Below are 72,089 nucleotides of genomic sequence, written 5' to 3'. Positions count from 1 at the left end.
TGACATTATTCTTCTTATGTCATATTCTAATGTAAACTTTGAGGTTAAGTTTGTTAGGAGACAAACGAATTTGGTTGCTCATACTCTTGCTAGGGCGGCCAAAGTTTGGGCTAGTTTCCATAGATTTGAGATTATTCCTTTATGTATTGAACATTTATTAGTTAATGATATGAATTAAGTTTGTTTGCTTAAAAAAAACACTTGATTCTAACTTGATTAAAAAATAAAACTTGATTCTAACTTGCAATTACTATATTGGTTACCTTTCTTTTCTTTTTAAATTTGAGTTACACTTAATTCAACCTTATGAAGTCAGTTTTTAAGGTAATCTCCATATATAAATTCATGCGTAAATTTTATGCGGTCTAATGTGCGCGGAACCCTCAATACATCCTCTCACGCTAAAGAGTTAACATATATCTGGAGCATGACATGTGTGATTTGATTGAAAAAACTTAGATAGATTCTGATACCATTTTAGAATTTGAGTCAAGTCTAATTCAACCTTATAAAATTAGTTTAATAGTTTAATAGATGATGAGTATCTCTACTTATAATCTCAGGTTCGGAACTTTGTTTATTGAGTCTTTATCTCATCTCTATATATTACTCTCACAAAGAAAATTAATATATGTAGTTGGGAAAGATGCTTACTTTCCATAATAAAAAGAAAGAAGAAAAAAAAGGATTCTATCCATATATACATTACACACTATCTACCAAAATTCAACACCCACCCTTTTCCATGGGATGCATGATGACGAAATGGGAAAAACAAATCTTGATCTGTTTTTTCCTTAGAAATCAAATAAAATCCAATTGAAAGGGGAAAGAGAGAGAGAAAAGTAGTTGTACCAACGCGAATCTAGGGACAAGATCTTCTATGAATGAATGTATTACACAAATGAAGAAATTGTTAGTTGGTTCGATGGTGATTGACATTGAACTTGATAGGGAGAATCATAGTTCGATCCCCGCAATTGGCAATTGCAATCGGAAGGAGACTGAAACGTCAGAACTGATCCCCGAATCAGATTAAACTAGTGATAAAAGCCAAAAAATAAAAATAAAAAATAACAACACTATGCCATCACAATATTTTCCTCTCATGCACACCCACTAGCAGAATAAAGGTACTATAGTACAAGATAATTACGTTCCACCTCTCTCTTTTTCTCACTCTCATTCATTCATCACCTCAATTCAACTTTCTTTCTCTATTCCTCTTCTCTCCCTCAACCTTATATATACACACTTCAATTAATTAGAAGTTATTTAATTTGATATATTATAATGGAGCTTGGTTTGGATAATAGTAAATTACAATTACAACCACAAAACTTGAAGCAAGAACAAAAGCTGCTGCAACAGCAGGAGCAGCATTTTCATGTGTTGGCAGTAGATGATAGTGTCATTGATAGGAAGCTTCTAGAGAGACTCTTTAGAGGTTCTTCATGCAAAGGTATAACTAACTACCTGACTATTGTAGACCAGATTCATTAATTATTCGATGAATTCTAAAATACAATTTTTTGCTTATATTTGAAACTGTACGGGGTAACATTTTAGTTTTCGTATAATCTATCAAGATTAATTTGTTTTTGTGTAGTGAATTTAGTTATTAGTTAGTTATTAATTGATTGATTTATTTGTGAAATTAATAGTTACATGTGTGGACTCTGGAGATAAGGCTTTGAAATATCTTGGACTGAATAATATTGATGAACAACTTGATAACAATTTTTCTTCAACAAAATCTATATTAGAATCATCATCTCCTGATTCTCCTCCTCTTATTCCTAAACCATTGCAGCTGAAAGAGGTAATAATCTTAATTTTCATCTTCCTCATCCTCAATTTCTCACCTAGTATATATATATAATTGATGTATATCTTATAAATGATACCTTCTCCTAAAATTACCTTCAACAACATGGAATTAATTCTTGCGAAATCGCGTAAAGTACTAGTAGTTGCTAAAGAATGATGTATAATCCTTCAAAAATTTGGAGTTCAATGATATGAGTTTGACACTCTGAAAGAGTATAAAGAAAGAGGTTTTGATCCTATTGCTGACAATTTTCCCCTCCATTAGGTGGCTCATGCATAATTAAGATAATGTATATAATATATGATTGTATCTTCGTTTATTAGGATTACTCAGCAAGCATTAAATTTGATTTAGAATTGGGATGAAAAAATAATAATTCAATGGAATATAAACTTTTTCACTGCACTGTACGTACTCTAATTATTGTTTTGATTCATGATCTCCACAGTAGAAGGGTCTGTCTGCTATAGTATCTTGTTGTAAGTTCTTCAAAATCTCTCTTTTGTAAAAAAGGGTGTGTACGGAAAAGTTTCGTAATACTGCTTCATCCAGTCCTTTTTATACAAGATAGTTCATCTTTTAAGATTTATTGAATAAATTGTGTATTTGGTCTATAATACAGATCAGTTTATAATATAAACCAGATATATTATTTATTCAATAAATGTAGAAAAATGAATTGTCTCCAATAAATTATGTAAATGATGAACATGATATTTGAACATAAATTCAATTTGTGCATGTTTTGGTAGGTAATTGATGATGTGTATGTACTATTTTGCAGGGAATTAGCAAAGTGAATTTGATCATGACAGATTATTGCATGCCTGGGATGAGTGGCTATGATTTACTTAAAAGAGTCAAGGTCAGTCAGTCAGTCAATACTACTATACTCATCTTTTTCCTCTCCTCCGACATCTTCCCTATATTCCCTCTCTCTCTCTCTCTCTCTCTTTTTAAACTTTATAAATACCATAGGATTCATTTCATTCATGCATCGCACTCAAAAACATGCCAAACATTCCTTTCTAATTTCTAAACTCACATTTTTAATGTAAAAAAGTCTAAAATTTTGGATTTGAACTTAGATCGCTGTATATCAACGTCCCGATTGAATAGGCTATATATGATATTGTTATTGTATACCGTTGAATATTTTATACTGTCAACGAATCATAACTTGCAATTTTAAAAGTAGTTAAAATTAAAGTATAATAGACAATCAAAAAATATAAATTAAAGTTAAATATTTTAAGAGGTATTTATACCAACAATATATGAAATAAAACTTGGTTTTTTATTCCTTATGATAAACTAAATCCTGAAATTTTCAGTTAAAAGAATGAGAAAGAAAAAGGAAAAGTATATCAGATTTCAGGATCTGAATTTGCTTTTACTTTTATTTCTTTTATCTAATTAGCTTTTCTTTTTGTTTTCCATTCTTTCTTCTTTTGACACTGCTTGGTTACTGTGCTGCAGGGATCTTATTGGAAAGATGTTCCAGTTGTGATCATGTCATCAGAAAATGTACCTTCCAGAATTAGCATGTATGTTTTCTTTTTTCATCATATATAATTAGAATTAGCATAATCTATTTTTGTATCAACATTTGGTTACATTACAAAAAAAATGAAACAAAAATTGCATAGTAATGTAACATCATTTAATTAATTACTAACAACTTTTATTTTGTTGATAGGTGCTTGGAAGAAGGTGCAGAAGAGTTTCTATTAAAACCTCTTCAATTATCAGATTTGCAGAAGCTTCAGCCATACTTTCTTAAATCACTAGATAATTCTTCTGATGAACAAGAATCTGCAAACAGTTCCACTTCTACCACAGATTTTGACAACGATGATGATGACGATGATCTCATCGACAACAATAATAGTATTAGCAAAAAGAAGGCTATGTCTCCTGAGTCTCTGGAGATATCAAGGCCCAAAATGAAAGGGTTGGCGTGCGGAATTAAGAGTTCTTGCATATTATTAATTAGTTTAATTATGATTATGTTTCTAATTATGGTTTTCTCCTAAACTATAAGAGCTTAGTGAAATCGCTGTGTGCGTTTTAATATTAGTATTCACTTACAACTACCACTAGCTACTTAAATTTATGTACAATATATCATTTGTCATCACAACAAGTAAAAAAAACTCGATTTAATTTTACGTTTCAATTTACTTAAATCGACGATTTTACGTTATAATTTTACCCGGACAAATAATAATATACAAAATGTAGAGGATATGGGTGTAATTTCTCCTATTAATAAGGATAGTGACAGTCTATTTGTTTAGAAAATGGAAGGGTGTAGTGTAATCAATATAGGGTAGTGGTGGTGTTGGTCAAGCAGAAGTAACTTGCCTAATAAGGAAGAGGAATGCACAGGGAGTTCAGGTTTACTATCCTAGTAGAGTCTCCCATATCAATAGGCTGAGGACCAAGAGATAAAATTAGGCTCAATCTCCAGTTTTCGTCTCAAAGTCTTTTCTAAGGGTCGAATATGTAGAGATACCCTAGGGTCCAAAACTCTAATTAAGGCAGTTTAAAAATAAAAATAAAATTGGAAGGGATAGTGTCATTTAAGCGCATCTTACAAAATATGGATGCAATGTATAATTTTTATTATTTTTTGACAAATAATGAATGCATATCTTACAAGTGTTTTTTTTTTTTTTTTAATATAAGAAGAGGAACATACAATACAAGTGTTTTTTCATTTATTATATTTCTCCTCTATTGGATGTTCTGGATTGTCTTCATTCTTATGAGGCCTTCATCTCAGCATAAGATGGAACCACCAAAGTGTGATGAAAGATGAAAACAATAGGTCGATGTCCAATATGGCCGATTTGCTATTAATTTAAGTTGCATTTTGCTTTATTTTTAGTCATTATATACCGTGTCTCTTCTCTGCAAAATTTAAATTTTATCAAATCTTATTTTAAGGATAATAGTAACATGTTTATCCCTTAAATTAAGTACCAACCTCCTTTGTTCCAGTTAGATAACATCACTTGGTTTTATAAGAAACAGAGCAAGCAGGGTCTGCGAACCATGTATCATCTGTATCCTTTATCGATTTATAAATCTTATAACTGAAAACAAACTAATTTAACTAAGATTGAATTTTACAGACCAGCACTAAACTCCGCCAAAACTCACATTATTAAGTAATAGTACATAACAAGAAACCATAAAGGTCAAATAAAAAGCAAAAATAGATAGATCGCACTAAGATTTCCTAAGTTCTGATTCTGAGATACAAAAGAGTTGTGCCTATATCCTCTTACAGCTCAGTTCCTGCAAAGAGAATAAAAATATGAATGAGAAATTTTGTAAAAAGAGTTCCTATATCATTCGAACTAAATTGGGAAACTAATGATCTACGAAAAGTTACCTTCAAAGCTCATCTTTAGGTTGTTCTACTTCTTGCTGAGCAGCGGCCTTTGGTTGTTCTACTTCTTGTTGAGCAGCAGCAGGTTTATCTTTGTTCTTCTCAATGAATTCTATGATGTCTTCCTTTGTCCTACCACCGTCATATTGTGAAATTTTTCCGCTTGCTGACCTGAAGTACAAAGTTGGATAACCTTGGACCTCAAAAGTATCGCTTGGGATATCGTTGGCAGTTGCATCCTGGAAAGCGACACAAAAGATGAATAGAATGAAGTTAGCAAAAAAGAAAAATAGAAGTAAACTGATAACGTCATTAAATGATTTTCTTGAAGTCAGTAAACAATCTGAGTTACTGGTGTTATGTTTTGTACCAGACGGCTTTCAGATTAGCTTCTTAAGCTAATTGCACCATCGATTGTAACAAATATAATATACCAGACAAATATACTTGCATTTTCAAGGATTGTAACAAAAACTAGGCACATATCTTACCAATTTTGCAATAACAACATCAGCATCCTTTTGCAATGAAACAGCAACTTCATCCAAGATTGGAGCCAACTGTTTGCAGTGACCACACCAAGGAGCATAAAACTCAAGCAAAACTGTTGAGGTGTACAGTATATGTTAGTGATAATGATCAAGGCAAACAACTAATTAATACAAGTCATGTATGAAGATAATGGTTTGTGTTTATGGAAATTACAAACACATATAAAAAGTATCAGAAAGACATGTTACTTTCCATGTGTAAAATTTTATGCTTTACATCACAAGTTTGTAATCCAGACAACATCAAAGAAAGAAGATAAATCTTGAGTTTTACAAAGCAAAAATTCAATATATTTTTATGTCAAACTTCATTTTAGTTTTGTCAGTTTTTAGATGCATGCATTACCGAATCATCCCAATTAGATCATAATGCTCTTCCACATGCAGGGGACAAAAATATTTTGGAACATGACATGTCTAAACTTTAAATACAATAAATACCAAACTTTATCTGATAATTCATGGAAAATAGCCAAAAAGAAAAGGCAATAATGTATACCATTTTTCCCTGAGTTGAAAACTATATCCTGAAGAGTTTCCCCAACAACCACTTTAACAGGTTCGTTGTTAGTTTCAGGAATAGGTTCGGACTTGACAAATGGTGCAACGTTTCCATCCTGAAAAGAAAATATGATAAAATTAACCACTGCAATAATATATGTAATATCTTAAATGAAGAGTTTACAAAATCAATATATCCTACTAGAAATAAAGGTACCAAATTAAAGCAGGCAAAGGCAATATATAAGCTACTGAGAAAAATGACGTATATACCTTGTATGCCTTCAACCAAGTTGCAAGGTGATCAGGTACCAAATTGGGCTTGAAAAATTTCTTGCCATCATTATGCTGAATAATAATTAGAGGTACTTGGTCTTCCTTTAGTCCAAAATACTGCCAAGAAAAGCATTCACAGTGTCAAATATTAATATTGAGCAAAGAACAACGTCAAAATATATAAATATTAAATACTTTGATTTGATACAAACCTGGAAGGCACCTTGACTAGACTCAACATCTCCGATCAAAAAGCTAATTCCCTGTTGTTTATATAGCTCAGCAGTTTCACGGTATTTTGATTTGAAAGATTCAGCACCTTCGGCGGTAAAGTTGATGAACAACATTGCCTGCCAATTTTAAAACCGCAATTTAAGTTTCTGGGACAGAGGATAATACAGCCGAAAAACAAAGGCAAAAGAAATATTGTGTTTTGGACCAGGAAATGTAGTGAAAGCAAGTAAAGTTTGTTATGAAATACAAATTGATAAATTAAAGGCACATATATCAATAGATGTTTGGACTCGGTAACAAATATAATATGCTTCTATGAAAGTATGACAAAGAGAAATCATAAAGTTCGATATTGAGGAAAATAAAATGACCTAAATAGCATATTACCTTTGCGTTGGGAGTGTTAAAGAACTTGACAACAAAAGGGTGGTTGCTTGGTTCGTTGTTAAAGATAGTCACAACAGGGATACTGGATTCTTCAATGAATTTCTCTAGAGCTTCAACATCGAATTCCTACAACCATGAAACAGTTTTAAGCAGCCAAATATAAAAAAGTAAAATATGTAACATTGAACAGTCAATCTGCAGAAATCAGCAATACCTTGGAGTCAACAAAGAGCTCGTCAAATGGCTTAAATAACCTAACTACGGGACCGGACACTGATGATTCTCCCTTTGGAAGGTGTTTGGCTTCCAAAGTGTGACCGAAGTCATAGTCAGAGCGCAACTTCTCTGCTAATGCAGTGAAGTTATTAAACTCCTCCCCAGAGAATTTAGGGAAAACTCCAATCTGAAAACATGGGAAAATAAGATTAAAAACCAATGTGACTAAAAATAAACCAAAAGTACAATGGTCGAATACTTACAATAACAACTTTGTTTTCACCGATAAAAGCGCTAGCTTCATCAGCAGACTTAATTTCTGTTGATGCAGGTCCACTTTGTTTCTTCAAATATTCAACGATACCGTCAGCTTCACGTGGACCCTTGTATTCTTGAACGTTCTTTCCACCATTCCTCAAAATCTTAATTGTTGGGAATCCCTTAACATCATATTCTGATGCGAGGTCCCTGTTCTTTTCCTCATTGGCATCAACTTTAGCCAAAACAATTGGTGTTTCATGGCTGCTCAAGATAGAAGCAGCTTTCTCATACTACAAAAATAAACATAACAGAATATAAACATTTGCATAATCCTACACATCAAACTTTAAAAAAAAAAAATTATAGGAGGGAGAAAATTTAATCACCTCTGGTGCAAGCTTCTTACAGTGTCCACACCTAAAAAGATAAAAAAAAACCAAATTGACAATTATAAGAAAAATGCCATGCAATAATATAATATTGATAACAATTGATCACTATGAACAAGATTTAATCACATTCTATCACAGAAAAAGAGTGAAGGACCAATTTGGTCCCCCACAATTTTTGATAGCCCAATTTAGTCATCGAAATTAGTCCTCACATTTTTATATGTGGGACAAATTAGTCCCTCGGTCATCATGAATCAGAGACTAATTTGTCCTCCACATAAAAAATGTGAGGGAGATGTAAGTATTCTTTTTCATCAAGGACTAAATTGGATATTCATGCACAGAAAAATTAACAAAAATCAGAAATAATAAGGTGCATGCAACAAATAAAAGCTAAATTAATTTTGATCTTAATTAGCAAGCCTAGCAAAGAATTATCACTAATCCTAGGTAATTAATTACCCCCTAAATCAATCTAAAATAGTATAAACACAAATCTATAATAGAAAATTAGCAAAATTAAGATCTACAACAAAACAAAAACAAATAAAACAGATCAGAACAACACAAAATGAATCAAATATAAACAAATTACAGAATCAAACCATACCATGGTGCGTAAAACTCAACGACGATGAAATCATGCTTGCTAATAGTATCATGGAAGTTAGTGTTATCCAATGTAAGAACAAATTCCTTACCCTCAGATTCCTCAGCAGAGATCTGAGAAGGAACGAAAACAAGAAGAGAAAACAATAAACCGAAAATCGCAACGTTTTTAGCCATTGTAAGCAATAAACAATGGTTAGAAATTTTAGGGATTTTGAAGAAGCAAAGAATGAAAGGGGGTTTATAGTGTGTGAAAGAGTAGAATCAGCACACACAAAAACACTGTTTCATACACGTGAGCGAACGTTACTTAAGATATTTTGGACTTTTGTGTACGAAATTTTTGTACAATTAACGAATCTCAGGTTGCCACGTTGGCATTGAATCTTACGTGGCTTGATCTTATAGGGTATGTTCTTGTCACATGAACGTTTTTCATTGTTGGGTTTTTGTTTTACTTTGGGGTTAAATGGGTTTATAGGGTCAAAGTTTGGCTTAATTTAATTTTATCCTCTTTAGGGAAAAAATTAAGTTATGAGTTTTTTTTTTAGGAAATTAAATAATAAGCTTATACACTATTTGACCGAAATAAATTTAAAGTGGATTCTTTTTTGAATAAATTAATTAACAATAATTTTTATGAATTAAAAAAATATTAGTTGATTATTGTATTTTAAAAATAATAATATCACAAGAAAAAATAATAATTTTATTGTTTATAATCATTATATTAATTTTTTTAAATATTTTTTTTAAAAATTCAATATTGACTATTATCGTGAATAAAAATTCAAAAATATCGAATTTTATATTTTTGATAATTTTGATGAATAATATGTAGTTATTATAATTATTTCAGTGATAAGAAAAATGATTTATTTTAAAAAATATTCATTTACCGATTAATTTAATTATCAAATGTACCGGTCCATTAGAAATTAGCATATGTACCATATAATTTGTCTTATAGTGGATATTTGATAGCAAATACTTCCTCCGATTTCATATGTAAACAACAAAACAAAAAAAATTTAGAGTCTCAAATATAAGAAAAATGTACTATAATTATTATATTTATTATCAAGATTCCAACTTTACCCTTTGATTATTTTTTCAATTAGGGTCTTGTTAACATGTGCCCTAAGGGCACATGTTAAGATATACCAAAATAGAAATTCATCATTTAATGATACAAGAAATTTAATGTTTCAAAAGTCAAAATGCACAAATTAGCATTTAATAATTTATATTTTTGCTTCCTTAACATGTGCCTTAAGGGCACTAACATGTGCCTTAAGGGCACAAGTTAACATTCTCCTTTCAATTATTATCATTAGTCTATAATCATTACTTTTTTGTACATATTCCAAAGTAATGCACAATACTCCACTTCCAGATGCATGCCTATTCGTGCATATATTCATGTAGTAATTTAATTAAAAACAAAATATAAGGATAAAATTGTAAATGAATTATTTTTTTCTCATCATTCAATGCACTCTATCCACTTTCTTAAAGGGTGTGCCTCTTTTTTTTTGTTGCTTAGATACAAATCCGGAGGGAGTAAATTACTAAGCAATTCATGGTGCCTTATCAGTTGGTGTGAACATTACATATATTATGCTGAAGTCGGGGTCCATGTATTCACCTTTAATGTAAAATTTCTAACCACTAGAAAACTAGACAAAAAAATTACTAAACAAAATTAAACTTTTTAGGTATGATGAAGACAACAAACATATGTTCTTTACTTGTCTGAGTAGTTTGAATATTTGGAGTATGAGTATAATTTTCCCTGTTGTTTCTGCTGCTATCAATGCCTCAGATGCCATTGCCTTAATTTTCCAGTTGTTACATTGTCTCACAGCTGAGGAGTCTTCCACATTTGCTTGCATACTTTGGAGTATATGGAAACAAAGAAATAATAAATTGTGGAATAATATAATTGATACTCAAAACTTTGTGTATACGAGAGCCATTACTTTATTGCAGGAGTGGAAGCTAGTTCATGAAGCTACAGGGGGGTGGTCCTTCAAATCAGAATATCTTGCAAGTTATAAAATGGACCAAGCCTGCCACCAGACATTTTGAATGTAACATAGATGCTTCTTTCGCATCTCAATATAATAAACTGGGAATTGACATATGCATTAGAGACGAGCTTGGAGCCTTTGTCTTGGCTAGGTATGATCAATTTACTCCTGTGTGTTCGGTTCATATTAGAGAAGCTCATGGCTTACTCTCTGTCTCTTACTTTGGTTCATGAGTTAAACTTGGGACCGGTTGATTTTGAGCTCGATTCAAAGAAAGTAGTAGACAAGTTCCATGCACGTCCACATGATGCTACTGAGTTCGATGATATAATCACCTATTGTAAGAGTCTTTTTTCCCAATTTTACAATAACTCTCGTGTTGAGTTTGTTAGGCGACAAACAAATGAGGTTGCTCATAGTTTAGCTAAGGCGGCCACATCTTTAACTAGTCCCCAAATTTTGGTTGATATACCATATTGTATTGAACACATTCTGATCAATGAAATGATATAAACACATTTACGTCAAAAAAAAAAAAAAAACTTTTTAGGTTGATCTATACATTAAATTGCACTTTATAAGAGGGAGTAATTATTTACACACAAAAAAAATATTAATTTTTTTAAAAAAAAATAGGAAAAGAAGAAAATCATTAAGTATTAATATTATTTAAAGTGATATTAATAGTTATTTTACAACCAAATATTATCGAGCTTGTATTTGTATGGTCAAACTCTTATCGGGGAGTTGATGACACGTGACAAAATATTTAAATGATAAAATGGCTAGTATTTTTTTTTAACTTGCTAGTAAATTCATTTTGCACTAAAAAAAGCTAAAAATTTATTGAAGAAATTGCGGGACATAAACCTAACTCAAAAAATAAAAATAAAAGAAAATGTTCTTCATTTTCTAGCCCTTAAGTGGGTATTATGTGTCTGAACTAGTATTCAATAAAAATTGAAAAAATGCAATGACAATTTTTTTTTACAGAAAAAAATGTAATGACAATCAAAGGATATTTTTACTTTCAACAAAAAAAAACATGTGTAAATGAACAAATTTTTAAGATAATCTGAAAAATATATTTTGAATTTTTTAATGGAACACTCCATCCATTCCAACTTCCAAGTGGTTCTTTTAAAGTTTTACAAATAATAAATATTGATAAGTTAAATTATTTTACTCTTACTTATTAAAAAAGAAAAAAAAATTCATTTAATGGATGCTTTTAATTTTTGTAAGAGTACAAATAATATTATTAGTTGTACCTTGATTCTTTTAAAGAACCAACATCTTGAGATAAAAGTAAAAAGTTAAAAGAAATAAAGAATTAGCGACGGAAGATGTAATTAATTTTTTTTAAAGTAATTAAATTTATTTGTTAAAATGTTGTTACGATAATTAATTGAAATATTATAAAATGCAACTTCTAATTGAAAATTAACTGTAATTACTAATAATAAACTGATTAATTGAATTATTATAAATTTTAAATGCGACATAATTAACTGAATTATGTGATAAAGGCATTGCCTAATTTTGCTGTTTTAAAATTAGAGGTTTTCCTTTCTCTCTCTCTGATTGACCTAATTCTTTCTCTCCTTTCTCTGCCGCCGGCAGAAAAAAATTTCACTCATATCTTTGATTTTCTCTTGGTTTATAGATTAGAGAGGGGTGGTTTAGGATTAATTTTGATGCCAAATCACCCCTTCTTGATTGCTTTTTGTTTCTTTTTATTTAAATAAGTGATATTCACATATTTTTTAGGTTTTATTTGAGTTTTTCTCTCTTGTGATTTTTCATCTGGTGTTGTTTAATCCCGTTTTAGTGCAGAGTTTTTGTTTTGTTTATCCCGTCTTAATACGGTGTTTGTCCCGTCTTAGAACTTGTCCTGTCTTAGTAAGATGGTTTTTTTTTTTTTTTTGTCCAGATTTATAGGTTTGTTTCGATCCAAATTCAGTGCAAATTTAATGATATTAGCATCATCAACGTTGCAGATCCGAATATATGATCATTCCGGACATTTGAAGATTGTCAAATCAATTGTATGCTTTGTCAAATACATCAAGCCATTTTATGCTATTAATTCGAATGATGTGAGCCTATGAATTTTGATTGATGTGTTCCCTATGAATTTGAATGAATATTTGTTTTTGAGTAAAAAAAAAAACTTTGTTGTTTTCCTTTTGCTACTATAATAATAATAATAATAATAATAATAATATTTGACCGGTTTATTATTGAAATATTAAAATATTATTACATTTGTCCCCTTGAGCTTAGTTTAATTGACAGAGACATCTCAATATATATGCAGGAGTCGGGGTTACCCCGGACACCCCACTTATTCATCTTTAAGGTGGAATTTCTAGGCACTAGGCTTGACAAAAGTAATAAAAATATTATTACATTCATTTGACAGTCATCAAGACAACATTTAACCAACTCCGAATTTATTTAGTCAGTAGTAATGAGACTTAGGGTTGTTTGGTTCAAAATAGGGGGAGGGGAGGTGAGATATTTTTATAGAGGGGAGGGGAGGGAAGGGGAGGGGAGGGGAATTTTTTAATTACATATGTGTTTGGTTCAAAAGAGGGGAGAGGAGGGGAGGTGAGGTATTTTAATTAAATATATGTTTGGTTCATAAGGGGAGGAGAGGTATTTTAAAAGCAATTTACTTTTTTACCCTTAAAATCTTATAACACTCATATTGTAAAAACTAATATCTCTTTATTATTACATAAAAACAAATAACACATACTTTTCAAAGAAAAAAAATATCACATACAAGAAACTCACTACCACACCAAGAAATTCACGACATAGACATTAAAACAAAAACTTTGATTCAATAAAACACGGAAGAAAATATTCAAACAAAGTACATCGTACAACCTCCAAAATATTTGTAAATATTCAAACAAGTGTTCCAAATATTAAAAAACATATTAAAATGCAAATAAAGTATTCATAAACATCATAACACCATTATAGGATGATTAATCAGATAAACCAAAGACCAGTTGCATTATCACAGCTTTGCGTGCTTCAAGTGGACATTGGAGAATCATTCTAAGCTTGTTAACATCGTTCATGACAGCACAATATATCTCAGGCAATGACGCTGCCTCACACCCGCAACCCTCTATTAAATTCCATGTTTCTTGACCAGAAATTGGAGGCAGATCATATTTTTGACGTTCTCTCATTATTTCATTTCCTTCTCGTAGTGCCTCAGCAACCATATTCATTGACTCTTTCATTTCAATCATTTCATTGTTTGACTCTTTATTCTTAGCCACTTTCAATTTCTTCTTTTTACTACCACTTGCTATAGGAGAAGGGTCTAATGATTGTGTTTCAGGTACAGTAAAATCAAAATGAGGAGCATCAAAACCCTCCAAATTCACCTCATTTTGAGCAACATGACCATCAATGTCTTGAATAGTTTCTACAAAGTCTTCATCGATGACCGATGAACTTTGTTTTCTTGTCTCCTTTAAAGTCCCAGATTCATCGCCATCAGCTCGGTTGAGTCCATAAAGTGTCACCATCTTCTCATAATTTGGAAGTGGAACATTTCTTCAATATGCCGCTTTTGGTTTTGACTGAAAAATAAGTTTCACAATAGTTATACAACTATTAATTAATAAAAATATTGCAAAATACAAGATTTATAAAACTTACCGCAGTTAGAGCATCCCAAACTTCTGGCTCAGCATCCCATAATTGGGTAGTTGGATTCATGGAAAATCCACTCATACCACCTTTAAAAATGTCGTAATATTCGGTGAAGTTTTTTTTCAAAGTTTTCCAACGGTTTTTTATCTTCACCCTATCAATTTTTTCCCCAAATAATGCACTGATTTCAGCTGTAATATGGTCATACGCTGTTGATGTGAAGGTACCATTAACTTTGTTACCATTTTCAAATTCATGCATGAAAGCATCAACAAGAGCATCGTCCATGGCTCTAGTCCAAATCAAAGTCCTAGAGTTACCATTGTTGGTTGATAATTGCTTTTTCGATGCCATAAGCTATAAAAATGATCAATTATAACATAACAAAATTAAAATATATCATATAAATAATTATAGGTGTATGGTGATTCTTATATTACCTTGAGGAATTTTAAGTTTATCTTCTCGTGTTAGTGCATTCTTTATTATTCTCGAGTCAGAGGCAGAACCTTCCCATCCCGCGAGAACATAAGTGAACTTTAAATCAAAAGTACACGCTGCTAAAACATTTTGTGTTGGATAGTCTTTCCTACCACGATATCGAGGGGCATCTTTTGCAGATACTTTGACTCGTATATGTGTTCCATCTATAGCACCAACACAATCCTGACACAATATCATTTTTTTATCAATATATATAATTTATTCAAGTTTTGTTTATATTTTATTGTAGATAACTTATTAATAAAAAGGGTTACCTTAAAATATGGGTAGGATCTAGAGCTACTAGAAATTTCCAGAGGGACCGTTGAGCCATCAAGTTGTACAATAAATTTTTCTTCCAATTCAAGAATAGCTTTTAAAACTTGATGGAAATGACGACTAATTGTCTCGCCCGAACGCCGAACCCAAAATTCGACTTCACGATTTTTAACATTATGGGTTAATATGTAAATTGTTTTTGCAACTTGTTCTTCCACGCTTGACCATCGTGTAGCTTGTAAACCCCCCTCTCTTTCTAACATATCACATAGCCTTAAAAAAGTTTGAGGGCTCATTCTCAATAGATTTCTACTAGTTTCACAATTACTAATTCGATACATTATTTCTTCACGCACCCTTTCTCTCTCAGAGCTCATGCTATAACTTAATTTTCTCTTACGAGACATCCGAACATAAAGGTAAACAATTGCACACATAAGTTGAGCTACAGCTCTACGACGCAAATCAAACCATCTATTAATAACAATTTCTCGATCTTGATGATCCATCTAATTCAATAAAAAAAATTAAAAAAATAAATAAGCAAGCAGTATACAAATAACACGTATAAAAATATGTTCAATAGTGAAAACGTGAACAGACGAGCAAGCAGTATAAAAACATCACGTATAAAAATATGTTCAATAGTTAGGATGCATCTAATACAAACAACACACATGAAGAAACATCAACGTGATGAGCAGAGAAGCAGTATAAAAACAACACGTATAAAAATATGTTCAATAGTTAGAAAAAACATACACGGGTACGAGCAAGCAGAGGCAATGAGGATGAGCAAGGAGCCGTAATGATGATCAAATTGTGACAGACAAGGAGTATAGGTAATACAGACAACAAAGACCTAATAATAAAAATGGTAATAAGGATAATATTGGAATTTTAAAATATATTGAGGATAATTTTGTCAGTTTAATAAACTTTGAAAAAGCTTCCCTCCCCTCACCTCCAAATCCCCCCGATTTGGGGGGAAGCAAAAATTGAGTTTAGGAGGGATTTTGCTTACCTCCCCTCCCCTCCTATCCCCTCCTAAAAATTGAACCAAACACAAAAAAATTAAAATATTACCTCCCCTCCCCTCACCTCTCCTCCAAAACCCCCGAACCAAACAGACCCTTAAGGGTCATCGAGTCAACATATAACCGAATTTATACAACCAATAGCAATTTGACTTAGGGGTCATCTAATCTAAGCAACATTTAACAATTTCAAATTTATTTATTCAATAGTAATGGGATTTAAGGGTTATCGGGGGAACATTTAACCAAAATTAATTTGGCAACATCAATTGGACTTGGGTCATCGAGATAACATTTAACCATCTCCGAATTTAGTTAGTCAATAATAATGGGACTTAAGGATCATCGAGGCAACATTTAACCATCTCTAAATATATTTAGTCAATAGTAATGGGACTTAAGGGTCATCAAGGCAACATTTAACCATCTCTAAATATATTTAGTCAATAGGAATGAGACTTTATGTTCATCGAGACAACATTTAACCAAATTTATATAGCTAATAATAGTTGAACTTAAGGTTCACTTAAATTTGACTTAAGGATCATCGAGACAAATTTTAACCGAATTTATATAGCCAATTAGAATTTGACTTAAGGTTCACATAAGCAACATTACATTAAGAGTCATCGAGGCAACATTTCACCGAATTTAAATAGCCAATATGCACTAGACTTAAAGATAATCTAGGCAACTTATCCATCTAAAAATTTGTAGTGCCAATAGGAATTAGACAAACGCGTCATCGAGGCAACATAAAACCATATCAGAATAATTTATATAGCCAACAGAAATTAGACTTAAGCATCATAAAACACACTTTGCAAAATATTGGTCTAATTCAAAACAGCAAGTCAAACAATCTCTTGGGGCAGAAGATTGAAATTTGTTGAATAATCGGGAAAGAAAATGGGTACCTTTGTTCAACCAAAAAACGTTAATAATGTCATTTCTCTCTGCCATATTAGATTTAATTATCAATGCAATCTGTTCAAAAAAAACAACACAAATTAGTACATGTTGAAAATTTAAACTTGAGATGAAACGGAAATAGAAACTAAAAATAGTGAACTTGCCTTGATAAGTGAATTGAACTGTCATCGAGGCAACATTTAACCAACTCTGAATTTATTTAGTCAATAGTAATGGGACTTGACGGTCATCGAGTCAAAATCTAACCGAATTTATATAACCAATAGCAATTGGACTTAAGGGTCATCGAGACAACATTTTATTTTATTTTTGAATAGCAAAATTTATTGAAACCTCAAAATCAAGGTATCATTAAACCGATTTATATAGCCAATTGCAATTGGACTTAAGGGTCTACAAGGCAACATTAACCATCTCCGGATTTCTTTAGTCAATAGCAACGAGATTTAAGGGTAACCGAGACAACACTTAACCGAATTTATATAGCCAAGAACAATTGGACTTAAGGGCCATCAAGGCAACATTTCACGAAATTTATATAGCCAATATGAATAGGACCTAAGGGTCATCGAGGCAACATTTATCCATCCTAATAATTCGGTTATAATGCTACTCAATCATCGTTAGATTAGTGAGGAATCTAATTGCTAAGAATGAGATGACTCTATGCAACCAAGCTTGGCAAAGTGCAACTAAGAAAATCATTTCACATATTAATCGCATAATCCATATCCTATTAAAAAAAATCGCATAATCCAATAATCCATATTTGATCAAAGCTATTAAGCCACATAACCAAATCCAAATTTATGCTGAAACATGTCAAAAAAGAAACAGCACAGCCTTAACGAAAATAAATATACTTAAGTTGTCACAAACCCCAATGATCAAACGACTAATTTATTAGATAAATAATAAAAAAAAAAAACCTGGGTTATTATATGCTTCTGCATATGTTGGATTTGCAATGATAGCTTTCTCGATCATATATACTCCAGCAGCGTCCATTTCCTGAGAGGTCACTTGGTTGAGGATTTGTTCTTCAACTTAGAGGTACACAGTTCGATACCCGGCACCAAGAAAGAGACCAGCAGCGCGTCCATTTGATCAACTTCAAAATTCAAAAAGTGTACAATGCTTACCTGGACATTGTAGGCTGTAGCAACACCAAGGTTATTTAATGACTGTGAAAAGTTGGGTTTGATTGACAAAGCAAGCTACAATACCCAAAAAAAACTTCCTAAAAAAATTTTGTGCAAGGGTTGAAATTGAAACAACTGACACAATTGTCATTACCTGGTAGCATTCTCTAGCTTTATCAAGGTTGTCACAATACCTGATAGCATTCCATAGCACTCTATAGCTTTATCAATTGTCATTGCCTAGATTGTTACAAGCTTCCGCACAATGTGGATTGAAATGGAAGGAAGGTTCATAGAACACAAAAGCCTAATAAGTAGTATAAAGAGATTTTCCAATAAAGTTGTATCATATGCAGGTGGACTACACAGTTGTGTGTGCAAGACATACCATATATAATTTAAGCATCTCACCATAAGCAACGCCGAGATTTTACATAGCATCAGCATGTTGCCAATTATAATAAAAAGCCACACCCGGTTGATGTCACCCTCCAATTTAACCTATATAAAACGAAACAGTGATTAAGCAATAAAAAATGAACCAAAGTTGTCATTGCATCTCATTGCACATGAGATATAGAAATAAAGGTACCCAAGAAAAACTGTAGACAACAAAATATCATATAATGTTGAATTAACAAACACAAGCCATACTCTAATGCATGTCCCAAGTCAGAAGAGTTTTAATAAAATTTGGTCCTAGAGGGCATCATTGCACTATTATTCATGTTGATACTAATATCATTGTACTATTATTACCTATAGAATAGACCATCATTCCAATTATATTACCATTGCACTATTATTCAGGCTAATAACAGTCATTTCATGATTTTTATCTTTAAACACAAAGAAAGAGAGCATCATACATAAAGACATAAGATTGCTAAAAAAATTAGCACTGCTGTATCACCTTTGTTCCCAAATCTGTCGAAGATATAGCCATATTATTTTTGGCGGTCTCGAAATTAGGTGAAACAGCTAAACACCAGCCACAAAACAGTAATTGATCATATAACCTTACAGCGTGTATCCAATCATTAAGTGCGTGCTTGGATTACAATAAAAGTCCATTTGAGTGTCCTTCTTTTAAAGAAAATGCATTTTTTTAAGTTAATAGGTATTTCTAAAAATACTTATAATAATTACATAATTTTATAAAAAAAATACTTCAAGAATTTATACGTGCTTTTCTCAAAAGCTAAAAAATAGTACAGCTTGTTCAACGACAAAGCTTTCTTGGAGCTTTTTCTTCAAATACTATTATTTCTACCTTCAAAGAAAAACACTAAATTAGCTTCTTTTTTTACATTTTTGTATCTAAAAACATAATTTTTATAATTTATTTTACTCATCTTCTGGTTGAAAAGACACTGAAATATTTAACTTTTAGGGAAAATCATTGTTTCCCAAAACATCTCTTGGCAAGATTTTTATTATGCTATTTTTAACACAAAATAAGCTATAATCCTAATAAACTAAATAAATAGAAAAGGAAGCAAGATTTTCAAAATTACCAAATGTAATAAACCATTGGAAAGAGCAGGAGTTGGACTAGGACCGGCCTCATGGGAAGGGGTGAAAAAAAGGAAGCAATCTGGTAATCAGACCAACTCTTCCACGTGTGCTGCCCTCACTTACGTTGACAACCCTTGTTGGTACGGAGTTCATATCGTTAGAAACAGGTAGTTCTAACAACTGCATCAGTTTCAAATATGGAACATCTCCTTAACAAAGATCTTATATGTCGAGTCATTCTGGAATGTCAGAGGCTAACTCATTCTCAAGATTTGTAATGCTGGAATGTCAGAGGCTAACTTCATGGCCAATTTAACATATTCCTCTTCATTTTTGGCAATCAAATTCCAGAGACCTGAATTGTTAAAAGTGGGATATTCATTAAGTTAATCTATATAGTCAACCCAACCTAGTGGGAAAAGGCCCAATTGTTGTTGTTCATACATAATGTGAAGAAGACTAACACCAACATTGTGTGCATGCACTGAACCAGCCAATGTAAGTTTGTAACACATGGATCCCCCATGTATATTCACATGTCGTAGTTGTCCCAGCATATGGAAATGTGTCCAAACTACAAAAGTAAGAACAGGTTACAATGGATATAAAACAAGTTATTTAAAATTATGTTCTTGATAATCGTATTCAAAAGCACATCCTAAGTTCTTCTTTTTTGTTTTTTTTTTTATATTCAACATATATACATAGCACCAACTTCCATTTCACTAGACAACAAACAATCAACAAAATAGTGGTAGATCCTCAACCAACAAGAATTAATTGCAAGTTATATTTGTAAACAGTGTTTAATTGCATTATTCTATATGTTATTCATATGTTACTTTTCAAGAAGGTATCATTACATAAATAGACTAACTCTGACAACAAGATTTGAAAGGGTATGCCAACAAAGGGTAAATTTGAGATCTTTGATTTCCCAAATAACCATTCCAATGTAGTAAACATAGTTTAAAAGAGTTTACATGTCTGATTTTGCTATAGTTCAAAAGAGTAAGAACATGTATGATTTTGATTAACTTTTCCCCAAACACATCCTTTTGAGTAAATGCCCTCTTGAGAATTTTCATTGCAAGTTCCAAATGCATAGTTTTTCATTTAAATTATGCTACATTCCTAGTTGAGCAAATTTTCAGTTGTCCAAGAATCACTTTCATATTGCACCACAACCATATACTTCGCACCAAGGATATTAAAAAGGTTAAAGTAATGTCTGTTTGTAAAACAAAATGAGTTTAGGCAGGACCATAAAACCATGAAACAAAACAAAAATAGAATAATAGATATTACTTGATGTCCACCAAAGAATATGCTTGCATATGATCGTGGTTAAGAATGATAAGAGGAAGAAGATCAACTCATAGCGGTTCCAATCCCAACTGTTCTAAGGTTGAAAGAAACCTTTGTCTCACACTATCACAGCAAAATGGTCTCACACTAGCAACGCTAAACTAAGAACCGCTGTCAAACAATTCTTCCGGTTTCTATTACACAAAGAAAACCACACTAATTCACAGAAATAATATACCAACATATGCAATAAAATACTAATTTGGATCTTCACAAAAAAAAAATAATGATAAACTAAACAGAGATTGGAATATAAAAAGGAAAACTATATATTGTTGAATATTGCCTTGAAATAATGTAAAAATCAGAAAATCATGTTTTGGCAGTCTCTGCCTGTTCACGCCCAGGCGTGGGAGCTGGCGCCCAGGCGTGAAAAACTGGGTTGAACTCTGCCTGCTCACGCTCAGGCGTGGAAGGCTGCGCCCAGGCGTAGTGTCTGCGGGCCTATATATATGTTATGCGTTTTCTAACTTTTTTAAGGGGATTTTAGGGTTTCAAAGGCTAACAAAAAGGCTAGGGTTGAGAGATTTCATCTTGGGAAGACTCTAGGGTTAGGGAAACATTCTATCACCTTGGGAAACACTTTCATATTGAATTTCTTGGTCACGGGAAGAAATTCGGGCTTAGGGTAGATTTAGGAAAAACTCTAAATCTTGTAACTCTTGTGGTGAATTTCATTGTAATCAAGGAACAAGTTTGATAGTGGATCGGAGAGCTGCTCTCTCCCCCAGAGTAGGTCACATTGACTGAACTGGGTAAACAATTCTCGTGTGTTCTTTTTTTTCTATTATCGCTTTATCTTTTAATTTGTGATTTTTATTGCCGATCTCATTATTTGATTGCTTAATCGTTATTTGCTCCACACATCAATTATTTTATTGGTGTGATTCAATCCGAATTCACAACAATTGGCGCCCACCGTGGGGCAAAGGATCAAACGATTTAAGTATCATGGGTTCTAAGTGGGACATTGAGAAGTTCACCGGGAGTAACGACTTTGGGTTGTGGAAGGTGAAGGTGAGGGCAATATTAACACAACAGAAGTGTTCAGAAGCATTGTTAGGAATTGCGAACATGCCTAATACTTTCTCAGCAGCAGAGAAGAACGAGATGAATGATAAGCCATTGAGTGCCATTATCTTGTGCCTCGCGGATAATGTGTTGAGAGAAGTAGCAAAGGAGAGGACTGCTGCAGGGATGTGGTCGAAGCTTGATGCATTATATATGACCAAGTCTTTGGCACATAAGCAGTGTCTGAAAGAACGGTTGTTCTTCTATCGTATGTCGGAGAACAAGTCCGTGGTTGAGCAGCTTTCGGAGTTCAATAAGATTATTGACGATTTGGCGAACATTGATGTGAACGTGGAGGACGAGGACAAAGCTTTCCACCTATTGTGTGCTTTACCTAAGTCATTTGAAAACCTCAAGGATGCATTGCTTTATGGCAAAGAAGGTACTATCACCTTGGATGAAGTCCAATCGGCTTTGAGAACCAAGGAGATGACTAAGATGAGAGACTTGAGGATTGATGACAACGGAGAAGAGCTGAATGTGGCGAGAGGAAGAAGCGAGAACAAAAGTAAGGGGAAGGGAAAGAAGCATAGGTCCAAGTCTAGGTCAAAGGGTGATGGTGGTGGCAAGTTAAGATGCTATCATTGTCATGAACCAGGTCACTTCAAGAAGGACTGCCCTGAGAGAAGGGGTGGTGGTATTTCGTCAGCTCAAATTGCCGTTAGTGAAGAGGAAGGTTATGAGAGTGCAGGAGCATTGACAGTTACAAGTTGGGAACCTGAGAAGAGTTGGGTCATGGACTCGGGGTGCTCATATCACATTTGTCCAAGAAATGAGTACTTTGAAACTTTGGAGCTTAAAGAAGGTGGAGTCGTCCGTCTAGGTAACAATAAAGCGTGCAAGGTTCAAGGTATGGGTACTATTCGTCTTAAAATGTATGACGATCGTGATTTCCTTTTGAAGAATGTGAGGTATATTCCTGAACTTAAAAGAAATTTAATTTCCATAAGCATGTTTGATAATCTAGGGTATTGCACTAGGATTGAACGTGGGGTAATGAGAATTTCTAATGGTGCATTAGTAATTGCTAAGGGGTCTAAAATGAATGGTCTTTACATTTTAGAAGGTTCAACTGTTATTTCTAATGCATTAGTAACTAGTGTTGAAAATGCAGACATAACTAAACTATGGCATTTGAGGTTAGGTCATGTTAGTGAAAGGGGTTTAGTTGAACTAGCTAAACAAGGTTTACTAGGGAAAGAAAAATTGAACAAACTAGACTTTTGTGATAATTGTACTCTAGGAAAACAACATAAGGTTAAGTTTGGGGTGGGAGTGCATAAGTCTACTAGGCCATTCGAGTATGTTCACTCGGATCTTTGGGGTCCAGCATCTGTGTCTACTCATGGGGGAGGTTCATATTTTCTTTCAATAATTGATGATTACTCTAGGAGGGTATGAGTTTACATAATAAAGAATAAAAGTGACACTTTTGAAAAATTCAAAGAATGACATACCTTAATAGAAAATCAAACAGGAAGTAAACTAAAACTTTTAAGGACTGACAATGGCCTGGAGTTTGTTTCAGAGCAGTTTAATGAGTTTTGCAGGAAACTAGGTATAAAGAGGCATAAGACCGTTGCATACACACCGCAGCAGAATGGACTGGCTGAAAGGATGAACAGGACCTTGCTGGAGCGCGTGAGATGTATGCTGTTGGGAGCTGGATTACCCAAGAGTTTCTGGGGAGAGGCAGTTAACACTGCTGCATATTTGATCAACAGATGTCCATCAACAGGAATTGATCTAAAGACACCTATGGAGGTTTGGAGTGGCAAGCCGGCAGACTACTCTAACTTGAAAATCTTTGGAGCTTTAGCATTTGCACATGTCAAGCAAGATAAGCTTGATGCTAGAGCTGTGAAGTGTGTTTTCATTGGTTACCCTGAAGGTGTGAAAGGTTACAAGCTGTGGAAGATGGAGCCTGGAGGATCAAAGTTTATCATAAGCAGGGATGTCACTTTTGATGAGACCCGAATGGGGATGAAGTGCAAAGACCTTGAGAAAAGACCAGAAACGGGGGTGGAGAGAATTCAGTTTGAGGTGGAGCCTTCCACAGATGAGAGGGAAAAGGAGGATGAGACTCAAGTACCTGATGAAAGTGGAAGTGATGAAACAATTGTTCCTGACTATCAGCTAGCAAGAGATAGGGAGAGGAGAGTTATTCGTCCACCTAATAGACTCGGTTATGCTGACCTTATTTGTTATGCTTTGAATGCAGCTGAAGAAGTGCAAGACTCGGAACCAAAGAACTTCAGGGAAGCATCAGAAAGCATAGATAGTCAAGACTGGCTGAAGGCAATGAATGAGGAAATGCTTTCATTGGAGAAGAACCAGACTTGGAAGCTTGTGCCATTACCTAAAAATAAAAGGGTAGTTGGTAGCAAGTGGGTGTTCAAAAGAAAAGAAGGTATACCAGGGGTCGAAGCACCAAGGTATAAGGCAAGACTTGTAGCAAAGGGTTTTACTCAGGTTGAGGGGATTGATTACAACGAAATCTTCTCACCCGTGGTGAAACATTGTTCTATAAGGGTACTTATGGCGATTGTTAACATGTATGATCTTGAGTTAGAACAAATGGATGTGAAGACCACATTCTTACATGGAGAGTTAGAAGAAACTATCTACATGCAACAACCTGAAGGTTTTGTGAAAGACAATTCAAAAGTGTGTTTGTTAAAGAAATCTTTGTATGGGTTGAAGCAGAGTCCAAGGCAGTGGTATCGTCGGTTTGATGATTTCTTATTGAAGACTGGATTTGTGAGAAGCAACTATGATAGTTGTGTGTACATGATGAAGAGGAATGAGAAAGTCATTCTCTACCTTCTTCTTTATGTAGATGATATTCTTATGGCAAGTTCTGACAAGCAAGAGATTCAACAACTCAAGGAGAAACTAAATGGTGAATTTGAGATGAAGGGTCTTGGCAATGCAAAGAGGATACTTGGTATGGATATCTTGAGAGACCGGAGTAAAGGTGAGTTGTTCTTATCTCAGCATGATTATTTGAAGAAAGTGGTGGAGCGGTTTAGAATGACAGATTCTAAGGTAGTGAATACGCCACTTGGTCACCATTCAAAGTTGTCGATAAAACAGTGTCCTCAATCCGAGGATGAGAGAAAGAAGATGGAGAGTACTCCCTATGCAAGTGGGGTTGGAAGCATCATGTATGGCATGGTTTGTAGTAGGCCTGATTTATCATATGCAATTAGCGTGGTAAGTCGGTTTATGGCAAATCCGGGCCAAGTTCATTGGCAAGCTTTGAAGTGGGTTATGAGGTATTTGAATGGTTCTTTGAAGGGTGGTCTGAAGTACACAAGAACTGATCCAGGAAGAGATGCTTTGGAGGGATATGTGGATGCGGACTATGCAGGTAACATAGACACTAGAAAATCCTTATCGGGTTTTGTGTTTACATTGTTCGGTACAGCGGTAACGTGGAAGGCCATCAACAATCTGTTGTAGCTTTGTCAACAACTCAAGCAGAATACATAGCCCTTGTTGAAGGGGTCAAGGAAGCCATATGGTTGAAGGGTATGATTGGAGAAATGGGGATTAGTCAAGGATGTGTGAAGATACATTGTGACAGTCAGAGTGCCATTCATTTGGCAAATCACCAGGTGTATCATGAAAGGACAAAGCACATTGACATTCGGTTGCATTTTGTAAGAGACATGATTGAGACAAAAGAGATCATGGTGGAGAAAATTGCATCGGAGGAGAATCCAGCTGACATGTTCACCAAATCGTTACCTAGAGCTAAGTTCAAGCATTGCTTGGACTTGATTAACTTCGTTGAAGAGTAGACGGAGGTTGGAGAGAGCAGCACGGTGGTTGATGAGAAGTCGGCATCACCATTGATTTAAATGCAAGGTGGAGAATTGTTGAATATTGCCTTGAAATAATGTAAAAATCAGAAAATTATGTTTTGGTAGTCTCTGCCTGTTCACGCCCAGGCGTGGGAGCTGGCGCCCAGGCGTGAAAAACTGGGTTGAACTCTGCCTGCTCACGCCCAGGCGTGGAAGGCTGCGCCCAGGCGTAGTGTCTGCGGGCCTATATATATGTTATGCGTTTTCTGACTTTTTTAAGAGGATTTTAGGGTTTCAAAGGCTAACAAAAAGGCTAGGGTTGAGAGATTTCATCTTGGGAAAACTCTAGGGTTAGGGAAACATTCTATCACCTTGGGAAACACTTTCATATTGAATTTCTTGGTCACGGGAAGAAATTCGGGCTTAGGGTAGATTTAGCAAAAACTCTAAATCTTGTAACTCTTATGGTGAATTTCATTGTAATCAAGGAACAAGTTTGATAGTGGATCGGAGAGCTGCTCTCTCCCCCAGAGTAGGTCACATTGACTGAACTGGGTAAACAATTCTCTTGTGTTCTTTTTTTTCTATTATCGCTTTATCTTTTGATTTGTGATTTTTATTGCCGATCTCATTATTTGATTGCTTAATCGTTATTTGCTCCACACATCAATTATTTTATTGGTGTGATTCAATCCGAATTCACAACATATATGTGTTGTGTAGAAAGCAAGGATAAGAAAATATGTAACCTTGAAAACAAAGGAAAGAAGTACATACAAATTTGTGAACAATACCTGGAGCAGGTTGAAATGCCATCATTCCTAGCGCATTGTTTGCATTATGACCAGTAAGTTCTACCAAAAAATCAACTTGATCTTCTCTAACCATATCCGCAACCTTCTTTTCATCGGTCCCACAACTATATTTCCAGATCCAGCCTTCTTTAAGACTTTGTCTCTAAATCGAATGGTTTTTGCATCTGCCTGCAACATCACACGAAAATCAATTTTAAAATGGAAAAAACTAGAGATATTGAGGATAGAACAAAAGATGGAAATTTTGAATTATGCAAAGACATATTATGTTGATGTCTCCATGCAGGCTAGAATTGATTCTCTCCTACTAAGTCTGAGGATCCATATATCACGGTACTATAAACTATAAAGAAGGCCACTGGCAACTTCATTCATGGCTTATGACGACAAAAGGTTAGTTTTCCAATGCTATCAAGATCTCCAAAAGCAAGTAGAATATCATTATTTCAACATTCCCAATAGATCAATTCAGCAAGTGTCAGGATATAATCAAGTAGAAACTCTCCATAAAGATTATTGAATATTTGCTTGTGTGAAAACTGTAACTTTATAATACTTAAACCTCATGCATATCAGTCCTGATTGAATTACAACATGAAACCAGAATAGATGACTACAACTTAAAAAATATATCGTATATCTAACTACATTTCAATACTATGTTGGAGTAGCAAGTTTGTTAACTGTCCGAAAAACAGGACTCACAACACACAGGAAGCTAAGTGGCCAGAGAAAAGATTTCTCACATTAAGTAAATTGCAGCTGATAAAAATATTATGGATGATAAAATTTGGCAATTGAAACTATAACCAGTCATAATTAAGCCTTTATTTGGTTTTAACCCTAGTTATACTTATCCCCTAACCTTGGAAGTTGGTATCCTATAAAAGTTGTTTGTATAAAGTGTAGTTCAAAATCATACCAGAAATACTATTTGAACATGCATCCAACCATTTAGAGCTTATTCCTTGATTTATGGGAACTTGAGGGTCAATTCTGAATTCTAGTACTTAAATTGGTTATCCCTTTCTACATACAAACTTATTTTTACCTATTGAAACTGTCAGTGAAGTGTTTCAGCTAGGTACTGATGTGATTCAAAATTTGACAATGCAAGTCACTTGTTTAAGACAAAACTATTACTTTTAATTATAGGAGTCCAAATCAAGTTTTACAATCCAATTGAGCTTGTTTATGATATGCATATCATATTTGACCTAATAAAATTTTGGAGAAAACCCCATGTCAAATATGTTTTTCATTTCACAATTATGCTCAAGTAATGTTGTGTTTGGAATAGTACTTTAGCATATATGCTATGTGACAATTTTTAAGTTTTGCTTTTAGTTTTACTCTAAGAATCGGTGGCATTCAAGGGTTGTGTGACAGCATATGCATATATTTGACTTAAATTTAAAGATTTAGTATCGCCTAGCTATTAACTCATGTTTAAAATAGTGCTAACTTCTCATTTTGTAAACAAACCCCATAAGTGAGCATTTCTATCCCCTTCCATTTGATCATACTCCTTACCATCGTATTAGTCCTCATGTTCATTAATAATTCCTACAAGATTATGCAGAACATGGTTACATACCTGAGGAGTATATGTTCTGGCTACTAATTCCAATTCAAAGTATAACACTTATTCAATTCCTAAACACTCAAGCCTAAAAGTTACAGTGCCGAAGACGAGAAAAGAAAAATGATTAACTACGAAGTGCACACTCGGTACAGCCACCGAACTAAATGAAATATGTTTGTAGTATACATTACCCAAACACATAATTCAGATACAGGAAAAGATATTTAGTTTGAACTGAAAAGTTTAAAATAGTTTAATAATTATAGGACAAGGTAAATAAGTATAGTTAGGCTATTCAGAATTTGACCAGTGCCAGCTCTATCCCTTAAAACACATTAAATACATGGCATAGCTGAGTTAAGGTGCAACTAGATTAGCTGAGTTAACGTTCAAATAGATCTAAGGGCTACATCCCTACATAAAGACCGGTGAATTTTTTAAAATTCAACTAACAAGATGTAACCAACAAAGGACTGACCATTGGCTAGGTCAGCCTAAACTTATTTCCCCTAAGTTATATTTTTCAAAGTAGTTTTCTTACTTTTCTACATACTTCCCCTTCTCTCCGCCTTATACTACATCTCAGCTCCTCACCCTCAACATTTTCCATCTACCACATTCTATAACACAACTTCATTCATGCAAACCTCGATTAAATGCAAAGATAAAACACCATCACATATAAAAATGAAAATAAAAAATCCATTCTAACAGTAATAAAAACAGTTCACACACTTGTCCTGTGAGCTTAGCTCAGTTGGTATGGACATCGCATTTTATTATATGCAAGAGCCAGGGTGCGAACCCCGGACACTCCACTTGTTCACCTTAATGGTGGAATGCTTGCCACTAGGCTACCTGACAAAAAAAAAACAGTTCACGCACCTCAAAGACAGAGCAATAAACATTATTCCAATTCAAACAACATGGCTTACCAAAAAGCAGGAGTAGTAGCTGCCAAAATAGCCAGAGTTGAAGCCTTGTTAGCAAATGAAAACCCGGTCCTAAAAGAAGCAGTTGATGCAGTGGATGTCATGTTTCCTATAACAAAACCAACAACTTGCAATTCTCCGCTTGCCGATGATGAGCCAGCTCCAGTATGCAACTGAAGCAGCTGCCAGTGAAAAGTCATCACTTGTCAGGCACAGAAGCCAGGGTGCGAACCCCGGACACTCCACTTGTTCACCTTAATGGTGGAATGCTTGCCACTAGGCTACCTGACAAAAAAAAAACAGTTCACGCACCTCAAAGACAGAGCAATAAACATTATTCCAATTCAAACAACATGGCTTACCAAAAAGCAGGAGTAGTAGCTGCCAAAATAGCCAGAGTTGAAGCCTTGTTAGCAAATGAAAACCCGGTCCTAAAAGAAGCAGTTGATGCAGTGGATGTCATGTTTCCTATAACAAAACCAACAACTTGCAATTCTCCGCTTGCCGATGATGAGCCAGCTCCAGTATGCAACTGAAGCAGCTGCCAGTGAAAAGTCATCACTTGTCAGGCACAGAAGCCGAAACAATTGTAGCGCTGTGGCAGTTGTAGTTGTCACCGGTGTGGTGAACAAGAAAGAATCTGCCAGCTTTCAAGCCACTGGGGTGTCGGAAAATGAACTTGAGTAGATTTAAGCGAAAAGCTGATATAGTTTGATAGTAAGCAAGGAAATGCTTGGAGGAGGTTGCCGATAAGAAAGCTACGAGCAATGAAACTGTGCTTATTAGGAATGAATGATAGCTCAAATATAAATGTTATGAATATGCACTGTTCACTTGCTTCATATCCAATCAAATAAGGACTACTAGATAAATTGTGTTCAGTATGTCATGAAAACAAAAACATGTGATAAATTGAAAACAAGCCTTAACAGATAAAGCTTTTCACTCATGCGGATAATTGGACATCAAATTTACAATTGTTGTAAATGAGTTATGGAGATTGGAGTTCAAACTCTCAACATTTTACCCAAAATTTACAATTTGCAGACTCTATCAATTTAGTGTTTGAATTAGAACCACTAGATAAACCGGATAAAGTTTGATTTACATATACAAATGAAATTTCCTAAACAACAGAGTATAAGAAAAACATATACTAGTTATCATTTATCAAGGTATCCTATTCCACCAAGCATACAAAGACATGGCAAGCAAGTTTAACATATTCAAAGGGTGGACGTAAAGTGTTTTGATTCAAAAAGTACTCCGTGCAAGTTCTTTTTCTAACTTGTTCTACAGCTGAAACTTCACACACAGAAGCTTGAGGAGTAAATGAAATTGAATCAGTGGTAATTTAACCTACTAAATTTCAGAGCACAACAATATACAAAAATACCAACAATTGAGAAATTAGAGGTGTCTTCAATGACCTTATTTAATTAGTTAAGAAAGCTTCAAGGCTTTGATCTCTACACAAACACAATCAACTAGAATAGGAATTGAAATTTCTATCTTGTCGAAATTTCCAGAACATTGTTCAATATTGCTAAGAAGAATAATACCTACATATTACACTTGACTAGGTCAGCCAGCCATCAGAGTAAATCTCGATCTTGTCGAACTCCTTACGAGAGGGAATCATGAAGTCGGTTCACATAATGAAGGCGATGCGGTGGCAAGTGCAGGGTTGAAACTGAGGGTTTGGTGAAAAGGTAGGGCTTTAAGGGAATTTCCTGCATGACAAAAGTGATGATTTCAGTGCCATTTTTAAAACTCAATCATCATATAATGCTCAAAAGAGACAAGAAAATGTGGAGTAACAGGTCATCAATGTTTGGTAAAATGTATTCCCACCCGAAGTGTATCTCCTCTTTCAAGCTTAGATTAAAATCAATATGAATGTAACTCACAGATGTCTTAGTCTTTTCATGTTTGAGACTGAATGAGGTATATTTTGGCTCAAATAGTTGCAACAAGCCATGTTTCTGCCATAAAGAAGGATCATCAGAAAAACACAGAACTTAAAATACAGATAGAAATTGAATTTAATCATGCAAGAACAAAATCAGGAGAGCAGCAGGCATACATATGCGTGACATTGGGAGGTAACCATAAGGTATTTCACATATTATGCTGTTGGAACTGACATCACTAAAAAAAACCAGAATATGGAAGTAAACAAAATCTTGACAATATAGTGCAAATAATGCATGCTGTTAAAAACTTAAAACATAAAATTACTTGCAATATCTTCAAATTTTGTAGAATATACACCGCAGCTCCAAGAGATCCGGTGAGGCTCATTCCTTTAATTTTGCTGCAAAAGTACGAGAGAGCATGTATAACCTTTATAGTTGCATAATGATATGAAATAATAGGAGACACTGTCATTAGAGTATGTGTAATTACAGATGTATACCGAGGACCCAGAACAAGCTACTCCTATCCAAGACTCCTCACAAGGATCACCACAGTTGTGACTGTTTTTCGAAAAATACAACAAATATAGTTTAGTGAGAGAGCCTGGAAAGGCTATACATACTCGATACAAGTGTGACCAATAACAAGGTTTTCAACGACTGCCATAAGCCTACAAGTAGGCAAGACTTTCACAAAATTAATTAAATTTTATTTTATTATATTTGAGGTCACGTTCAAGCATGGGAATTTTCTGTTTTTCTCAGATTCAAAATCTAACCCTCACAAATACATAAATTTGCTAGTTATAGAAATACTGAAAAAATCAGCAACCAAGTGTAGCTCTCATCACCAACATGGTTTTATATAAAGGTCCAAACCACAACTTAGGTCGCCACAAGACGGTTTTTTATGTTGCTGAAACCGCAACACATACATTATCGGCCACACTTGTCCGTGATTATATGCAGTATCAAAGATCGCATCGTCAGCACAATCGCGGCTATTTTAAACCTTACTAATAACAGATATCCATATGCGAGTGAAATTAATTGAGAACACATAGATTTGCTTGCTACACAATATTATCAAGAATCCTAATGGCATAATGTTTTCCAATATTATCTTAAAAGGGAATTAGATTGAAAGATAATACAAACCACAATTCTAGAAATCTTGGAACCACATCAAGAAAAGATCAAAGAATTACCGTCAAGTGGATAAGTGAATGCCAAACCCTGAGAAATCAAAGTTACCGAGAAGACAGTTAAAACGAGATTCCCATAAACGTCATTTCGAACCATTTTCTTCCTTTCTTAATTTGATTCCAACTCTGGTTTTTCTCTGTATTTCCCACTGCTTTATTGGGCAGAAGATTGAAACTTGTATAATAATCGAGAAAATCGGATACCTTTTATCAACCAAAGCGAAACTAACAATGCAATTTCTCTCTTCCACGTCATATTTAACTATCAACGCAATCTGTTCAAAAACAACACAAATTAGTACACGTTGAAATTTAAAATTGAAATGAAGGAAATAGAAACTAAAACTAGTGAACTTGCCTTGGCAAGTGGATTGGACTGTCATTGAGGCAACATTTAACTATCTTCGAATTTATTTAGTCAATAGTAATGAGACATAAGGGTCATCGAGGAGCAACATTTAACCGAATTTATATAGCCAATAGCAATTGGACTTAAGGGTCATCAAGGTAACATTTAACCGGAATTATCCAATAGCAATTGGACTTAAGGGTCATCGAGACAACATTTAACCATCTTGGGACTTAACGGTCAACAAGGCAACATTTAACCGAATTTATATAGTCAATAGCAATTGGACTTAAGGGTCATTGAGGCAACATTTAACCAACTCTGAATATTTAGTCAATAGTAAGGAGACTTAAGGGTCAACGCGACAACATTCAACCGAATTTATATAATCAATAGCAATTGGACTTAAGGGTCATCGAGGCAACATTTAACCGAATTTATATAGTCAATTAGATTTGGACTTAAGTCATCAAGGCAACATTTCATCGAATTTAAATAGCCAACATGAACTGGACTTAAAAGGCAACATTTATCCATCTCAAAATTTGTAGTGCCAATAGGAATCAGACAAAAGCGTCAACGAGGCAACATAAAACAATCTCAGAATAATTTATATAGCCAATAGCAATTAGATTTAAGCATCATCTAGCATACTTTGCAAAATATTGGTCTAATTTAAAACATTCAAGTCAAACAGTGTAGCTCACATCACCACCATGGTTTTATATAAAGGCCCAAACCACAACTTAGGTCGCGACATGACGATTTTCGATGTTGCTGACACCACAACGCATACATAGCGACCGCACTTAACCCGTGATTATAGTAGTATCAAAGATTGCAACATCAGCACAATCGCATCTATTTTAAACCTTACTAATAACAGAATATACACATACTAGTGAAATTAATCAAGAACGCATAGATTTGCTTGACTACACAATATTATCAAGAAACCTAATAGCATAATGTTTTTCAATATTATCTTGACGTGAATTAGATTCAAAGATAACACAAAGCATAGTTCTATATATCTTGGCAAACGCATCATAACCACAATTACGACCGCATCAACAGCAAAACTATCGCAATATCAAGGTTTAGAAACCACAATAATCGATTTTCAACCATTGATTTTTCAAGAAAAGATCAAATAATTACCGTAAAGTGGATTAGTGAATGCCAAACCCTAAGAAATCAAAGTTACCGAGAAGACAGCGAAAACGAGATTCCCATAAACGTAATTCCTTTCTTTCTTTGATTCGAATTCTGGCTTACTGTTTTATCGGTTCCCAAAGACGAAACTGAATCGAACAGAATCGGCGAACGACGAACGACGAACGATGAACGATCAGAGATTGACAAATTTACGATTACAAAGAGAAAGAGAAATGTAATCTCTGTGAGTAATGAGATTAGTGTTCTTTTTTGAAATTTTTGAATGTAAATTGAAGAGAAAGGGAATTAACCCTAGGTTCAGTGTGAGTGTCGTTCAACGGGATTTAATTTTTTATAATTTTTTATTTTGATGTTATTTATACGTCTAAAAAGATGAAGGGTGTGTGAGTGTGGTTCACATTTCTGACCGTTAGGCTAAAATTTATAGGCATTTTATATGTTTTTTTATCTTTATGAATTATATAATCTTACAAAATTCTCATAATTTTAAAATTAATTTCATAAACAATTAAACATTAAAACTCAATAACAAAAAACTCTAAATAATACAATACAACAATTCTACCAAAATATTTGGTGTTTAAAAATATTACAGCACTTTCAAAAAAGTGTTACAGTATAACAATATTTATGAAACGAGCACTTTCAAAATAGTGTTACATAATTATTTCTATACTAAATTAAAAAATTATTTTATTTTATTAGATAAGTGGTGTTGACAGTTAAAAGTTGAGATGAACGGTTTGCAGAGACAGATTTTAGTTTATAAATATGGGTAGTGTAGATGTAAGATTGAGTCTGATGGGAGGAAGACGTCTGCTTGCTAAAAAGATATTGTTAGCATTCAAAAAGGGTCGTTCAATTGGATAAATAATTGATTTGAGAATTTTAGGTTGTGAGTCTTCTGACAATAGGGTAATGGGGAGAATTTCTTGTTTTGGAATGATCCGTGTGTGGGAGAACGTATTATTCTCAGGGATTGTTTCTCCTGTCTAGCTAGTATTTTTTTAGAGTTGAGGATTATGATGGAGGAAATGTACCGTAAGAGATTGGGAGTTGGAGAAGACGGTTATCTGCGTAGGAGGAGGAATTGTTGAAAGTTTGTTGTGCTCTGGATCATGATATTGTTTTGCAGAATAATCTTTCTGATAGGTGGTTGTGGAGAATTGCTCACTCTAAGTCCTTTGATGTCAAGAAAGCTTATTGAACCTTGACATACAGTGGGGAGGAGGTAGGCACAAAGGAGGGGGCTCTAAATTGACTTGGGTCAAAACTTTTCTTCTGAAAGTTTCAATTTTTGTTTGATGTTTTTTGGCGAATCAACTACCAACTAAAAATAATCTTTTTTGTAAGGGCATTTTGAACATTGACACCCAACTTTGTAGATAAGGGTGTGGTAGTGTCGAATCATTGAAGAATATAACAATTTGATTTTTAAAAAATTAAATGCACAATTTTTGAGAAAAATATTTATATATTAAATTGTTTAGGCAAAATTACACTAGAGATCGTTTATCTTATTTATTTGTAACACATTAGTCCTTTATCTTTTTTTTGTCACATATAGGTCCTTTATGTTTGTAAATATGCACAAACCGGTCCTTTTTTCCATTTTTTATTTAAAATATGATGAGTTGGCAAGCCACATAGGAAAAATTATTTTTTTAAATAATTTTTTTATTAAAAATTAGAAAAATCCAGATTTTATAAGAACATCCATGAGAACATTCAACATCTTCATCATCTTTTTCATATTATTCATCATCTTCTTCATTAAACTATATCAAAACACACCAAAATACACTCAAAATTATATAAATCTATATGTTTTGTTTATTTCTATATTATTCTAAACTACAAAATTGAAATCCCCAATTCTCATTAAACCCTAAAATTTCTAAAATTTGCAAAATCACCAAAATTTTATAATGGAAAACAGATGATACATGCAACCAGAAAGCTGAATCCTTGAATTTGGATGATAATGGTATTATTGATGAGGAAAAGATTGAAAATCATAAAGAACTCAGTGATGGTTTAGGCGAGCCCCAGGTAGGAAAAGGTCAGCTGTTGCTGGTACATTGGTTGTCTGCACTGCAAGTGTTCTTCGGCAACCGTTAGCCAATGATGATGATATTGATGAAAGAGATGGGGAAAAGTTTGATTTATGATTTTTCAAAATCCCCTAAAAATTTATTTCTATGAATTTTGAGAATTTTGATGATTTTAAAGTTTAATGAGAATTGGAGATTTCAATTTTGTAGTTTAGAATATGATTGAGAAAAACAAAACATATAGATTTATAGAATTTTGGTGTATTTTGATATAGTTTAATGAAGAGGATTATGAATAATAGGAAAAAGATGATGCATGTTCTTATAAAATCTGGGTTTTTCTAATTTTTAATAAAAAATTATTTTAAAAAATAAAATTTCCTATGTGGCTTGCCAACTCATTATTTTTTAAATAAAAAATGAAAAAAAAGGACCAATTTGTGCCCATTTACAAACATAAAGGACCTATATGTGACAAAAAAAAAATAAAAGACTAATGTGTTACAAATAAATAAGATAAATGACCTTTAGTGTAATTTTTGTTTATCATGTATATTTAAGAACATGCATTAACATTTGTCTGAATTTGTTAAACTTGAACACATCATCAATATCATGAATAAAATGTTATAAGCTCTTTTTCATGGTAAAAAACATTTAAACTTAAATAGCACTTCTCTAACTTTATTAATATAACTAAATTGTGGTCAGAGTAGAGTTTTTCTTTTCCTCAACCCTCCTGTTCTTCAGAAAAAGATCAACTAATCTATAATTCGACTAAAAGATAAATAAAGTCGAATCAATAATTGTTCAAATCAAGAACCAAATTTAGGTACTAATGTCTAGAGAATTCTTGTGAATCATGACAGTGACACTACAATAATTCAATAAAAGTAGCCATTTTGCTTGAACAGGGTTGGGTAGAATCAGGACAAAGGAGTAAAAGAGAAGAGAAATGAAATATAAAATGCAGGAAATTAAAGCATATTTCAATTCACTTGATTGTTCTTGAGTTTGCTTCCTCCTGCTAAGATCCTACTCCTAGGCATAATAAACATCATATACAATCACCTACAACCAATCAATCAATAAATGAATTATTCTGTACAAATTTTACCTAACTGTAGATTGGGTGTTACAGGAGCTGAATTCAAGATAACCATGTCCTGACATTTATACACCCGAAACCTTAGTTTCTGAATTTAAGAGGTCTTTCCTACATAACAAGATTAATTCTAGATGCAAAACTGGTGGTTAGTTCTAAATCTTCAATGTACTTAACAAATTCCCCAAATCAATCCCCACTACTATGTGGCCCCAGCATTTTGAAGTCTAACTTGCTCGTGCGCTTTCACCACCTCTGATGTGAAACTTTCTAATGTCTTAAAAATGGGAATCAAACCAGTTTGTAAACTATTAGAAGCTGCATCGCGTACAAGTTTAATGGCTTCTTTATGTCTTGCCCTCTCTTCATGCAATTTCTTCTTCATAGAATCTAAATCAACCTTTAGATCATCCAGCGGTGAGACACCACTATCAGAACTAAACTTCGACAATGCAGTCTTCCCTGAAACTTTGTCATGCTCGTGGTTTGAGCTTCCCATTTCGGTGCGCATAGCTCTGAGTTGTTTCTCAAAATCCTTTGTGAGATACTCTGCCCTGATTTTCTGCCTCTGTTCCTCATCTTGTCTCTCCCATAACTCATGTAGTTTTTGAGCAAATTCGCCCATAGCATCTGCCACCCCTCTTTCTGAAATTCTATTCATTGCTTGATTCCAATCATTGCAGATTATGAAAGCAGGTGGAGCTCCAATCCGACCTGGAGAGAAAGGGACAACACCATCGGCTGTTTCTTCAGGTTCGTTAGGAAGGCACCTTATGAGCCACCCATTCAAATTTTCAACATAAGATTTTTGAGTCCTAACCCAATTGTTGAACTGAGTGCACCAATTCAGAAGCTCCCTTTCGAGTTCTATAATGACTTTCAAACTTTCTTCTCTTTGCAAACCAGCGTTTAACTTGAGAGATTGAGTTTTACTCTCCATGATAGCCTGGAACTGTTTCTGGTGGCATTGGAGCATGAATTTCCACATTCTTATCAATCTGCTGACAAATAATATATTTCATTACACATGCGAACAATAATACTATTAACATATATTGATATTTGATATTTATGTGTATATTAAATCAATGACTTCTGGCTCTTTGAGCAAGTCCAAGAGCCAGCCGCAGACGGAAAGCAAGGAAATGTCACCTACAGAAGGAGGAAAGCACTCTAACTCCAGAAAACTAGTAGATTTTGCGAGCCCAGAACCAAAAATTATAATACTAATTTACTAATGATGATGATGTTCATAGTCCCAAAAAAAAACTAATGATGATGATGTAGGGGTATATTCAGCCACTTCCCACCTAATGACTAATACGAGATAAACAATGAAGCCTATATCTCATCAATCCCTCAAGATATATAATATTAAAGCCAATGCCATCCTTCTATGCCGCGTCATCATCTATTCTCAGCACCTGCATCCAAGCAGGCTCCTATATCACAACTAATTTTGACAGCAAGGCTTCTAACTTGCAAATTCAACCATTCCATTAGGGATTTCTGATTATAGATGGACATTGGAGTGACACTAATGAATCAGTTGACCCGTGCTGGGATAGAACTGTCTATAAAAGCATCTTTGGAGGACCAAAATAGTGCTAATTTGCACCCTCAAAAAAACCAATTGCATAGTTAACTATCATCAAAATTCACATATAGCCGCGGAGATATGAAATCAAGGCATGTAATGTGAAACCTTGAATTTCGGTGGCTTTTGTGAAATTTAAGAACATTTATACATCATTACCCATTTCAGTTTAATCCTTAACGGGAATTGCACCGTGCTAAAATAAATGGCTTCTGACTGTAATTTTTAATCAGAATTTTAAACCCGTCAGAAATTTCCACACAATGGAGTGGCGATGAATATTATCACAGTGAATAATTAAAGCAATTTCATACCCATTAATTAATGCTGCAAGCTGAGGCTGCAATTCTTCATCCCTCAATTTATGTATCCTCCCTGATATAGTTTCAACACTTCTGATGCAAATGTTTATTTTTGTTAGCAACTTTCTAATTGATGTCTCAGCAGCATCAATTTTAGTAGCTTCAGCTCCTCGATCATCCAATGCTTTCAGTCTCTTACATTGTTTCTCATAAATAGCTCTTAACCTCTCTTCATCCTGATAACAGTGTAACAATACAACTAAGCACAATTTCAAAGGAACAGTACAATATCTGCTAAATTCATTTATAATATCAGTAGTTTAGAATAGAAAACGGTGCTGATTGTGCAGGACATATTGGTCATCAAAGAGTACATGTTATTGAGTTATGAAGATTCAAATTATATCATTTCTCCAACAATATAAATGTGTGAAAGGGGAACTATATCATAGGAATTTAGAAGCCTTTGCTACCTAAAAGAAGGATACACAGCAAACAAGTTCGACAGTTATCAAATTATCAATAGCTCCAACCGTTTCTAGTTTTGTGAACAATTTAAGCTAAAGAACCCAGGCATTTAACTAATTTTAGTCATATCACACCTTAACTTCCTTGTACAACTTCTTTTCCCATGCATAAAGTTTCTCTAATGTAGATGAAAGGTTTATCGGATTTGATATTAACTCTTTCTCAGGTTCCCCGCAGTATGCTTTTGCCAATTTCATTGTCCTAGAAGAGAATTGGATTGGCGGCCCAGATGGAGGAGCAGAAGGCAGACTGGAAGGTGCTACAATCTCCAATATCCTCGAAAAGATAGCTGCACAAAATCACATAGCAAAACATTAAACATGTAAACAGTAATGTTCACATCATTTAGTTGATTACTATTATTTCAAGCTCAAAATGTAAATGATAGTATAGACTATAGAGCATACAAATTAAAAAAAAATAGCAATAAAGCCCCGAATAAAATATAACACATATGCAGCAGAAAATTCATTTCAACTTTGAAGTATGAATCCTATTTTGAACTTCAAATCAAACTGCAACTGCATAGTCTTGAAAGTAGTAAGCAATAAATCTTCTATATCATATCAAAAAAGCTATTGTCCATAACATGCATAACTCATGTTTATTCCAGCACAGTCTATACTAAGCACCACAATGAAGCCAAACTCCAAAACAACTCAAAGGAAAAAGCATCGATACCTCGAAATGCAGCAACCCTTGACTGATAAGGCGCTTTGTAAACCTCAAGAAGAAACGCAACTTCTTTACCATGATTCGAAGCAGTCTCAAACTCATCTCTAATTTCCCTAACAACCTCTTTGAGATCTCTAGTTCCATGTGGAGACAAGGTACTTAAGCTACTCAAAATAGAAGATTCGCCATCAATCTCCACAGTGGTAACAGTAGCAGCTTCTTCATCAGCATCAATTTCAAAACTCACCCCTTTCTTTCGCGGAGATCCTTTAGAAACAACACTATCATGACTCTTTTTTTCATGTGAAGTAATCGAACTACCACTATCGTCACTACTGTGAAAACGCACTGTTTTGGAACTTCCCTCACTACTACTCACTTGTTGCAATGGCACTTCCTTCGAATTCGAAGTTCCTTCCCCAAAATCTCTACCACCACCACCAACAACCTCTTCCTTTTTCTTTTTCTTTTCCATTTCCTTTTCCACTTTCTCCGCCACTTTTTTCTTCTTCTCAGGACGAATCTCCTTCACTGTTGTTTCCTGTTCAGTTTCATCTTCTAGTTCAGGAATCCCTTCCCTCTCCCTAACCTCTTTCGAATCAGGGCTACTCCCACTCGACGCTAACCCTAACCCGTAATTTCCATAACCAGAATAACCATTATCAACAGTCTCAAAAAAGTTAAGGAAATCCCAAGTAGAAACTCTCGGCGGCGAAGGTGGATTCGGAGCAACCGGAGGAGGCGGTGGAGCAGAAGACGAAGGCCCCGCCGGAAAACCATAGAAACCACCAGCATTCCCATTCACATCAGGATAACCATAACCACCATAACCGTAATTAGGAGAACCCGTCCATTGTCCAGATGCTGCCACGTGTCTCTCTGGTTCTTGGTAAATCATAGGTTTTCCATGAGGTGCAGATTTCTTCATATAATATGCATAACTATTAACCCCTGGTTGATTTTGATTTTGATTTTGATTCCAATTTTCTGAATAAGAATATGGATATGGATAGTTATACTCGTAAGAAGAAGATGGTTCTGGTTCGGGTTCAGGTTCGTGCTGATGATATTCGAATTCTCGTTCAGGTTCGGATTCAGGTTCCGGTGTTCGATTATGATGATGATGATCATGAACATGATCTGAAGAAGGAGAACTCAACTCCGATCCAGAAGAAAGATGCAAATGAGAATCATCGTCATCGTCGTCATGATGAGAAGGTGAAGAAGATGAAATGTGGCGGTTACTACTATTTTTGGATTTACCTTTTTGTGAAGGCAATGTGAGAACAGGGGAAGAAATTGAGGAAGAAGGAGTTGAAGTAGTTGGAAGGAAGAGATCTTGATCGGAGAATTTTCGAAGAGCTTCTCCAATATCTCTTAAAGACTGTAAATAAGCAACGTGTGCGGCGGCGAGAGCGTAGCGTTGGTCGGAGGCGTTTTTGAGAAACTGTTTACGCTGTCTGCAGAGAGTTACCACGGGGAACTCCTCCACTTTGGAGCCCCCGCAGCCCATGTTTTACCAACGAGATTACAAACTCTGAAGAAGATGTTGAATGAGAGTGGTTTATGTTTGCGGCGGTGGTGGTTCATGGTGGTTACGTCGCCGGAAAAGAAAGCATTATGAAAATGAGAAAGAATAACAATGTTTGTTGTCAGTGAGGGTAAAAATGGAATAATAGTACTAAAAGGAAAACACGGGAAAATGTGTTTTCTGTGTTGTGCTGCTGCATTTGTAATTCAAATGAGGTCGTGTTTGTTACTCCGAGAGAGAAAACGCGTGAAAATTAGTGAAGGAGGAAAACGACGAGAGTAAAATCAGACCGTTGATGAGTGAACGGTGATAGATGATAGTAGATCGATCATATGGAATGGAATTGATTGGGGAAGGAGAAGAAATCAGAACAGAAACAAACAGACAAGGGTTGAGTTCAGTGTTTCAGGGAGAGAGAGAGAGAGAGAATTGAGATTTGGATTTGAGAAAAAGAAAATGCATAGAGATTGGTAATTAAAAAAATGAGGGAAATTAGCATAGAGATTGGTGATGTTGGGGATCTGAAAATTGTTGTTGGTGGTGGTGTTGTTTAGTGACAGAGAAATTGTGTTGGAAATGTTCAGAGAAAGAAGTGTCTTTGCATTTGCAATTGCAAGTTGCAAACCCGCCATCAGCAACAGATCTCTTACAGTATTATTATTACCACTTTCTCTATATAAAACTCAATTTATTTATTTTTTTTGTGATTTTTGGGCGTTAGTTAAATTGAATTCTTGAATTAAATGTGAGGGATTTTTTTATGGGTCATGCTAACCGGTGCCTCTGGGGCACTGGTTAAGGAAACCAAAAAAGTAAATTTTAAAATTGAAAATAACACTTTTTAGACTTTCGAGGCGTTGACTGCACAAATTTCAATATGATATTACTATATTTGGTTCCTTAAACAGTGCCCCGGGCACTGTTTAGCATTTTCCTTTTTTTATTTATTTTTTTTGGTACATAAATGTGAGGAATTAATTGGGTGCATTCACGCCGGTGGTTAATTCGGCGAAGCCTGAGTCAGAAAAATTCCACGCGTTCATTATTACTCAATGCAGTTTTTGACGTCAATGCATTGCTTGCCCATAAGGTGGGGTCCACTGCTAACATTTTTCAATGTTTCTAGTTTAGACCAGCATCCTCCATGGTTTTCAATTTTCAGTTCTACTATTGCGGTAAAAAGTATTGCTGCAATTTTAACCATTTTTTTTGTCAGGTAGTTAAAAGTGGAGTGTCCGATTCAAACTCCATTTTCGTATATATAATGTAATGTTTTACTAGCTTTGTTAGTCCTGAACATCGGTCGGGTTCGGGCCGAAAATCACTAAATCGATAAAAACCGCAACCATTTAATTTGGACCAAACTCCGACCGTCTATATCTTCGGTTTGTTCGGGTTCGGGTCATACGGGTGGCGGGTTGAACGGGTCGGTTATTACGGGTTATATCGAAACTTTGTTTATATCTAAAACTCATCCATTCTCCAAAAATTCCTAATTTTCGAATAGTTTAATACCTCGTACACAATGCAACAAAAGATAGACGAAGTAAATTAAAAAATAAAGAGGGTTAGATGCAGTTACTTTCTTTCAATATGTAGATCTAAAGACAATAAAATATCAAGTAGAAGAGACGTAAAAATTAAAATAGATCTAGAATATATATTAGAATATTTTTCCCACCTTCTTCATCACCATATTATTAATTATAAGCTTTGTAAAATATAACATTTTTATCTTATATCAAAGATGGATAAAAATAACAAAGAGAATAGTATATGAGATTGAGAGGGAGAGAAGGAAAAAAATTAATTTGCATCTAATGCTTGTTCGATCGGTTTTGGTTATGGAGAGATAGAATTTTAGAGACCCACACCCGCCCGTATGCAACCGTTCATGCCCGATTTTTCGCAATTTGTTGATCCGAGACCCGACCCGCACCCGACCGAATGCTTCAATATGTTGTCGGTTATATCGATTTCGAGTCGGGTCTCGGGTTCATGCTCACCCCTAAGCTTTGTTATGTTTATGGGAACAATTTCAACCACTTACTCTCTCTGAATACTACTCCTGTTAAGAGTTTCACATCGGTTGAAAGAGGATCTGACTAAGTGTTTATATACTAGAGGCGATCATCACCTTACAAGCCGGTTTTGTAAGGTTGAGTCCAATACCCATTTCTAAGATGGTATCAGAGCCTCTCCACGATCCGTTGGGCCACATGTTATCAGGTTTTCTCTCTCGGGTCACCTACCGTTTATATCCACGCACCAAGCCTAATAGTGCTGGGCGTGAGGGGGTGTGTTAAGAGTCCCACATCGGTTGAGAGATAGCCTGACTAAGTGTTTATATACTAGAAACAATCTTCACCTTACAAGCCGGTTTTGTAAGGTTGAGTTAGGCCCAACTCAATTTAAGAACTCCATTATTTTTCATTTTAATTGAATTCAATGAACCTAAAAAATGAATTTTTTATTCTATACTAATCTCGACCACACAATCTCTTCATTACATTGTTTGAAACTTGACAGTAGTTCATAAGAACAAGCAATCAATAAGTAAACCTTTTAAGGCCTAACTTATAAGGCTCCGGCTATGTAGAACTAGTGGCTTTGTAAACCTTTTAAGACACACACTTGATAGAGTGAAGCAATATTCTTATTATTAAATTGTTTTCATTGTATATTATTATGTATTAATAGTGATGATTTGGTATTGCCTAGGCTTGATTAGTTAGCTATTAGAATGCCTAAATAGTAGCCAAGTAGTTTGTATATATGGAGTAACAATGAAATAGAAAAGGTACGGAATTGTACTCTTTTATGGTATCACGAGACCAGGTTTAATTTTTTTCCTTTCTCTCTCACGCTTCTGCAACCTTCATTCAACTCAGCCATATCTGCACCTCAACAAGGAGCCAGTTCTGTCACTCCCAAATTTCATCCTGCTTTGTCGGTTAACAACGTGAAAACTCTTATCCCTATCACGTTGGATTTAGAGTCAGGACAATATCATTCATGGTCAGCCCTTTTCAAAGTTCAGGCGCGAGTCCATGATGTTCTTGACCACATCATCATTCCGACCGAGGAAAAAGAAAAAGCTTCTTATGAGAAGATCAAAGCCGACGATCCTGCTCTCTGGAAGCGCCTTGATGCCGTGGTTTTGCAGTGGATTTATGCCACAGTCTCCACCGACATCCTCACCTCTATTCTGATCGACGATGATTCGGCGGAAAATGCTTGGAAAAGTGTTGCAGCTCTTTTTCAAGACAATAAAAACTCAAGAGCCATGTACCTTCATAAGGAATTTACCAACACACAGCTTGCTGACTTTTCGATGACAAACGCATACTGCAATCGTCTCAAAAGTCTTGCCGATCAACTCGCAAATGTCGGGGCTCCTGTTAATGATCACAATATGGTTTTGAAAATGCTTCAAGGCTTGACAGAACAATACTCTAATTTTGTCACTGTGATGCAAAACAAGAAAACACTACCTACTTTTCCGACGGCTCGGTCTAAACATGCCTTGGAGGAGACCACCCTCTCGGAGCGGGCAAAGCAAGAGGCTGGGTCGACCGCACTTGTCGCTAAGAATTATTCCATTGATGATGGTTCCCCCTCCCAAACACCACAGCAAAGCAATTGTCATAGAATAATTAGTTATTTTACAATTTTAGTTATTTTACAATTTGAAGCAAATAATACATTACTGTTTTGCCCTTTATGTATTTTGTCGTATTATTATTTCCTCTGCAATGATTGGTTGATGTTGTAACCAGCTTGCTATTTATAAGCCGTTGTGGCCAAGAGAATAAGGAATCCAATATTTCAACAAATTCTTCTTAACCCTAAAATCTCTATTTGTGTTCATCGTTTCTACATCAACGAGTGGTATTCTGAAATATTGCTACTCCTGGTATAGTTACAGGGTATTACCGGATCTAATCCCTAATATCCAAACTCCTGTATCAATTGGTATCAGTTATGTGACCATGGACGCGTCTCCGCCTCCCACTCTGGTTGAAGTTGAACGGCGTTTCGACGAACGTCTGACCCAGATGCAGCTCCAACGTAACACTGATATGGATGAGATTCGTAGCCTTCTGCGTGCTCAAGCAGATCACGGATCCCCAACTTCCTCCGGCCGGCACGGTTCCAACGGTAATCGCCATGGTACCCAAAACGTTTACGCCACCCGTATTTCTAAAGTGGACTTTCCTCGTTTTGACGGCAAAAACGTCCGTGATTGGCTCTACAAGTGTGATCAGTTTTTCTCCATTGATGAAACACCGGCGACATCGATGGTGCGTCTCGCTTCGATTCATCTTGATGGCTTGGCTTTACAATGGCATCTCAACTATATGCGTCAAAAATTTGATGTCTACCCGTCTTGGCAACAATACATCACCGATGTTACTGCTCGTTTCGGTGACGCTTATGAAGACCCTCTGTCTTCGTTATTGCAAATCAAACACACTGGCAAAATCCAGGACTACATCGATCAATTTGAGTTGGCCTTAACACGGGTAAACCTAATCCCAGAACACTCCCTCAGTATTTTTCTAGCTGGTCTTGAACAAAACACTCAGATGCATGTTCGCATGTTCAACCCTTCTTCAATCTCTCATGCTGCAAATTTAGCTAAGTTACATGAAGCTTCCACCTCCCTCCCACATCGAAACACGTCAAAATTTAGCCCTTTTTCCAAAAATCAAGGTCTCCTTAGTAAACCCACTACGTCAAATTCACCATCCACAACCTCCCCTATTCCTAATGGTACTGCTTCCCTTGTCCAGAAATCAAATTCTCCTCCAAACCTTGCTACTTGGGAATTCTATTCTGAGTTGTTGAAGAAGTATCCTGATTTTCACCCATGAGGACATGGTTGTTTTGAAGGGGAGGGTATTGTCATAGAATAATTAGTTATTTTACAATTTTAGTTATTTTACAATTTGAAGCAAATAATACATTACTGTTTTGCCTTTTATGTATTTTGTCGTATTATTATTTCCTCTGCAATGATTGGTTGATGTTGTAACCAGCTTGCTATTTATAAGCCGTTGTGGCCAAGAGAATAAGGAATCCAATATTTCAACAAATTCTTCTTAACCCTAAAATCTCTATTTGTGTTCATCGTTTCTACATCAACGAGTGGTATTCTGAAATATTGCTACTCCTGGTATAGTTACAGGGTATTACCGGATCTAATCCCTAATATCCAAACTCCTGTATCAGCAATAATTTCAATACTCGTGCAAAGCCCAACAAAAACTGCAATAACACCAAAAACCGTAACAAAGGCAACAACGGTGGTGGCGGACAGTCTGGTGGTAGCGCCCAGTCTGGCGGCGGCCGAAGCCACAACCGCTGGGGCGGGCACACCGGTGGTCGTGGACAGTCGATGCAGCAACATTGGAGTCAGCCACCGTGGTGGGCGATGATTCAAGCACCTTGGGCCATGCCTCCATGTCCATACCCAACTCAACAGTGGGCTCAGCCACCTCACTCACGGCAGCCTGGGGTATTGGGCTCAAGACCACAACAACAGCAGCAGCAGGCCTATGCAGCAACAGTTCCAACAGACATCGAATCTGCATTACACACGATGTCCCTCTCTCAACCCGATCCTGATTGGTACATGGATACCGGAGAAACTTCCCACATGACGTCCACATAAGGTAATTTCTCGTCTTATTTTAATTCGAGCAAAAATAATGGCATCATTGTTGGTAGTGGTAAATCGATTCCAATTTGTGGTTATGGCCATACATCCTTACCACCACCTAATCCACCCTTATCCTTAAAAAATGTCCTTCACGCACCTAAACTTATTAAAAATTTAGTGTCGGTAAGAAAATTTACTACTCATAATAATGTGAGTGTGATTTTTGATCCGTTTGGTTTTTCTGTGAATGACTTACAGACGGGGACACGTCTAATGCGATGTGATAGTACAAGTGAGCTTTATCCCATCACTTCCACAAGTCAAAATAAAAGTTCTCCTCATTCTGTTTTTTTGGCGTCATCTCTCTGGCATGATCGTTTAGGTTACCCGGGAGCTTCAGTTTTAGAGTCGCTTCGACAAAATAATATGATTGATTGTACTAGTCCCTCAAGGTCTCATGTTTGTCAATCTTGTGTACTCGGAAAACATAATAAATTGCCATTTGTTGCATCATCATCTATGACATGTATGCCTTTTGATATTATTCATAGTGATCTATGGACATCTCCTGTTTTGAGTTGTTTGGGACATCGTTACTATGTGCTATTTTTGGATGATTTTTCTAAATATTTGTGGACTTTTCCAATTGTTAAAAAATCACAAGTTTTTTCCATTTTTGCAAAATTACAAGCGCATATTAGAACTCAATTTGAACGTGACATTAAAAGTGTGCAATGTGATAATGGGAAAGAATTTAATAACAATCTGTTTTGGCAATTTTGTGATTCTAATGGCATTACATTTCGTTTCTCATGTCCACATACTTCATCACAAAATGGAAAAGCCGAAAGAAAAATTCGATCCATTAATAATATTATGAGAACTCTTCTTATCCATGCCTCTATGCCGCCTTCATTTTGGCATCATGCATTACAAATGGCAACCTATTTACTTAATATACTTCCGAGCAAATTATTAGCTAATGAGTCCCCCCTGAAAGTCCTTTACCAAAAAGAGCCATCTTATTCTCACATTAGGATTTTTGGATGTTTGTGTTATCCTCTTTTTCCGTCAACAACGATAAACAAACTTCAAGCCCGTTCAACTCCTTGTGTGTTTTTGGGATATCCGTCGAATCACCGTGGTTATAAATGTTTTGATTTGTCAAATAATAAAATTATCACATGCCGGCATGTTTATTTTGATGAAAGCAAATTCCCATTTGCGAAGGTACATGAGCCAAAACCCAATACCTATGAGTTTTTAGATAGTGGCATTTCCCCATACATAGCTCACCATCTTCAAAATAACTCTTCCAACTTGACCGAGCCCACAACAAATCCAATACCACCATACACGGCCAATTCACTTATTCCTAATCCTTCTCCCACTACCCAACCACAACCAAACACATTACCACCTCCACCATCACATATACTACCTACAGTAACAACAGAAATTCAGCCCACACAAATTCCACCGCCGACATCTACTCCAACAGGTCCGGTAACTCGTAGTAAACATGGTATTATTAAGCCCAATCCGAGATATACATCAGACCAAGCTTATAATACCACCACTACAAAATCACCTCTTCCCCGCACACCTCTTGATGCCCTTCGTGACCCAAATTGGAAATTGGCTATGGATGATGAATTTGATGCTCTTATTAAAAATAAAACGTGGGAATTAGTACCTCGTCCACCTGATGTGAATATTATCCGGTCTATGTGGATTTTTACTCATAAAGAAAACTCTGATGGTTCATTTGAGAGGCATAAAGTCCGTCTTGTAGGTGATGGCAAAACTCAACAGGTGGGCATTGATTGTGGCGAAACTTTCAGTCTAGTGGTCAAACCAGCAACAATTCGCATTGTCCTCACTCTTGCTCTTTCAAAAAATTGGCAAATTCATCAATTGGATGTAAAAAATGCCTTTTTACATGGAGAGCTCAAGGAGAGAGTCTATATGCATCAACCTATGGGTTTCAGGGATTCTGTACATTCAGACTATGTATGTTTATTGAGAAAATCCTTGTATGGACTCAAGCAAGCTCCACGTGCATGGTATAAAAGATTTTCTGATTTTGTTTCTATTATTGGGTTCACTAACAGTAAATCAGATAATTCTTTGTTCATTTATCGGAACGGATCTGATGTGGCCTACCTATTGTTATATGTTGATGATATTATTTTGACTGCTTCTACGGATGATCTTCTTCGTTCTTTAATGGCAAGTCTTAGCTCTGAGTTTGCTATGAAGGACTTAGGTTCTGTGAATTATTTTTTGGGCATAAGTGTGACGCGCCATCAGGGAGGATTGTTTCTGTCACAACGTAAATATGCGGCGGAAATAATTGATCGTGCGGGTATGTGCTCTTGTAAACCTGCTCAAACTCCAGTTGACACTAAACCGAAAATCAGTGCTATAGCAGGTACTCCGTATCAAGATCCGAAAAAGTATCGCAGTCTTGCAGGTGCGCTACAATATCTCACATTTACTCGACCTGGCATTTCTTATGCAGTTCAACAGATTTGCCTTCATATGCATGACCCTCGTGATGAGCATATGAACGCTTTGAAACGTATCATACGCTATGTTCAGGGCACTCTTGGTCTTGGTTTACACTTGTATCCTTCCTCAGTTGCAGATCTTGTTTCTTATACTGATGCTGATTGGGGAGGATGTCCTGATACTAGACGGTCCACATCAGGATATTGTGTGTTTCTTGGTGACAATCTGATATCGTGGTCGTCAAAACGCCAGCCTACTCTATCTCGTTCTAGCGCAGAGGCCGAATACAGGGGGGTGGCTAATGTTGTTTCTGAGTCTTGCTGGATTCGCAATCTCCTCTTGGAACTACATTGTCCTGTTCATAAAGCTACAGTAGTCTATTGCGACAATGTAAGTGCCATTTATCTCTCTGGGAACCCCGTTCAACACCAGCGCACAAAGCATATTGAAATGGATATTCATTTTGTCCGAGAAAAAGTTGCACGTGGAGAAGTTCGTGTACGTCATGTCCCATCTCGTTATCAAATAGCTGACATCTTTACTAAGGGATTGCCGCTTATTTTATTTGAGGACTTCCGCAACAGTCTTAGTGTTCGTGACCCTCCCGCTTCGACTGCGGGGGTGTGATAGAGTGAAGCAATATTCTTATTATTAAATTGTTTTCATTGTATATTATTATGTATTAATAGTGATGATTTGGTATTGACTAGGCTTGATTAGTTAGCTATTAGAATGCCTAAATAGTAGCCAAGTAGTTTGTATATATGGAGTAACAATGAAATAGAAAAGGTACGGAATTGTACTCTTTTAACACTCAATCAAGTAAACTATTTTACGAATTTTAATACTTTTGACCTTTCTGTCTTTATCTTTTTTACAAATTTTTTAGCCTGGTGGTTAAACACCGTACTTAAGAAATTATTTGAAGTAGTTAAGAAATTTACAGATGAGAGTCAGTTTTTTCTTCAACATTGTCAATTGAAAAAAGGAAACCACTATTGATAACTTAACTAATTGATATCACAACTAGCTTTCAAGTTCAACAACAACTTGAAAAAAAAAAAAAAAAACTATTAACATTAAACTTGGAATATTCATATTACGGAACCTTATTAATTTAACCCACGTTTTTTACTCGCTTTGAGCATAATGTAATTTACTACTTTTCTACGTTACATAAGCTAGCATGTTTTGCCTTTGTTTGGTAAGCTGAACACATGAATTAAGCAATTAAAAGACAAACATTTGGTTTTGGTGGGCGGAGGAAATAGCGTTGATAAATGTTGCCACAATCACTTTGTGTGTGACATCAACTACTACCATTCCATGAGTAAGACATACGCCATCTAAACATGCAAAAGCTCTTCTACTTTATATAATATATAGTACTTGTATTTCATTGTTACTGTTCTGGACCAAGCATAGAGCTCAATTACGGGGGAATTCTCCTCTTTGGATTGTCAAATGCGCGGAGCAACCCACGAAGATTTTCCATTGGTCAACGGTCACAATATCCTTGTAAAAGTTGATCACCGGAATGATGAGCATTAAATGTTCATCGTGGCTCTCTAGCTGTTTTCCGATAGCCATTGATGATATTGATGACCAATTGACCATCAAAGGCCTTGGTCTAGCATTGGGGACTATATATACTTCACTCATACACTCATACAGTGGAGTCAGGTACATTATATGATTTACTGAAAACTCTTTGCTTCATCCTCACTGACTTAAGCGTCGAAGCACCTGCAGGTACACAACTCTCCTCCCATTCACCAGAACAGAATAGGAACACCACTGGCGAGATCAAACCTTCTGAGTTACTATGAAATACTCAAGAAAATTATATATCACTATATAAAAAATTACATTTATATCTTAGGATCAATTACACTAAACTCTTTAATTAATAAGTTTAATTTGCACTTTTCACCTAATTACTAAGATTATGCATTTGACTTCCCAACATTTTTTTATCATAACGTCCTCTTTAAGCAATTTAACGTCAAGCAGGTAAATGTACTAGTGTACTACTACTAACAATCATGCATTACTTCCAATTTGAGCAGTTTTTCCGCAACAAAAAGAAAATGTATTTTTGTGAACCGAACATTATTCTTTCTTTGGTCCTTAAACTTTGGCATTTACCTCAACAACATGAGCAAGGAGAGGAGGGAGATGAATACATTAAATATGTGATGAATTTGGTCACTATTTTTTTCTCAAGCAGTAGTGTAGTGGCTAGACTTAAATGTGGTATTTAGTCACTATTATAAATAAAAAACTCACTTTTTAAATTCATTAAATATGTGATGTATAGATCAAATATAATCATTTATTCAATAAACTTAAAAAATAATTTTTTACTTATAGTAATGACTTGAGGGAGACTATTGATTATTATTTTAATTTTTTTTGTTAAGTAGTATAGTGACTAGACTCTCACACATTAAATAACATTAAATATGTGATTATCTTTTGTAATGCCAGTATCTCATAAGTATAGCTCAAATGATAACTACATATTATTGGAGAGGCCGGTGTTTGAACTCTAGATTTCACATTTAAATATGTAAGTCTAGCCACTAGGCTATTCGAAAAAAAATGTTGCCTTGAAAGTCATGACATACCTATTATCTAACATTAATGATGAGATGTTTGTATAAAAATTAATTAAATCCAAATTACAATGGTTAAACGGTGAGCAATTCCATTAAAACAAATAGTTACTCTATTTCTAAAAAAAAAAAAAACTTGAATAGTTGAATTTAAAGAAGGATATGAGATACAACCAAAAACTCAACTTTTGTCCCGGGGAATCTTAGTTCACGACAAAGAAGCATCCACATACAAACTAGAACAAGAACAACAATGTTAAATAAATTAAAGGATCCTATACTCCCTCCCTCCGTCCCTTAATATAAGCTCTCATCGGGACTTTTCACGCATTTTAAGAAAAGTTGATAGTGTAATAAATGTGTATCTTTTGGGTATTACAATTATTAAATTGTCATTGGTGAAAAGATGTATTAATTTGTAGTTGACTTTTCAGATTTCAATGTAAAGTATGGTTATGTTTGGAAAAGTAATAATAAATGTGTTTAGGGAATTGAAAAGAGGCTTATATTTAGGAACAAATTTTATCTTTGAAAGGGTGCTTATAATTAGGGACGGATGGAGTATCTTCGAAGTAGTAGTTAAAAAAGCAAAAATAAAAAGATTTAAGTAAAAAATATATTATTTTAAAATTTGAAGACATTGAATGCACTATTTTTAAATTATATTATTATTTTTTTCCTTAACCATTATTCGGATATTGTTTAACATTTTTATAAACTAAGGCTTTGTTTGGCAAAAATAGTTTATGGCTGAGAAGTTAGCTGATAACTTATGGTGGATAGCTTCTAGCTGATAAGCTGATTGAAGTGTTTGGTAAAATTAGCGTTCAACTGACTGATAAATGTAAAATGATATAAAAAGACATCTTTAATTCAATAATTTTTTTTATCAAATTAATACTATTTAAGATACTTAGAATTTAATATTTTAAGTTTTTTTTTGTATAATATTTTAAGTTTATTAATTCAATAAATATATCTTTCAAATATTATTAAACTAATTTTTATATGCTGAATTTTTTTAAAAAAAAATATTTTCCTTTCAGTTTATATACTTTATGAAAAAATAACAACAAAATATATTCACAATATAGTATAATGGTTAATTATAGTAAGGTACGTTGTTTAAAAAAAAACATATAGTAAGATACGTACCTATGAATTGATAAAAAAAAATAATAATATGCTTTAGGCTTCATATTTGAAAATAGATAATAAGACAACGTTAAAACATACTATATACATATGATTTTAAAACAAGCAACGTTAAAACATGTATTTACTTATTTTATTTTAAATTCTAATGATAATAAATAATAAATGGTAAATATGGATTTTAGTTAAAATGATAAGGGTAAAAGAGGAAGAAAAAATGAAAAGCTAAAAGTTATAAGCTCATAAGCTACTTGAAATAGCTTCTGAAAAAGAAGTTATAAGTCAGTAAAATAAGCTAAAAGCTCTTTCTGAAAAAATTGTTACCAAATAGATCTTTTAACTTATAAGTCATAAGACAAAAGCTAAAATGTGGCTTTTTTGACTTGCACAGACCATAAAATATTACATCAACAACGTCATTTGGAAGGAGCAAACAAATTTCTTTTTAAAATTTATGAAGACTTTTTGTCCTTTTAAAGAAAATGACGCTTTTTTTTTACATTAAAAATATTGACACTTAATTAAGTTTAAAAAAAATGTCAGCAAATAGTCATTTAAAACCCCTTTGTTATACAAAGTCGTTTAAAAGTCATTTAATTAAAGGCTCATGCTAGGGTAAGAGACCATCTCATATCTCTCATCTGTGCACACCGTGAGTAATTGTTAATTACCGTTAGATTGAATGTGATACATGATATTATGGTGTATTGTCAGTATTATATTAATTATTACTTTTAATTTTGGAAAAAAGTTTCTGATTTTTCCGGAAAAAAGTTTTCGATATTTTTTTGGGAATTTTTTTTCATTTTTTGGGAAAAAAAGTTTCTGATTTTTGGGGGAAAAAGTTTCGATTTCAGATAAAAACAATTTCAGCGTTTTTTTTTGGAAAAAAAGTTTCCGATCTTTTTTCGGAAAAAAAGTTCCGATATTTTATTCGGAAAAAAAGTTTCGGATATTTTTCGGAAAAAGGTTTCCAATTTTTTTTCTGGAAAAAGTTTCGATATTTTATTCGGATATCGGAAAAAAAAAGGTTTCAAATATTTTCGAGAATTTTTTTTGGAAACAAAGTTCTCGATTTATTCAGGAAAAACAGTTTCGAAATGTTCACCTAAAAAAATATTGCCGATATACAAAAGAGAGTGTAAAAATAGAAAAAAAAAATTATATAATACTGACGGTACATCATAATATCATGTGTCTATTCAATCCGATGCATAAAACTTATGATGCACCGGTGAGAGATATGAGATGGTCTCTCACCCTAGCATGAGCCTTAATTAAAACCCTTATATGATAGTATATAAAGAAGTCTATCTTGATTAAAAAAATTAATCACTTGATCAACAAATAGGAGTACTATTTGGATTCCCTTCGATAAGAAAATCATACAGTCATGCGGTTAAAGTGATGTGTTGTAAACCTTACGATTTAAATCGAAAGGTGAATATTAATAACTAAAAAATGAGTAAAAATTACTATATAGCAAATTAGAGGGCTGTAATCTTACTACGATCAGTGTGTGACCGCAGAAAATTCATTTCCTTACTATTTGGCGACTTCTTACTTACAAAGTCTAAACTCTAAACTCAAATTCAAAGTTTCAAACCATTATGGGATACTCCAAAAATAGGTCTTCGCTAAAAAAATATTGGGTTTGACCATAGACATTTATGCATTGGAGAGATCAACATCGCATTAACAAAGTTCAAATTCCAAACCATTCAATTTTCAAAGTTTGAATAACTATTGACCTTAAAAAATGTGAGTATCTAATCTAATCCAATAAAAATATGATATGGTCATGGAATTCAATATTATAGAATTTGACACAGTACTCTGTTCCCTTCATTGTCAACAACTCAACGCGTTACCAGAATCCAATTCTCGTGCAGTTCATAGAGAAAATGAGGCATTTTGACTTTTGAGGGTCCCCAATAAAGCATGCATATGTCTTTGTGCACTTTCTCATTTCGCCGATTAAAATGTCTCGTCTTGTTACAAAGCTCTACAGTTTGTTTCAACAAAAAAGAAGGAAAAAAGAAAGGCTCTAAAGTGTATCGTCATGTTATTTAAGTGTCGTACATTTCTTATTGGTGGAGTTTAACGTGGGAAAGTACATGCAGACGGATCCAGGAATCTATAAAACGGGGGGTCGGAATAACTAAATAATAAATATTAAATAAATAATAATTATAATAATATTTAAATATACTCAATAAAAAATAAAAAATACATCACATTGTTTATCTAAATTGTACACGACATTGCTTTATATCATAAAATTCATCAACAACTGAATTTATATTAAATTTTTTAGCAATTCTTCTCTCGGTGTAAGTAATCACATAATTAGTTTGAAATTCATTTTCTATCTTGTTTCTCAACCTATTTTTCACAATCTTACACTTGTAGCAAACAATCAGAACTAACTTAATTGAATTTGGACTTTAGTAGTGTATAATATATATTATCAAAATATTTTAAAGTAAATTGTTACAATTACTATGTTGTGCGTACATGTTTTGCACCAAACGGTAGTTACTAATCTTTAAACACATCTCTCAAATATCAATTTATGTATACATATGTATCAAGAACAAGTATATGAAAAAAATACGACAAGAGGGGGGGCCTCAGCCCCTACTTGTCCCCACTTATGTCCGTCCCTGCCACCATGGACAAATTGGATTTTTACCATTGGATCAAATAAAGAACATATTTTTATCATATACCGGGACATTGCATGAGTTTAGTTCGGTCGTTAAGGGACATCGCATTTTATATGTAAGGGTCGGAGTTCGAACTCCTAACACTTCACTTATGCACCTTAAGGATGTACTCCCTCCGAACATAAATATAAGCAAAAATGAACTTTTTAGATTCATTGAATAATAGATGTATCTGGACTATAATGAATAATGGATGTATCTGGACTATATTATAGTCCAGATACATCCATTATTCAATGAATCTAAAAAGTGCAATTTTGTTTATATTTGTGTCCGGAGGAAGTAATTTTTAGTCACTATGTTATCTACCAAAAAAACAATTGTAATATATATTGACCCAATTCGATGATGAGCAGATGGAGTTTACATGTTTGTCTGTCCCCAATAATCAATTCTCGCTAGCCACGTTCTTTAGGGATCATTGAATCAATAGCAATAAGTCCCGTTTGATGTTTGAAGAGGCTCATACGTGTCTGAAAATAATACCGGGAGCATTCTATTTCTTGACAATTCAAACATTTAGATTAAACATTATTATTCAAAATTATACATTTGAATTTACTTAAAACATTTTAAAGTTAACACACAACATAAACATTGATTTTGATAAGTTAACCGAAACTTAACCAGTTAAGGTGAAATGCAGGTTGCATTGATTTTGATTACTAGATTGAATGAGTCATTTGTACTCATGATCCTCCCTAAGATAATGTTTGGTAAGTGTAGGATATCATTGTATGGTTTAGATAAATTCAATGGTAAACAAGTATAGTCCATTGCAAACAATATATTTCCACCTTAGGATAAACCAAATTGTGATGCTCAGTGTAATTAATTGCCTAATTGGGTAAATAGAACAAAATGGGATTAATTGAGTGAGTGCAACAAAAGTGGGAGATGGAACTTTGCACTTCCTTTCGTCAATCAAAAAAGCTGAATAGAGTAGTAGTACTAAGCATCATAATTACTACCTAGAGCAAAAAGCTTACACAACGTGATGGATCTACGAGTGTTATTATTTCAACACTAGAACCCATATGTTCCTATTTTGAGAAACAGACTCCAAAATTTCGCAGCTTTGCAATTTCTGATGAGAAAAGAAAGTTGCCAACGACTTTGGTTCACATCCAGCTTTGTATGATAAGTGTACGATATCATTGCACTAATTTAGGGTCCGTTTGGTTTGAGGGAGAGAAAATGAGAGGAAAGAAAATTACGCAAACCAATGAATAAACCTAAATTAACTTTAGTCCAAATTCATTCATTGGTTTGCGTAATTTTCTTTTCTCTCACTTTCTCTCCCTCAAATCAAACGGACCCTAAATATCCATTAAAAAAAATTATATTTAAATGTAAAAAGTCAGTTTGAATGATAAACATAAACATAGAGTAATTTCATAATAATAATAATAATAATAATAGGCTTCATTTGCCTTTAATTATAAACAAAAATGTTTTTAGAAAAAAAAAAAGAGTTTAAATGTACTACAGATTATTTACCCTACTAACATTTCTTAATGTATATGAGAACTATCAAAGGATTTTAAAAATAGACCGAAGGAGTAATTTCTTCAAATTTAAACTTACATTAGTGATAAAAAAAGAATAATGCTAAAGTGCACGACTTCCTTTTATCGTGAAATGCGACGACGTGATGTGGCACCTCAATCCAATTATATTATTTGATCTAAAATTACATTTACATCCTTCATAAAACATAGCAGCATCACGAAACTCCTTCCTCCCTTACCCAGTTATCTGCAACTCCGTTGGACACTAAGATTCAACGGCGACAGCAACAACAAAGGTGAATAAAAATACAGCGACAACCGTGACCACAACAATTTTGGACAACGACGATGAGACTAAGGCAACACAACTGTGGTAGCAACCAGCGGTAGTTGTATCGAGACAAGTCACCGATCAAACTTACTTCCTCCTTATCTCCACCTCTATTTTATATTTTTTTGTGGGAAAAACTGCTTTAATTTTTGTATTTAATTCACAAAGGAAATTGATATTTGTTTTTACTGCTCCCTCTATGGCGGAAAGACTCTGTATTTGATCACTGGTCCACCATTTGATTGAGGTACCTGTGCTGCTTTGATAAAGACACTGTTTTTGCTTCATCTTGTTTCCAGATCTTTTACTTTGTAGACGGTGACAATTTATTATTTTCACTTTTCTTTTATTTTTGCTAAACAAACATTAGAAAAGAAAGTTGTCGTGCAATTGTCATGCTATTGGTTGTCGTGCCATATAGCAATGCTGGAAAAAAAAATTAGAGAGAGAGAATTTTAACTATCTACATCTCGAATTCAAGTTCCCTCCATTTAACCAATTAATCGCATGGATGTACGACAGGTGTCAACAAAAAATCTAATGCATATGCATGTGATTTAAAAGATTAAACTAACGAGTATTTTTTGGTGAGTTTAAACTAATGAGTTTAGTTTACACAAATTATATTACTTGCATAAACTTTTGACAACATTATATTATTATTTTATATAGAATAAACAAATAAAAGTAAAAATTATTGTACGATTTCACCCTATTATTATTGCAAGTCTAAAATAGTGCATCAACATTTCATTGCTTTCGTCCATGCCAATCATATTCATTAGATTTGAATGAATCGTAGCTTAATTTCTGTCTTTCCTTGTTTTCCTTTTATGTTATATATATCTAGGTATTGAATAATCTAACAAAAAAAATGAGAAATAACGATCAACACAAGCACCACCCAACCAATGAAAATATTTGCTACAACATTGCACCATAAAGCTAAAACCAGCTATGAAGGATTCATTTTGCTTGACATTATAGTAGAGTTTCAGGGACACTAGTGGAGTTTCAGCACAGCATGGATAAGACCAGTGGCTCATAGCTCCCCGTGTGATTGGGATTGGGGAAGGGTAATAGAAATTATTTGGTGAGGTATATAAAATCCATTCAGAAGAAATTTTAGAACAATACACTAAAACTGAGAAATGATATGATAATGCTTCAACATAAAAAAGAATTATTGATGAAAAAAGTGGTATACCTAAAGTCTGTCATTAACTTCAATCAAAAAATTTAAGCATTTAGAAGAGTTTGTCATCGATAACAATTGATAGAGACATCAGACATATAACAAATGCCACTTACCCTTCAATGAATATAACAAGTGCCATACTTTTTGCACAACCATGTTTTCATCAATTGCTAATTGTATGCTTAATTTAATTTAACAAGGAAAAGTATTAATTTGAGTTATAGCTTGATTTTGGCAAATACTGTATACAAATAATTTGGTTAGTAAGCAAAACAGAGTTTACCTCCTGTCCAAACCTCAATTTAACAATTAAAAGTTTTTTTCTTCTTCTTCTGAGATTACAAAGTATGCATTTATTTTAAATACTAGACTTGCTTTCAAAGTAAAAATATCCAAACACAATTAACATTTTTACCAAAAAAAATCAAGTTTACAAAATAAAGTTAACTCAAGATCTGTTTTATCATGCGTACACTAAACCACATTAAGAATTGAATGTTTTTAGTGTGTGATTGAGTGAAGTGCACACTCAATTCAAAATCAGATTTATCAAATTTCATAAAGCTACTTTTGAAAAGTTTCCTTCTCTATTCTACCTTTTTTACCTTTAAAAGGATAATTTGTAAGCAAATGATTAAGTCCATGAGACTCTGGTCCTCTGGCTCTCCCACATTGTTTTACCAGAAAACCCATAGGGGACATATTTTGTTCTAACTCTCCATTCCCAGAGTATTTCTTTATTTTTATAATATGGTAATAAGATTTATCAATGCATTAATACGCAAATGCCATAGGAAAAAATTAACAAGTGCGCAAATGCCTATTCAGTTGTAGTGAATTTCAGTGAGACAAAATCCAATTAGTTTCCAAGCAGGGATGTCAAAATAGCCAAAACAGCAATAACAATGATGATGTTTAGAAAATAGTTTGACTTTAGAGCCTTATCTGGGCTTCCGCCAACCGCCTCAACTTCAGCCCGTATCTTCTGCCTCATAGCATCAGACAGCTCTTTCTGCAATTCAAATAGACACACTATTGAATTTTATTCCATTCCTCTTCATTTTAAGACTTCCAAAATTACATGTGATAATCACACGATTTGAAAATAGCTTCTTCTTGTATTATTAAAAGATACTTGCACAAGAAAACAAGAAACTTGTTTTACTCCTGCACCAAACCAGGAAAATGAAACGATGAACAATATGCAAATATATATCCTCCACAAGCCTTTCACTAAACTATATCTAATAAATTTTCTACACGCATCGATAAAATGAATAGTAAAATTAAATAAATTGTGCAAACTTAGAACCTTTCCAGAGGAGTAGTTGGCTGCAACAAACTTCTCTCCCACTGCATTTGGAGAACCATCTAGTACAATGCCCTAAGAAACACATAACAAAGAAAACTTTATTAGGTGGACTTGTTCATTTGTCTTATTATTCGAACTCAAATCAAATTCGTACACAAACATGAAAAGGTAACAAATTAAAATTTATTTAAGAACATAATAAGAACAACCATCTTTTTTTCCTTTTCTTTTTTGAACAAAATAAGCACACTCAATGTGAACAGACCTCTGGAGGATCAAATTTGGCTCCAAGGTTGCTAAGTTTGGCATGTGCTTCAGCATAATCTTTAAAGAATGCTTCCTGATCTTCAGCATATTTCTCAGCATATACCTGCATCACAAATAATTTTTTGAAGCATGAAATAGATTAGTTTTATGTTGAACTAACATGGACAGGGGAAAAAAATTCAGCTATTTTACCTTGAAGGAAGGATCGTCAAAAAGAGCAGCATCAGTTGGCAAGACCAATAAATCTTCATCCTTTTTTTCTTTGATGTCCTGTATTTAACAACAGTCAATAGTTAACAAAAACAAAAAGTAAATTGTGCATACTCCACCTCTCCTCTTCTACTCTCCCTATACTGTTATACAATCCCCGTCCCAACAAAATAAATTAAAAAAATCTGACCTTGAAGTAAGAGTTGTCAAATTTTAACCATTGTGCAGTCCAGGATTGTCCCCCAGGTGCTCCTGGCCCATCTTTCTGTATATTAAGAGATACACGTGAATATTCTATTGTTTCATTGATTTCAAATATCATTTCATTAAAAAAACTATTTGATCATAATCACATAAACAAGCTCTAAAGAGACACAAAAGTAAACTATCAAGGACAGAAAGAAACAACTGTAGCAAAGATTTAGGTTTACTTTTCTTAAAAGTAAACTTCAGACAGACATAGAGGGTCAAGACAAACGGAGTAACAAACACTCATCATATCTAATCTAATCGAGATACTTTTTAATTATGCAGCAATGACGCATTACAAAATTTAGAGTAGAGATGCTGCATTGGTAATGTCATCCAATCCCAAATCAGGAATGATCTTCTGAAAACGAACCATAATGATGATTCCAATAAGAAATTAATATGTACTCGGACCAAAAAAAAAATTAATATGTACTTGCAGTGTCCCATGAAATTTCCACTCATCAAAGACGTTATTTTTTCAAAGTGAATCCATAGAACTTTTGTTTTTAATATTAATTCTGATAAGCCTAACAAAAGAATGTAGTTGGAAATAATTTATTTGTAGTAAGCCATATTAGTAAAAGGACGGCCATTCTTGATTACTCAAAACAAAGTGACCTTATGTTAAGTCTCAAGGTGAAGCATATCCACAAGCCTCTAAGCAGAGACACTTGACAGATCATTGACTCGGTCAAGTAATGGTCCAGTCCAAGGTAATAAACCTATTATACATAATATAGTTTCAAAAAATTAAAAAAATTCAAAGTCCATATTAAATGTCATAATTCAACATATATAAAACAAAAATTACATATTATTGTGAAACTTTTACTGTGTTAATTGTCTTGTCTCATATATTACGATGTAGTTGTTCTCAAAGCAGGGATTTAAATTATTAGAAGGTGCATTGGCCTTATATCCCGTATGTGCAAACATTCTAAAAAGTTGCTCTTTGATCTGTCCATCCATTTAGGTCTGCCACTACTATTAATATATCATCTCACAGTTCTATGTGAACTTCGATGTTGCTATATTTACATTTCAGTGGTTGGTGTTAGATAAGTAATACTCGGCTTGGAAGTTATTCAAGCAGCCCTAGCTATGACCAAACAGGAAGGCGATCTTGTTTCCTTAGACTTGGCCAGTTTTGAGGTGTTTTATTTACACTGCTCAGAAGTTCTGGTGCCATGGCATTCGGTTAAGGAATTTAGATTTAAGCCATGCTTCTTGTTTATCTTTGGTGCAAGCCATGCTTCCTAAGATTATTTGGTTTCATCCATTCATGGCTCATGCTTGATCTGATTTATTGGTGTAGTATTTTGTTAGATTTTGGACTTGTGTAATCATATTTTATTTCTGTTCACCAAAGTAATAGGATTTCATTACTATTACAGCTACTGTGCAAGAATGATTGTCAAAGGTCAACCCACTTGGGTTGGTCTGATGGTATTGGCTTGGGACCTAGGAGTGTGCTCCTCCTTAAGGCCTCAGGTTCGATTCTCTCTGGTTCCAATTGGGTGGGCTAATTTAGCTTCTTCAAAAAAAAAAAAATGACTGTCAAAGGTCCCACATTGATAAATACGAGTAAAACAAGGTAGTAAAAACCGGAATGGCCAGTTCAACCGATTGGACCGGGAACCGGAACTGCATCCGGTCCGATCAGGCCTGAAAACTGCCGTGCCACAAAACCGGAGATCAAATTGGTAAACCAGTTGGAAACCAGACAAACTGGACAAAACTGGCAGTTCACACAGTTTCACAGGTTGGACCACGTTTTGGGCTTATGTTAGATATAGGCTTTAATTAGGATAGAAATAATAATGGGCCTTGTTAGTTATTATTATTAGGCAGTTTTCATAGATAATAACTGCCATACAAGTGTTGCCTATAAATATAAGGGGTGATTGAGAAAGAGGGTGTCTTGGGATTTGACTGGAAAAGGGCCATTTTGGCATTAGGGAGGTGCAGACCCTCGAAGTTCTGCAATATCATTCTGTAATCAAAGGGATTTTCCCTATTTTACTCGTATATATCATTTGGTTTCTACAAGCTTATTTCTCTAAACAGACCAAAACGAACTTTCAAACCACCAAATTTAGAAAGAAAGAATTGGAAGAATAGATCAATATGTAGATATATACACACTTCAATTAAGAACACAAAACAAAGAGTAAAAAATGAAAGGTACATTTTATATTTCAAACACAATGAAGGATGAGTGAATGAAGATGATGCTAGCACGGCCGCTCCTTCAATTAGGTTAGGTTGAGAGGTGGGGTTGGGCCAAAGAAATGTAAATAAAACTATTTATCTTTTTTAATGGCCCAAATAAATCTACTAAAACAAAAACAAAAAAGTTGGTCGTATATATTATATATAAAAAATATACCAAAAAACTGACAAATATATACTAAGTTTTTTTTTTTTTTTTGAAACATATACTAAGTTTTTTATAAACAAGAAAAGGGTATTTTTATACTTTCAAGCCTCAAATTAAAAAATAGTATTATTTTAATCTTAAAAAATTATGAATACTTTGTTGTTTTTTATTTTTATATAATTTAAAAATTGTATTTAATTACCACCGGTCAAAACTATGAACCTTGAAACGTTGCCAACAACGGTTCATCGTCCGGTCCGGTTTTTATTACCTTGGAGTAAAGTAGAAGGGAATTTGGTTACAAAAGAGAAGGTTGTGTAAAAGTATGAATAAAAAACCAAAACGCAGCCCAACCTTTAAAACCACATGAACCACTAGTAATGCCCGAATTCACCAGTTTTCAGGTGGTTTAGCAGTTTGTCCCTGTTTTGTGGCAGAGTGGTTATCAGTCTTGATTGGACGAGATACAGGTCTTCTTCCCAGCCCAATCGCTTGTAATGACAAGTCCAGTTTTTATCACCTTGGTTTAGTCAAACCATGTGAACCGGTGTAAATTAAATATATAATCTTTTAGTAATCAATATTTCATATATACAATTATACACACTAGACACATGTGTGGCACAGTGACAAGGCTATTTTATTGAAACTCTTAAGTTACCCTATGATTATTATAGCAATATATTATAAGATATTTTCATATAATCTAATGAGTCTAAAAAAATTTGAACGTAAAACACGATATTCCATTCATCTATAGTATGAATGAAACTAACACTCTTGGTGCTCATGGGCTGTTTGATATCAAAATATTTTCAAAAGAGATCGACACTCTTGCAAAATCATGTCTTAAAGCAAATGGGTAAAAAGGAAAATAGTATACCGTGTATTTAGTCTCGGGTTTGCCCCAGCCACTACGGTCTGGTCTGGACCGCCCCAGTGTGTGTGCACCAGATAATGCAACAATTTCCTGCATATACAATAACTTGATAGTCAAAATCACAGACGTATAGTTAGAATCCAATAAACTACCCCGATCCTAATGGAAAACAAAGGAAACTACCTTGTCGTTCAACCCCATTCGGTAGAAAACTTGGCGCAGATGATCAGCAGGTGAAGGGGGGCCTGCATCTAAATTAATTATAAAAAAAAAAAAATATCCAGTAGTTAGCAACCAAAAAATCTTGTAACTGGGGCACTCAGCAACCCAGAAATCTAAAATAACCAAAGTAAATCAGTCAAAATTGTTTGTTTGCATGGGGAAATCTTGTATAAAAACGAACCAAAACCAACACATACATAGTCACTAGTCAGTATACATATCATTGGTTGTAAAAGAGTGATGTCATTATAACAGAATGTATCAGTAGAAGTAAACAATGCAACCCCTATCATCATATGGCCAACTGTTGTTAGTTGATAGAAACCTAATAAAACCCTATTGTTTCTGTGTTTCTTATTCTCAAATAAACAATAGCTTATCCAATCCATGTCCTACAATCCTAGAGAGGCAAAGAAGAAAGCACAAATCACAATATTACTCCAACTGGAAAATATGTGTTTTACCAGGAAGTCTCCCTTCTTCGGGGCATTGTTCAGGTCCAGTGACATCTACTCTTCCATATTTCATGGGAATTTTTGGGCCTCCAGCTTCCTGAAAATTCAAAAAAAAAAATTGGTCAGTGAATCCTCCGATTATTTCTTATAAAAACAATCTTGAAGCCAAAATAGGACTTAGGCAACCTCCACAGCAGTAGCACCAGCTAACTGAAATAAGTCAGCATATGTCACGCCTGAATATTTGTCTTTGATTGGCTGGAGAAGTTTCAATGCATTTACAAGTCCTGAAAATTGCAGCTCCATGTTTCAGAAATATTTACCATGAACAAAATTCAGAAATAATTGGTGGTTAATGAATGCGTACCAGCATTGGCTCCATGTTTCAACTCCGCTTCAAATCTTAAGCTACCATTGGCTCCACCTCTTTGTGGAAACTCCTCAATATTCTTATTATAAGTGCCAGCATCATGCCATCCCAAACGAATCTATACATAAAAGACTGTTAATGAATACTAAAAGCGGCAATTCAACGATAGAATTATAGAAACAAACTTCAAATCTTACAAAAAGAACCATAAAATTTCGTATACTTTACTAAGCAAGTTCTTAAGCAGAAGTAAGGTTCATAAAAGTAAACACAGAATGCAAGTCCCCCAGCAGAAGTAAATTTGATAAAAATATCAATGACCACAATTTAGTTACTTAACCTTAAATTCACCATGAATATCAAGTGGATTAGTTAACCATATTCAGAGGTTGTTTGTTATAGCTTATTTTAGAAGAAAAAATCACTTTTTTTATAAAAATAATCACTTTAAAAAATATTGCATGTGTTTGTTACAGATTTTTAAAATAATCACTTTTCCATGTTGTAACCAAACAAGTTAAAGATTATTTTATTAAAAAAAGCGATTTTTTTTTTTTTGGCTTTTCACCACCAGTTTAATCTGGTTCAGGGGGTCAGTTCTGGCATCAAGTGGTTCCAGCCCCTCCCGATCGCAGTTGCGGGGGATCGAACCGTGGTCCTCCCTACCAAGTTCAACGCCAATCATCACTGAACCAACTAACGATTGGTTAAAAAAAAATGATTTTTATTACAATAAACAAACACAAAGTAAATTCTATATTTCTATAAAATCTCTAAAAACTAATCTCTAAATTATTAAATATGAAAATCACTATTTTTTTTATGTTTGACATGTTTGGTTTCTCTAAATAGAATTGATTTTCCATTCAGAATTGAGCTAAAATCGTAGTTTCTAATTTTAGAATTGATTTTTACACTAAAATTTATTGTTCAACTCAGTTTAAACATAAATTTTACAAAATCAATTCACTCAAAAAGCACCTTGAAATCGAAGAGAAAATGTAAAAACAATGAAAATTACCAAAAGAGGATGACAGAACTTAGTCTTGAGAAGCTCCTTGATATCTTCTCTAGCACTCTTCAACTGATCAGGATCAGACGCAAACGCTTTCGGAGTAGAAACCGTTCCAAATCGTCCACTCGAAACACGAACTTCTGATCTTCGCTGAAAAATTGCGCGCGTGATTCAAATCACACAAACTAAAACAAAATTGAGATAAAATCATCAAAGAGAAATCACGAAATAAGACAAAACCTGGTCGAGAAACAGATGAGAAATGCGAGGAGATAACCGCAAGCAGTTGAGCGAGGAAACGGAATTTGAAGAGGATGAAAATGAGAAAAAGGAACGGGAAGAAGAGGAGACTGAGACGGTGGCTCTGGTAGCGGAGGGGATTATGCGAACGGCGGCGCCGCCAGTAATAGTAGCCATTTTTGCGGTTGGTGAAGGTCGAGATGGTAAAGTTAGTGAAGGAGTGAGTTACACACGCTCTGCCATTTGGTTTTGTTGAATTTTATATATTATTGTTTATTTATTTTTTAAAAAAAAAAATCTTTGCTAATTTCTTTTTGTTTCCTCTCCTTGCGTTTTGGATGATAAATCTTGTTGTGCAAACACTTGCCAATCAGAAATTAGTTCTTTGTATTTGGGATGTGATCCACGATATGCTTGTGTACGTTTATATACTGCTGCTAGGGTTGGGAACAGGCCAGGCCAGGCCAGGCCAGGCCAGGCCTTGACAGGCCTGAGTCTGGCCTACGATTTTTTTTCAGGCCTAAGCCTGACATGTGGCCTATCAAATGATATTTTTTTTGGCCTGGCCTGAGCCTTTTAAAAGCCTGGCCTGGCCTTGTAGCCTGTTTAAAAGTCTGTGTTACATTAAAACTTCTCTATATAGTTTTTTTAAATAGGCTAAACAAGCCTTAAAAAGTTCACATTTAAATTTTTATAATTTCTACAACATTAAGAAAAAGCTAATAATATAATTAACACAATAATTAAAAACTAATCAAATAACAAATACGATTACAAAAAGTCGCAATAATTAAAAGCTAATAATATTTATATAAATAATATTTTTTTATAAGATATAAATAATAATATTATATAAATAATAATTATTATAAACAGGCCGGCCTATCAGGCTTCGTAGGCCTTTTTAGAAGCCTAAGCCTGGCCTATTTATGTAAACAGGCCGTTTTCAAAGCCTAAGCCTGACATTTTTAATAACCAGGCCAGGCCAGACCAGACTTATATAGGCCAGGCCGAAGGCCCCTGTAGACCGCCTGGCCTATTCCCAACCCTAACTGCTGCTAGTCTTACCTTATATTTGACCCATCTTATTCCCAAAAGCCACATCACATTCTTCATTTACTTGGTCTTTACTCTTTAGTAACGGTGAATCACACCACTACCAATATTTTTACGGGAGTACTCAGTCTATCATATTTTATAAGATCTACTTTGATTAAATTTACTATTTATATGTTTTATAAATTATTTAAATTAGTCAGAGAGCAAAGGTGATAAGAAGTTAGGGAGAGAGGGGTACATAGAGAATGAAAAAGATAAATAGAGATATTTAGTTGATGTCATGTGAAGTGGTTTTCTATGATATTTTCAAATATGTTGAGATTTGGATGATTCTTTTTGAGTCTTTGTTGGTGTCCAAATCTATTGAGATTTGCAGGTCTCTTGTGTTTTCGGTTGACCTCTTCCGCGTCGGTGTTCACTATTTTGAGGTGGTCTTCGAGTCAGGACTTGTCTGCCTAGATTCTCATTCTACTATTGTCTCATCAGCTTTTAGCCTGAAGGAGCTGTTTTTTGGATTCTTATGGGCCGATAATTTTTTATTCGAGATTAGGAGTTAGAGTCGATCTAGTGACAACTTTTGGGGCTAGGTTGGTGTCTTCTAGTGGCCTGAAATCTGGGGGGTGTCTTTCTGATTTTGGGATTAGGAGGTGGACCTTTATTAGGTGGTGTTTGTTTTGGGTGTTTATTTTTGGCGTTCCGCGTATATGGTGCCCTGTTGTGTAGTTACTTTTATGTCGGTCTCTGTTCGTCTTGTGCAGAGACCTGGTTAATAATATGTTTGTTGTTAAAAAAAATAAAAAATAAACAGAGAGATAGATAATTGCGGCAGCAACAATAACCACAACAACAATAATCTTGTAAAATAGTCAAATTGGTCCCTAAATTCAATAACTTAAAAGCAAAATGCACCCCGAAAATTTTAAACTATAGAAAAATTATCCCCTCGATTGAAGTAAAATTATGAAGTGGATTAGCAGGATTCCATACGAAGTGGATAATGATCCTCCATGTAACAGTTGCAACAATAACAAACTTGTAAAATATTCAAATTCGCCTTAGAGAGGAAAAAGTGAGTTAGGAAGAGAGAAAGAGAGGGAAAGGGATAGACATAAGGACCACCACCAAATACCTCAACAGTTGGTGTTGGTGGTGGGTTTCGTGATAGTGTGTTTCTTGGGTTTCTTGCTAGTTGTGGTAGTGGTGGAAGTTTATCATCATATTCAGCCTCGATTTGGTCCACGGGTTGAGGCTCATATTCAAGCTTGTATTCAGGCTCATGTTGAGCATGTGAGGACGATTTTGCACCATCTCCACAGTCTAACCTTTCCCTACCACTCTCGGGAGATGAACATATATTTACTGCACTCTCTCTACGTGCAAAACCGTGTGCCCATAACCATTAATCAAAATTCTAGACACTAATTCAATAACACATTTCACAAATTCAATCCAACAACTATCACATTACACAAACAATATTGATCGTGTAGACCAGAATGATGCGACCTCGCCGGCGTTTGCGGTGGTTGAGAGCGTTTGAGACCCCTGTTGAAGCGGAGGGGGGTTGTGATACGATCATGAGTTCCCTAAACATGTGGAAGGAAACTTATAAAAAAATGCATAAAAAAATATTTGGATGAAGATGCTTGAGCCCAACTTGAAGCCCAATTCATATGATAAGAAGCATCCTTGGGCTGAATAGTGGTCTAATAATATTGGACTAAATAAAAAAAAAACAATTAAGTCCAATTTTCTTTATTTTTATTGTAATTTTCGTTTTTGGTATTAGGAGAGTTTTTAGATGACCTTTAGTTGCTCCCTAGGCTCTCTAGATGCTTCCTAGTGGTGCACTAAGTCATTATAGTGGCTAGTGAGAATTTATAAGCATGTTAGTGGGAATTTTCTAAGTCCTATGGTGAATGTATGGTAGTGGACAATAAATCCTACTATGTAAGGATATGCTATAAATAGGACTATCATGTACTTTTCAAAGAACTTGGAATATAATCTAATTTGAGAGAGTTTCTCTTGTGAGAAAAAAAAAAAAAAAAAAAAAAAAAAATGATAGATCAAACCTGATTTCAAGAGCCGAAGCTCTGATACCAACTGATAAGCGAATGCTTAGGATCGTCTTGAAAACAGGTAAAAGAGGAACTTGACCCTAACCGCGACCTGCCGGTAGAACCAAAGTTATCAAGATATAGAGGAACTTGACCCTAACCGCGACCTGCCGGTAGAACCAAAGTTATCAAAGAAAGTGCGACCCTAACCGCGACCTGCCGGTAGAACCAACACTATAAAGTTCTTATCTCAAGAACAATGTTCTTATCACAAGAACAAAACAAAAGTTCTCACAAGAGAAACTCTCTCAAATTAGATTATATTCCAAGTTCTTTGAAAAGTACATGATAGTCCTATTTATAGCATATCCTTACATAGTAGGATTTATTGTCCACTACCATACATTCACCATAGGACTTAGAAAATTCCCACTAACATGCTTATAAATTCTCACTAGCCACTATAATGACTTAGTGCACCACTAGGAAGCATCTAGAGAGCCTAGGGAGCAACTAAAGGTCATCTAAAAACTCTCCTAATACCAAAAACGAAAATTACAATAAAAATAAAGAAAATTGGACTTAATTGTTTTTTTTTTATTTAGTCCAATATTATTAGACCACTATTCAGCCCAAGGATGCTTCTTATCATATGAATTGGGCTTCAAGTTGGGCTCAAGCATCTTCATCCAAATATTTTTTTATGCATTTTTTTATAAGTTTCCTTCCACATGTTTAGGGAACTCATGATCGTATCAGGTTGTGTACCTGCAGGCACTCCGACGCTCAAGTCAGTTTGTGTTTATGAAGGTTTTCTTAGCTAAATTATGCGTACCTTGCAAATGAAGTGGAGTCACATATATATAGCCCCCAGCGCTGGGCCAAGACCCTTGATGGCATTAATGGCCATCAAGTAGCTACCGGAAAACGGCTTGGAGGCCTTGATGTGCAGTAAATGCTCATCATTCCGGTTTACGGCCGTTACGATACGTAAGAGTATCAGACCGTTGGAGTCTTGCTCGGATCGTGTATGTTCGACACCTTCTGATGCTCGAGCTCGATGCTCGTTTCAAGTGTTGTAGCGCATCTTCGCATTCCTTCGTCCATTCGAATGCGGATTCTTTTCGAAGTAATTTGAATAAGGGTAGCGCGTGCTGAGCGGATTTTGCGACAAAACGAGATAAGGCTGTGAGCATCCCATTTAATGATTGGATTGATTTCTTTGAGTCTGGTGTAGGAAACTCAAAGAATGCTCTGCATTTATCGGGGTTAGCTTCGATTCCTCTTTCGGTTAAGTAGAACCCGAGGAATTTCCCAGCTTTTACGCCGAATGTGCATTTTTCAGGATTAAATCTCATGTTATACTTTCTCGCTTGGTCGAATACTCTTTTCAGATGGGCTGTATGATCGACTTCCTCTTCGGATTTGACGATCATATCATCTATGTATACTTCGAGCATGTCACCGATTTCATTATTGAAGACTTTGTTCATCATCCTTTGGTATGTGGCGCCTGCGTTTTTAAGCCCGAAAGGCATTACGTTGTAGTAATAATTACCTGATTCGGTCATAAATGCTGTTTTCTTTTTATCGATTTCAGCCATTTTTATTTGATTATAACCCGAGTACGCGTCCATAAACGATAGTAATTTAAATCCTGATGAATTATCTACTAATTTGTCTATGTTAGGTAAAGGGTAAGCGTCTTTAGGGCAAGCCCTATTAAGATCGGTATAGTCAACACACATGCGCCATTTTCCATTCGATTTTTTAACAAGTACAACATTGGATAGCCAGGTGGTATACCTAGCTCCCGAAATGAAATTTGCCTCGAGGAGGTCTTTTACAGCTTTTT

General features: G+C 34.6%; 5 protein-coding genes across 6 annotated transcripts; 1 reads left to right on the top strand and 4 right to left on the bottom strand.

Moving 5' to 3' along the window:
• Positions 1 to 645: 645 nt before the first annotated feature.
• LOC123908397 (two-component response regulator ARR17-like) lies at positions 646 to 4,010 on the top strand. Its single transcript, XM_045959018.1, has 5 exons — positions 646 to 1,462; positions 1,665 to 1,822; positions 2,616 to 2,696; positions 3,311 to 3,378; positions 3,531 to 4,010. Exons 1-5 carry the CDS (start codon positions 1,294 to 1,296, stop codon positions 3,865 to 3,867), a joined length of 813 nt encoding a protein of 270 aa, XP_045814974.1. The 5' UTR covers positions 646 to 1,293; the 3' UTR covers positions 3,868 to 4,010.
• An 886-nt stretch (positions 4,011 to 4,896) lies between these two features.
• On the bottom strand, positions 4,897 to 8,954 carry LOC123908396 (protein disulfide-isomerase). Its single transcript, XM_045959017.1, has 11 exons — positions 8,660 to 8,954; positions 8,044 to 8,074; positions 7,660 to 7,947; positions 7,395 to 7,583; positions 7,181 to 7,306; positions 6,772 to 6,909; positions 6,557 to 6,676; positions 6,282 to 6,399; positions 5,723 to 5,835; positions 5,235 to 5,470; positions 4,897 to 5,137 (listed from the first exon to the last, which is right to left on the bottom strand). The coding sequence occupies exons 1-10, from the start codon at positions 8,833 to 8,835 to the stop codon at positions 5,237 to 5,239; spliced, it is 1,533 nt and encodes a 510-aa protein (XP_045814973.1). The 5' UTR covers positions 8,836 to 8,954; the 3' UTR covers positions 4,897 to 5,137; positions 5,235 to 5,236.
• A 4,739-nt stretch (positions 8,955 to 13,693) lies between these two features.
• Positions 13,694 to 18,486, bottom strand: LOC123904991. Its single transcript, XM_045954593.1, has 4 exons — positions 18,404 to 18,486; positions 15,900 to 15,999; positions 15,551 to 15,646; positions 13,694 to 14,104 (listed from the first exon to the last, which is right to left on the bottom strand). Exons 1-4 carry the CDS (start codon positions 18,484 to 18,486, stop codon positions 13,694 to 13,696), a joined length of 690 nt encoding a protein of 229 aa, XP_045810549.1.
• Positions 18,487 to 37,021: 18,535 nt separating this feature from the next.
• LOC123908395 (protein ROLLING AND ERECT LEAF 2) lies at positions 37,022 to 42,553 on the bottom strand. Its single transcript, XM_045959016.1, has 4 exons — positions 40,267 to 42,553; positions 39,660 to 39,874; positions 39,070 to 39,293; positions 37,022 to 38,156 (listed from the first exon to the last, which is right to left on the bottom strand). Exons 1-4 carry the CDS (start codon positions 41,771 to 41,773, stop codon positions 37,361 to 37,363), a joined length of 2,742 nt encoding a protein of 913 aa, XP_045814972.1. The 5' UTR covers positions 41,774 to 42,553; the 3' UTR covers positions 37,022 to 37,360.
• A 17,750-nt stretch (positions 42,554 to 60,303) lies between these two features.
• LOC123908394 (probable L-ascorbate peroxidase 6, chloroplastic/mitochondrial) lies at positions 60,304 to 67,532 on the bottom strand. Of its 2 annotated transcripts, none has more exons than XM_045959015.1 (12): positions 67,116 to 67,532; positions 66,882 to 67,025; positions 65,858 to 65,978; positions 65,677 to 65,777; positions 65,500 to 65,587; positions 64,997 to 65,064; positions 64,817 to 64,903; positions 61,492 to 61,566; positions 61,284 to 61,361; positions 61,090 to 61,194; positions 60,825 to 60,896; positions 60,304 to 60,679 (listed from the first exon to the last, which is right to left on the bottom strand). In XM_045959015.1, the coding sequence occupies exons 1-12, from the start codon at positions 67,290 to 67,292 to the stop codon at positions 60,674 to 60,676; spliced, it is 1,122 nt and encodes a 373-aa protein (XP_045814971.1). In that variant the 5' UTR covers positions 67,293 to 67,532; the 3' UTR covers positions 60,304 to 60,673. The 2 variants fall into 2 exon arrangements, with proteins under 2 accessions (XP_045814971.1, XP_045814970.1); XM_045959014.1 differs by having other exon boundaries at positions 60,304 to 60,524; positions 67,116 to 67,530.
• Positions 67,533 to 72,089: the final 4,557 nt, after the last annotated feature.

Source organism: Trifolium pratense, linkage group LG2, assembly GCF_020283565.1.
Source record: "Trifolium pratense cultivar HEN17-A07 linkage group LG2, ARS_RC_1.1, whole genome shotgun sequence".
NCBI classification, from domain to species: Eukaryota; Viridiplantae; Streptophyta; class Magnoliopsida; order Fabales; family Fabaceae; genus Trifolium; species Trifolium pratense.
This window is presented reverse-complemented; position numbering and strand designations above follow the sequence as displayed.

Coding starts and splice junctions, on each gene's coding strand:
- LOC123908396 (XM_045959017.1), bottom strand. CDS start 8,835: ATGGCTAAAAACGTTGCGATTTTCGGTTTATTGTTTTCTCTTCTTGTT. Junction 7,584..7,659: donor GTGAAAACAAAGTTGTTATT/GTAAGTATTCGA, acceptor CCATGTTTTCAG/ATTGGAGTTTTCCCTAAATT. Junction 6,910..7,180: donor TTAACACTCCCAACGCAAAG/GTAATATGCTAT, acceptor TAAAATTGGCAG/GCAATGTTGTTCATCAACTT.
- LOC123904991 (XM_045954593.1), bottom strand. CDS start 18,486: ATGACAATTGATAAAGCTATAGAGTGCTATGGAATGCTATCAGGTATT. Junction 16,000..18,403: donor AAGCTAGAGAATGCTACCAG/GTAATGACAATT, acceptor TTTTATTATTAG/GTCTTTGTTGTCTGTATTAC. Junction 15,647..15,899: donor CTCTGCTTGCTCGTACCCGT/GTATGTTTTTTC, acceptor TTATTGAATTAG/ATGGATCATCAAGATCGAGA.
- LOC123908397 (XM_045959018.1), top strand. CDS start 1,294: ATGGAGCTTGGTTTGGATAATAGTAAATTACAATTACAACCACAAAAC. Junction 1,463..1,664: donor TAGAGGTTCTTCATGCAAAG/GTATAACTAACT, acceptor TGAAATTAATAG/TTACATGTGTGGACTCTGGA. Junction 1,823..2,615: donor AACCATTGCAGCTGAAAGAG/GTAATAATCTTA, acceptor ACTATTTTGCAG/GGAATTAGCAAAGTGAATTT.
- LOC123908395 (XM_045959016.1), bottom strand. CDS start 41,773: ATGGGCTGCGGGGGCTCCAAAGTGGAGGAGTTCCCCGTGGTAACTCTC. Junction 39,875..40,266: donor AAGGGTTGCTGCATTTCGAG/GTATCGATGCTT, acceptor GATTTTGTGCAG/CTATCTTTTCGAGGATATTG. Junction 38,157..39,069: donor CTTGCAGCATTAATTAATGG/GTATGAAATTGC, acceptor ATTTGTCAGCAG/ATTGATAAGAATGTGGAAAT.
- LOC123908394 (XM_045959014.1), bottom strand. CDS start 67,292: ATGGCTACTATTACTGGCGGCGCCGCCGTTCGCATAATCCCCTCCGCT. Junction 65,778..65,857: donor GAAACATGGAGCCAATGCTG/GTACGCATTCAT, acceptor TGCAATTTTCAG/GACTTGTAAATGCATTGAAA. Junction 60,897..61,089: donor CCAAATTTGATCCTCCAGAG/GTCTGTTCACAT, acceptor TGTGTTTCTTAG/GGCATTGTACTAGATGGTTC.